This window comes from Jatropha curcas, chromosome 11 (genome assembly GCF_041381405.1).
Source record: "Jatropha curcas cultivar XTBG-Jc1 chromosome 11, XTBG_Jcur_1.0, whole genome shotgun sequence".
Classification (NCBI taxonomy): Eukaryota; Viridiplantae; Streptophyta; class Magnoliopsida; order Malpighiales; family Euphorbiaceae; genus Jatropha; species Jatropha curcas.
In genome coordinates this window covers 16,527,533-16,599,621 of record NC_143161.1, presented here as the reverse complement: position 1 = coordinate 16,599,621, position 72,089 = coordinate 16,527,533, and the positions used below count along the sequence as shown (strand labels likewise).

General features: G+C 37.7%; 1 non-coding gene across 1 annotated transcript; it reads left to right on the top strand.

Annotated features, from left to right (window-relative positions):
- The first annotated feature begins 33,974 nt into the window (after positions 1 to 33,974).
- LOC149492640 (small nucleolar RNA R71) lies at positions 33,975 to 34,081 on the top strand. The gene has a single exon (XR_016319051.1). It is a non-coding gene; the product is annotated as a small nucleolar RNA R71 (small nucleolar RNA).
- Positions 34,082 to 72,089: the final 38,008 nt, after the last annotated feature.

Below are 72,089 nucleotides of genomic sequence, written 5' to 3'. Positions count from 1 at the left end.
CTTCTTCTTCTCTTTGGCGTGGTTATCTCCTTCTTCTCTTTGTTTTTCTTCAACTTCATACTTAGCTAAATCCATCAAATCCAACCCATTTAACTTGATGTAAGGAATAAATCCTAGAGATTAAAGCTTGAGAAGTGGTTTGTGGTGATTATTTTCAAGAAAATTGGAGATTTTCTACTTGAGCCAAGGGTTGAGAAAAACCTCTACCAAGGAGTAAAGGCAAAGTTGGAGCTTAGAAAGCTTTAATCTAAGCTTGCTAAGGCTTGTTTTAAGGTTAGTGTTCATAAACACACTTACCTTACTCTAATTTTTGATTTTGTGCATTTATGCTATGATGTGTATATTTTGGGATTTTGTATGAAATGATTGATTTGTTGAATTTTGGTTGCAATAATATGCTCTTGGGTGAGGTTTGATGAGTACTTATTATGTGGTAGACATTTCTACCTTGTATCTTTGTTGTTCATGTTCTTTTCATAGTTGAAGAAAGCTGAATTTGGGAAAAATGGGTTATTGAGTGAGATTAAGGACCATTTTTTGATCCTTTCTAGTTTCCATTTGTGTCTGAGTCCTTCATAAAAGTTGTAGGTCAACTTCTCAGCTTTCCAACCCATCCTCTTGTGTCTAATTTGGAGATATATAGCTCAACTTATGATTGAAACACCCAAACTGACTCTGTTATGTCGGGCCATATGCATCACTGAATTGAGTGCCCATTTTGACCACTATAATGACAAGATTAGGATCTGAGTTCTTCATAAAAGTTGTTTCCCTGTGTCTTGAGCCTTCCCTGGTTCTAGATTGGTTTAATTTGAGTGTTTGGTTAAGTAGGAATTCAATAAACATTGGACTTGGTTCTGCTGAATCAGGTCTGGTCTGCTGGTCTGTGTTCCTAGCTTTTGTTTGCTATCTTACAGATTGATCTGGGCTATGATTCCTTCATAAGATTTGTATAATTTTGTGTTACCTTTCTAATGAATCTAATTTCATTCAATTTGGAGATCTATAACTCAAGTTATGTCTTAAAAACCCAGCAAAGGTCAAGGTTATTTTAATGCTGGAAATTTCCTATGTCTTAAATCATAGGTTTATTTGGATAAGGGTATGAATGAATCATGTGTGATGAAGTTCTCTTGATTCTTTAAGATTTATTTGATAAAAATAAGAAATAAGTTTGAAAAGCGTTGTTGTGGATATGTTTAAATGGATATAAATTGGAAAGGTGTGGAATTGATTTAGATAATGCATGATGAGGGTTGAAATGGATACTTTTGTATATAGTAGTTATGTTAGCATGCTTGATTAGAGAAGAAAATTTCCTCCCCTTGGTTTTCATTAAGAGGTCAAACCACCTAAGGGAAGTAAGGCTTACTTAATTATTATTTTTTTTCTATATATATGACATAAGTATGATTATTTTGATAACCTTCATATGTTTAGAGTTTTTTTAAAAAAAAAGGGTATTTAAGGTGTATGTGCTTTGAATTTTGAATAAGGAAAATATGATTTTATATGATAAGAAATTTCTTCTGATAAATTTCATTATGACTTTAAGAAAGTTTTAAAAGAAAAGGAATTTATGAAAAATTTCCTATATTAAGTAATTATGCATAAGTATGAAATTTTTATGAGTTACGTTTCTAAAGTAAGCTTACATTATGAATTTAAGAAGACTAAAGAATAAGACAAGTTTTATGAGAAGTGTTATGAATTAAGAATTAAAACAAGGATTTTGGGCTCTAATATACTTGGTGAATTTGATGCGTGATTTGATTTTATGTATGATGATCATGCTCGGCATTTGATGCCATTATGATAAGAAGCTATGATCATATGCTAGGCACGTGGGTGTCTTATGTTAGGGCGGACGCGCTCTATATGTTATGAATAAGATGGCGACCTAAGGCCATTATGAAAAGGTTGGCAACCTAAGGCCATTATGAAAACCTATCTGCTTCTCTTTCTTCTAAGTGTATGCGAGCCCTTGGAAAATATTTATAAAACAATTTAACGAATGAGATCATATTATTTTAGTAAACCTTACTTTGGAAATTAATGATTATGTTATCAAATGAATTTTCAAAGCCTGACATTTCAGTACATGGTTTTAAAAATAAATAGTATGTGTCTTGGTCTAATAAATGTTCAAGTAATGAATTTATGATTTGAAAGAATTAAATTATTTATGTTATTAATTATAAGTTTATTTGATATCTCTAAGTAAAGAACTAAAGTATTTCTGGTGATTAAATGTTTATGTAAAGTATTTATGGTATAAAGAAATTAATTATTTATGTTATTAATTATAAGTTTATTTGATATTTCTTTTGCTATAAATGTAAATGTATGTTCTTTTGATGAAAATTTATATTTTAAGTGTGTTGCCAGTGCAACATTGGTAAGTTTATCATTTATGAGCACCACTGAGTTTTATACTCAGCGCGTTGATTTTTATCACGCGTAGGTTGAAGACTGTGGTTGCTACTCGAAGATCAGAAGAGTAGTATCAGAGCAGAAGTGATTATTTTGGTAGTAGTATATTGAGATTTATGTATTTAAGAATTATGGCATGTATAATTATTACATTTTCGGAGATTATGTTATTTGAGTTATAAAGTTATAACTTAAGCATGTAATTATAAATTATTTTGGTGTATATATTCGGAGATAAGCATAAGATTTATTAAATGATTGAATATAAAATATTTTAAGATAGTTGATATGATTAGTTTATTAAGACTTGATATATATAAGGAATGCAATTAATTGATGGATATTAAATACTATTGAGGATTTATTCAATTATGAAAATATAAGTGTTGTTGTGTTATAATGATTATTTGGAGATGTTGGAAGTTTGGAGTTAAATTGGGAGTATTTTGTATTCACATGTTTGGCGAGCTCAGTTTTTAAAGAGATATTTTTACAGTATTTCTGTAGGATTTTTCTCAATATATATATATATATATATATATAAAGATCAAAACGAAATGAAATTGTTATCTATAAAAACAAATTTTCTTACTCGCTAAACTTGTGAATACTCAATTACTTCTAATTCATAATCTAATTTTATGATTTATATGTTAAGTTAAGACGGTGTCTCCGGCACCGAATGTAGCATCCGTTGTTGGGTCTCTCGGGACTGGGCGGTGGGTGTTACAGCACTGATACCCACTTAGCCATCTTACAGTCAAGAATCGGCCTCTCCGTAAGGAATTTCAAGGGGTTCGATTCAGAAATGACATAGGTTGTGTAAGACGAGAGGTAGTGTTGCAGCTTTGTGCAGGCCCAAACTAGGGCCAGACACAACTTCTCTATCTTGTTGTATTTTAGCTCGTATTCTAGCATCCTTTTGCTTAAGTAATACACGGCATTTTCTATCCTTGTATCTTCTGCTTGTTGAGCTAGCATTGCACCCATCGCTTCTTCTGTCACCGATAGGTATAATAACAAAGGCTTTCCTAGCCTTGGTGGCTGTAAAACTGGTGGGGATAGCAGATATTGCTTGACTTGGTCGAAAGCTTTCTGGCAGTCCTCGTTCCATTTAACCGCTACTCCTTTCCTGAGTAATTTGAAGATCGGGCCACAAGTATCGGCCAATTGATTAATGAACCGGCTGATGTACTGTAGCCTTCCCAGGAAACCCCGAACTTCTTTTTCCGTCCTCGGTGCTGGCATTTCCAAAATGGCCTTGGCTTTTGAAGGGTCAATCTCTATGCCCTTCCTACTGACCATGTGCCCCAGAAATACTCTGGATGTAGCTCCAAATGGACATTTCGCCGGGTTGAGCTTCAAGTTGTACTTTCGAAGTCTAAGGAAGAACTTCTCAAGTGCTGTTGTATGTTCTTCAGCTGTTTTTGATTTGACAACCATGTCGTCCACATACACTTCGACTTCTTTGTGAATCATGTCATGGAAGATGGTTGTCGCCATTCTTTGATAGGTTGCCCCGGCATTTTTGAGCCCAAAAGGCATGACCCTGTTGCAGTAGGTTCCCCACTCTGTGATGAATGCCGTTTTCTCTTTGTCTGGAAAATGCATCATTATTTGGTTGTACCCGACAGCGAGATCAGTCAAGGAGACCATCTCATGTCCGGCCATACGGTCCACCAACAAGTCAATGTGCGGCAGGGGGAAGTCGTCCTTCGGACATGCTTTATTCAAATCCCGATAATCCACACACATTCTGAATTTTCCATCCTTCTTAGGAACTGGCACAATGTTTGCTAACTATGTCGGGTAAGCAATGGGTTCTATGAACTTGTTCTCCAGTTGCTTGGCAACTTCCTCCTTGATTTTCAAGGACCATTCTGTCTTCAGCCTTCTAAGCTTCTGTTTCACTGGCTTAGCCTCAGGGTATACCGGAATCTTATGCACCACTATTGCTGGGTCGATTCTCGTGATGTCACTTAACTTCCACATGAAGCAATCAGCAAATTTCTTCAAGCATTCACTGACTTGTTCCCTGTTCATACAATCAGATGCAATGTATGTATGTTCATTTTCTTCTTTGCCAATCATTATTTTTTCCTTTTCATTTTTTATTTCATTTATTTGATTATTTTTGCTTGGAAATGCTTGGAAAGATAGACACGCAGGGTAATCAAGAATTTGCAAGCCTTTATTGATTATGACGGAATCGTCTTCAAAAATTACATCGAATTTGAAATCTGGATCTTCTAGATCCGACACAGACGACTCAGAACTAGAACTGGATTCTGACTCGGTTTCAGACTCGGGGTTAGACTCGAACTCAGTATAGGACTTTATTATAGATTTTGACTCTTGGTTTGACTCGGGAGGGGGTCTATCAGCAGTGCGATCCTCCTCGGCGTACCAGTTGGTGAGAGGTCCTCCGCTTGGCTTGATCAGGTTGAGCAAGTCTCGATTCTCGTCACTTCCGGTGATAACCGCAACCTCGTCAAAGAGACTAGGCTGCATGAAGTCTTCCGCCTCCAGTTCAGTTATGGTTTCGGGCTTGTTGCCCCAGACATCCGCTAATATCTCTAACCCAGGCAGCATTTTCTTAGCAGCCGAGCAGCGGAATGGTTCTTGGAAGCCACGATAAGGAATCGGTTCTCCCGGTTTGCAGAAGTAACCATTCAGAGTCAAGAGGTAAGGCCGCATCTGTATACTTTCCTTCCTTCTCCTTCTACCTCTTTCAGCCCGGTCTTCGTCAGTAGGCTCGTAGCCTAGTCCATAGGTCCCCTCATTCACCGAACACTCCCAGGCTTGCAGTGCGGGGTATGTTTTTCTGGATCTTGCCATAATCATTCCTGGCAGATAGGACATTTTCAGCATCAGAGGCACTATGCAGTTTATTTACACCGTCCCGAAATCAAAGAGAATTCGAGAGCTTGCAGTCTTTCCCTCTATAAACTGCACAGTGTCATATTGAAATCCAGAAAGGGGTAAATTGGTAGTTTTAGGGTTGACCTCAAAGAGAGGCTGGCCCTTTGGCTTTTTGAGCTGACTGTAGTCATCCCCCTGAATGGTGATAACCTTGTCCTCATAGGGAAACTTGACCTTTTGGTGCAGGGATGAGGGTACTGCCTTAGTGTGATGTATCCAGGGCAGGGTTTGAGGACGTCGGTGCAGCATCGGGTCCCTAATTGGAGGCAGCAGGATCCCTTCCAATAGGAGAAGCCCCATTACCCAGCTCAGCTATTAGGGCAGTCCTCTGTGCAGCTAAGGCCTCATTCATTCTGGCCTCCATCCTGGCCTCCAGTTGTTCCATAAGGTTTTGAATGTCAGACAGTGATGCCATTGGTGCAGTTGGGGTTGTTGGACTTGTGAGTGAGAGCTCAGTTGGTGTTTCGGGCACAGGTGGTCTTTGGAGGGGTACCTGTAAAAGGACATAGTCAAAACGATTAGACTATCCTATATAAGGTGTTTTCATAGGGTATGTGAGATAGTGTGAGGTAGGGTAGTGTAAGGGTAAGGTATTTGAACTTGACCCTTGTGATGTGGGGTGGTATGACCAAACAATGTAGGGTAGCGTTGGTAGGGTAGGACCCAATGGGATGTGATATGTAAGGTAGAGTGCTTATGGCTGGACACCTCGACTTTTCGAAAGGCCCTTAGTTCTCAAAAAAAAGTTTTTTTTTTGGGCCTTAAGGGCCAAAACGTGAATTTTTAGGCCTTTGAGGCCAAATTGGGCATTTTTGGGTCTTTGGGGCCAAATTGGGAATTTTTGGGCCCCAAATTGTAAATTTTCGGGCCTTTGGGGCCAAAATGTGGATTTTAGGGCCTCTGTGGCCAAATTGTGAATTTTTGGGCCTCTGTGGCCAAATTGGAAATTTTTAGGCCTTAGGGGCCAAAATGTAATTTTCCAGGTCTCAGGGACCAAAATGTAATTTTTCAGGTCTCAGGGACCAAAATGTAATTTTTCAGGTCTCAGGCACCAAAATGTGATTTTTCAGGTCTCAGGGACCAAAATGTGATTTTCCAGCTTTGAAATGGAATATTTGTTTTTTAAGATTCTCTTTTTTTTTTTGTGAGGTATGGGATGAATGCATACAACATCACAACATAATTCATTTTTAATGGAATGATTCAGCATCATTGGGTGCATACAGCCCTAAAGGATAGGTTCTATAGGCTATGACACAAATAGAGGATTGGCTTATTAAGGGACCCTTGAACCTTGAGCATGGATATACCTAACCACATGTGAAACAAGGAGTTTTGAGTGGGTCCAACAGTACGCATACTCATGGGCCACCCCCAAAAGGATTAGGAGTGGTTTGCGGTAACAGGGAGGACGCTTTGGCTGTCCGTCGACATAATCAAAGAGACCTGCCGATCAGCGCTACTTGCTATCCAGACTCAAAAATTTGAACAGAGAGAGAAGAAATTCATTTGAAATTCATTTTTTATGTAATGGAGAAAAGGATTCTCAATCGTGCAAATAAATCAACAAATTAAAAATGTTTTAATTTAGTTGTACAATCAAGTTCAAATTCTCCTTCTCCCATATTCTTAAAGAAAGAATACTGGATTTTTTTGTTGGGGTACCCTGCAAAACAAAGCATAGTAAAATACCCTAAAGAAGGGCCGGTTAGTCTACACAACAGTCGTAGTCCACTTTATGCAAAATGATCGCAATATTCCCCAGTGATGTCGCCAAACTGTGAACCCCTCCCCAAATATCAATGCATGCAAATGCATGTGACCAAGGGCAGAAATGCACGTGAATGTATGAGTTGCCACCTTGTTTAATTATTTTAGGGTAAACTAAGAAAAAACCCTAAGTGACTCCAATTTTTAATTAACCTAATTATTAGATTAATTAACCCAATGTTAAGGCATGGTCTACGAACCCGAGGTGTATCCCGAGACTATGTCATGCTGATGAACTAACCAAAATAATGAATGCTTTGCAGGGTAAATGATGCAATTGGACCAATGAAAGTGTTTATGTGATTTTGACTTGCCGCTCGGGGTTAAATCCCAAACGTGCCTACGTACTTCCGTTTGAATGGAAGATCAAAGTCAACGTAGTTCGATAGGCCTCTTTTAGAGGGCTTTGAATGGGGATGCTTTATGCATGAGTGTGTGTATGCTTTGTGCATTTTGTTTAGGCATTTTGCCAAAGATTGATTGATTTTTTTTTTAGGCATTTGATGCCAAAAATGTTGATTTTAATGGCTTTAAGCCAAAAGATTAATTCAGGCAATTGTTGCCAAAAATGTTGTGATTTAGGCGAGTGTCGCCAAAAATGCTTGATTTTAAGGCTTTTAGCCAAAAGATTGATTAATTTGAAGGCTTTTAGCCAAAAAAAGGGTTAATTTAGGCAATCTGCTTGCCAAAAGATGATTATTTAGGCGATTGTCGCCAAAATGGTTGATTTAAGGCTTTTAGCCAAAATAGGTTGATTAATTTTTAGGCCTTTTGCCAAAGAATTGATTTAAGCGATTTGTCGCTGAAAGTAGTCAATCTAGTTTATAGGCAATGTGTTTGCCAAAAATTGATTAACTGGATTGTAATGTAGGCAATTTTATTGCCAAGAAAAAACTTTTTTGAATTAAAGCTTTTTAGCCACAATTATTGATTAATTGGACTTAAGCCAGATTTGTTCGAAATAAGGGCGATTATACCATAGCTATTAATTAACTAGGTATTTTAAGCCAATATTGTCGAGTTTAGGTTTTAATACCACGATTATTTATTAACCGGGCATTTAGCCTAAATTTATTTAATTGAGGCAGTTTATTTGCCTAAAGATGTCATGAATGCATTTATGCAGTTATAGAATTATTAGGAGTAGAAGAGAAGAATGTATGACATGCTAAAATTAAATAGGCAGAGTTTTAGTTCATGTACCTGATTTAATCGACGGCCACTTCTTAACTCCAGGTTAAGCTCCTCGTTAAGGGAATATTAATTAATTTAATTTTAAATGACCAAATAGCAAAGCACGAAAATAATAAAGCTAAATAAAAATGCAGAAAAGCAGTAAAGAATCGCAAGGAGCATAAGGGAGAAGGAGCGTCCGTCAACACAGACTGAGTGTGGAAAACAGAAGGCCCAGGGCCACTATTTATAGGCGAAAAATGGACTGTTTCGGCGGCCGGTCTCGGCGGCTGGGCCGCCGGGGTTCGGCGGTCGGGGCTCTGCGGCTGGGCCGCCGGTGCTCGGCGGCTGGGCCGCCATGCCTGGTGGTTTTGCTAATTCTCGCTCCGGAGGCTTTTTCGGGAGTTCCGGACCTCCGAAAAAAATTCCGGGACTAGTTTCGCGATCCTCGCGACGTCCCGGACGTTTCAAGTACCATATTGGCATACTTTCGATAAACTTCCAAGATGGCCTTCGGTCTGGCCGGACTGCTTGCAGTCCGGGAAAACTGGCTCTTTGAGCCTCAAAATTTGGGTGTTCACAAACTTGAGACTCAATCCCAAGAAGTGCGTATTCGGAGTAACAAAAGGGAAGTTGTTAGGTTTTGTTGTAGGACCTAACGGGATTGAGGTTGACCTCGATAAAATAAAAGCCATTCAGGACATGGAACCGCCAAGAACAGAGCGTCAGGTGAGAAGCTTCTTGGGTAAAATTCAGTACATCAGCAGGTTCATTTCGAGGTTATCCATCACATGTGCTCCAATTTTCAAGCTACTGAAGAAGAATCAGCCAGTCAAGTGGAATGAGGATTGCTAGAAAGCCTTTGATCACATAAAGAAATACTTGATGAATCCACCGGTGCTTAGTTCACCAAGACCAGGAGAACCTTTGATCTTGTATCTGTCTGTAGAAGATGCAGGAGTTGGAGCAATGTTGGTACAGCCGGACGCCGCTGGAGTAGAAAAGGCCATCTACTACATTAGCAAGAAACTACTGCCTATAGAGGAGAAGTACAATTTGGTGGAGAAAACATGCATGGCAGTAGTGTGGTCGATAAAGAAGTTGCGGCCTTACTTTGATTCCTTCAAGGTCACTTTTGTCTCCCAAATTGATCCTCTGAAGCATTTGCAGAGAACACTTACTCTAGAGGGACGGTTGTCTAAATGGTTAATTCAAATGTCTAGCGTGGATGCAGAGTTTGTAACGAAGAAAATGGTCAAAGGTCGGGCTGTAGCAGAATTCCTGGCAGAGAATCCAATTACAAGTGATGAACCTTGGGAATTGGAGTTTCCAGATTAGCACTTACAATGTATCGAGACAGGGGCTTGGAAATTGTACTTTGATGGATCAGCCAACAGAAATGGAGCCGGAGCTGGTATTGTAATTGAAGCACCTAATGGCGAGGCTACCACGATGTGCAAGAGACTATTGTTCCCGATCACTAACAACATGGCTAAATATGAAGCATGCATCATGGGAATGGAAACTCTCCTTGCATCCGATGCTAAGGAGGTCGAGGTAATAGGAGATTCCTTATTGGTTATTGAACATGCTAACGAGAGATGGAAGGTAGAGGAAGAAAGACTAAAACCCTATGTCGAGTACTTGTTGAAGAAGGCAGCACTATTCGACAAGATCACTTTCACTCACATAGGAAGAACCTATAACAGAATTCCAGATGCCATGGCAAATTTAGCATCGGCTTGGCAGGATTTGAGTAAAGTTCCGAAAAAGCCATTTATCATTACCACAGCCAATATCCCATGCTATAAAGAACATTTTGTGAACCAGGTAGGGTCAGAGGAAGAACCATGGTTTACGGATATTCTGAGGTATATGAAAGACGGTACTTTTTCTGATGATGTGACGAAAGAAGACCGTGTGGTTCTCAGAAAAATGGCTTTGAATTATGTTCTAGCCGATGATGAACTCTACAGAAGAGCTTGGGATGGGATGTTGCTGAGATGTGTGAGTAAGAAAGAGGGAGAAGACATAATGAGGAAGGTGCATGAAGGAGTTTGCGGTACTCATCTAAGTGGCATGAGCCTAGCAAGAAAAATCGTGAGGCAGGGTTATTTCTGGATGCAGATGGAAGGTGACTGTGTTCAGTATGTACGTCACTGCAAAACTTGCCAATATCATGACAATAAAAGCCACTTACCTGCTGTTGAACTCCACCCGACAACTCCTTCCTGGACCTTTTCTGCATGGGGTATAGACGTCATCGGCAAAATCTCGCCAGCAGCATCAAACGGCCATCAATATATATTGGTTGCAGTTGACTACTTCTCTAGATGGATTGAGGCTCAATCTTACAAAACCTTAACCGCCAAACATGTGGCTAGATTCATTGAACAGAACATTTTCTGTCGCTATGGTGTTCCCCATCACATAGTTACAGATAATGGTTCTCATTTTCAAGCAGATGTTGGCCAATTGCTTTATAGATATAAGGTTGAGCATCACCATTCTTCTCCTTATCGCCCTCAGGCTAATGGTGCAGTAGAAGCTGTGAATAAGGAGATCAAGAGAATCCTGTCGAAGATGTGTGAAAGGTACAGAAGCTAGGCTGAGAAACTTCCTTTTGCGCTCTGGGGGCATCGCACTACATTCAAATCAGTAAATGGAGCCTCTCCTTTTGAACTTGTATATGGAATGAAGGCAGTGTTACCGATAGAGCTCAAAAAGAAGTCTCTCAGGGTTTTGGTAGAAGCTGGTCTGACCGAAGAAGAATGGGTCAAGAAGAGGTATGAAGATTTGGCGCTCTTAGACGGAAAAAAACTGAATGCTCGATTCCAGAATCAGATGAGAAAAAGAAGAATTGCTCGTTTCTACAATAAACGAGTACATCCAAGGGCATTAAAAAATGGAGATTTGGTTTTGATCAGATTATTGGATCACGAAGCCTAGAATCATCCTGGTGGGAAATTTAAGCCCAACTGGCATGGATCGTTCAGAATTCACAAGTTATTAGCAAAAGGCGCCGCTGAATTAGTCACCATGGAAGGGGAGCCTGTCAACCGAATCGTCAATCAGGACCAAATGAAAAGATTTTATGCCTGAAATGATGATTTCGATTTAAAAAAAAAAAATTTAGCTAAGTTGAAAACCCGAAAGGGCGGCTTAGGCAAAAATTAAGCTCGCTAGGTTGAAAACCCGAAAGGGCGGCCTAGGCAAAAGTTAGGGCATGAATAAAAATGATAATAAAACAAAATTTTTGGGATCAACGTGTGGTGCTTAGTTTAAATGCAAAATCCATGCCATGCGTTCGTGATAAATTTGTGATTGGTTACTCAACACCATCAACTCGACTCGAAGGAGAATAGGAAACCGAGTAGTTAGAGCAAGTGACCATTGTATTAAAATAAGTTCTGTTTACTTCTGTATAATGTTGAAAAGAAGTAAGATCAATAAAGGATTTGAATTTCAAAATTTTTCTTTTTGTTCCGGGGTTATGGCCGAAGAATGCAAGACCTTCCTCTCTGCTTATTTAAACAAAGATCGACTCATTTGGTCTAAAATGTTCCGGCTGTTGGTCCTGCCTAAACAATTAACTCTTTTAAGACATTGATCGAAGGGACGAGCACCACTTTCTCAGTGATTTCCCCGGAAAGATCAATATAAAACCTTGAATAAACCTTAGTACACATATAGGTTCATGCATACATAAAGGAGTTACATTTGTTATTTTTGTCTGATTTATGCAGGTAATAAAATAGTCACCCCATTCTTTGTTATTTCCCAGTGTAAGCTTTTATCTTTATAGAATAATCTCTTTCTTATGAGCTTTCATTTGTTAACCCAAGGGCAGGAGGCCCAAATAACTAACGCAACAAACGATTTCGAAAGAAAAAAATTTATTGTCTGTTTTTGATTCATGTCTGCAGAAAACAGGAATTTATAAAGACAGGATCATCAGGATCATTAAAAGGAGAGCAGATACATTCAAATAAAAGCTCATGGCCTGAGTGCAAAAGAAAAAGCAACAACCAACAATTCATTCTAGTGGGGCCTATCAGCAAAGGCCAATTTTCACAAGAGCATGATATCATTATGGGGTAAAGAACCAGTTGGCATATGTGGGTGCCACGGTGTCCTGCATCGTTCCTTCATCTAAATACATGGTGTTTCGATTTCGCCAACGATCAGCCAAATTGGTCAATAGATGTGGTGTTATCAGACCACTCTCGAAGTTATGGACTTTGGGAACACGCTGTATCATCCCATACTGACGGCTGATCCTATCAGGGAAATAGGCCATGGAACGGTCTAGACTGGCATACAGCATATAGTTGAGATTCATACTTCCGGTCGTCACCAGTCTAATCCTCCACCAAGGACAAGTCCACCGAATAGTAGGGTTATCCCCAAAATCGAAGCGTCTCCGAGACCGAGATTGAAAAATGGCGGCCCCATAGGTCGGAATTAAGCGAGCTGGAACCGGAGGAATCAGGCTTAATTTGTCCAGAGCCCAGACTTGCAATAGCAGTGGACAACCGCGATGATGAACATTGAAGTCGGTGATGTGAAGGGCAATATCCCTGACCCAACACATTATTTCTCCTATGATCATCATAAAGACAGTATGATGGTACAATTGCATGTCACGAACAACGGTCAGAAGTCGGAAATCTCCAATTCCAGGTTGGCGATTTTTCATGGCATACACATTCAACAGCAAGAAGCAGCAAGCTCGGATCGAAGGGAGATCTAGATCAGTAGACAAAACCCTGTTCAAGAAAGGTTCCAAGGGAAGGCCTTGATCCACATTTATGCCATCAGGAAGGTAAATCGGACACAAGGCCGCAATCTCAGCTAGATCATACCTAGGACCTGGGGGTAAAGCTGGAGTTTCGTCTTGATCAGGATGATGGTCCATCACAGCGCACATCTCCTCGTAGGTCGGAGTTACCTCAGAGTCTTCAAACCGGAAAACCATGGTGTTAGGATTAAAATGAGTAACGAACCAAGACAAGAAACCATAGTCAGGTTTTAAGTCTTTGAAATATTTTAGCCAAACGAGTTGGTTCATAGGAGGAATTTGCCATAGATCGTCAGGAATGGATTGGACAAAAGATGAGACTTGGTTTCTAAAGGCCATGGAAAAGGATTATCCGAGAAACTGATTTGCTTCGAATGCTGGATGTGAAGGAGAAACGAAGGGAAACTTCCCCATTTATAGAAGGGTAAAGGGACCGATGAGCGAAGCATCGTCATTGTCCGACATAATGTCCACTGTCAAGGGTAGTTGGAAAGGTATTCATGCATGGACTGCTCGGGTTAGTGAGCATTTAAACCCGCATTGATCAATAAGAAGGACGGTTTGTACAATGAGGAGGTTGAATCTTTAGGACCGCGTTAACCGCTCTATCAGGTAAGTGCTACGATTCACTTATGTTTATGAATTGATTCTTGTCGTATTTCATTTTAAGTTCATTATTTTATTCTTTATTTATTTCATTTTTATTTCATTCATTTACAATAAATTAGCCCATTGACTGCTAACAAGGTGGACCGCTTTTGTAAATAAATAGGACACCGTTTTTTCGTGTTTTTGTATTTGTGTTTTATTTTTGCAGGAACAAGACTTCACAGTTGTAAAACATAAACACATACGACAATATAATAAAAGCAAAATATTATGGAAATATAAATAATGTCATGAAAAATAATGATATAACTGTACAGTCCTCCTAAAAATAATAAAATAATATAAAACTACTAAATGTTCAAAAAAATGTCAAAAAAATGGCTGAGATGCGGAGCAGGACTACCGCTGCCTACGGCTCGAACCAACAGCAGCCTGAGGGGGTGGAGACAGTGGTGCATCATCGGAAGAAGAGCCGTCCTCATCCTCTCGAGCGGGATGCCCTCAACCTCCAGCCTCGTCTGAAGCCGCTCTACCTCCGCCTGGAGTTGGCTCACAGCACTAGACTGACGAGACTGATGCCTTCGCAGCCTACCGATTTCCAGGTCCTGTAGAACAAAGATGTGTAAGGAAAGATAAAAATAATAATAAGGAAGAAGGATAAGACACAAGAAGGCTGTACTTACCCGCTCATGTACATCAGAGTAGAGCCGACCGATGTAGGATCGGGCAAACCCGAATCGCTAGCAAATCTCCTGGTACCTCTGGGCCGGCACTTGCAAACAAGAAAAATCCATTAAAAGGCTATTCAGGTAAAGTACTCTTAACTTTGTAAATTTGGTTTATGACTTACATGTGTAGTATGCTCAGGGTCCAGCTGCACCGGAGGAGGAGCCTGCCGAAGATCAGCAGGAATGAAAATGCCCGATCCCAAGCCTAGACCAGGATCCAGCACCACGTCCATGTCCGGTGGGAATGAGACGTCACCCAATACTACACCGGCCAGTCCAGCCGGAGCAGCCGCAGCACCCGCCTCAGCCGCTGCCTCCGCCCTGTAGTGAGCCACAGTCTTATGCGTCTTCCGCTCCTACATTAAGTTACAGAGAAAGCAATGGTATCAGTGATCTGAAACAGTGAAAATAATAATGAAAGTAAATAAGACCGAAGATCAGAAAAGTCACCTGAGTATACTCGAGAATCTTGGGAAGCCGCGCCTGCATCCGAGAGGCGAAGTAAGAGGGGAAATCACCGACGGACAGAAAATCGTTCACCGAGAAGCCCCTGTACTCCACCTCCAGATCCTCCCGGGTCAAACCCTCTAGGAGACACATGTGCTGAGGACGGGCATGAGGCACCCTCCACTGTGCTGGAGCTACCGGAGTGTCGTAGACCCTCTCTCCGAGGAAGTACCGATCAACCCAGTACCCACGCATCAGCAGCCTCGACCGAGTGTGCAACTCAGCCACCTCCCGGCCCGAATAGGTACTCCAAGCCTCGCAATCCCATGGATCAGGAATAGCTACAAAAGAATAAGAAATCAGTGATTGGGGTGCATTCAAAAAGAAAGAGAGGAAAAAGCTAAGCTAAATGTTCAGAGGTTCTTTTTGTACTTACATCGGACAGCTCCCAGTCGTTAAGGAAGCTCCTCCAGTACTCAGGATCCTCACCACTGGCATAAGTGTGATGGCAATGGGCCAGATAACGAGGAATCCTCTTAGACTAGGCAGGAGAGTCATTGCTCGGACCCCCTGGGTAGATACGGTACTCGTATGACCATACCGGCAACAGAGAAAGAAATGGTATCAGCTGGTTGAGCAGTTGAGAATGACAAAGAAGAAGCTGAAGAGTGAAAGAATGTTACCTCCAGAGGCCGGATGAACAGCCAGTTTGACTCACCGCTACCACGGGTCCAGACATCCAGACCGTGATAGAGATGAGCCAAAGCTAGCGTGGCCCAGTCAAAGGACCCGACCTGGCTCAAATCCCTCAAACATGCCAGCACCGCCGGGTCTCCCTTATTCTGGAAGGTGCATAGCAGCTGGGATGATATAATGTAGAAGAGGAAGGATCGAGCAGCCTGGTCCCTCTCCTCCCAAGTGTATGCAGGAGCAGCAGGTCGGGCCTCCACCGGCAACTCCCTCCAAGCAACCAGTCTGGTCCTGATCCTCTCGGCCCAGAACCGGAAGACCATCTCATAAGACACGCATCCCTGCACGGTGTACCGGGTCTGTGTGGTGACACCAAGTAGAGAGCGGACTAGCCGTCTAGTACCGAGCATCCAGTGGGGGAGCCGGACCAGTGAAGCGAAGGCCGGTGATGGCAGCATAGTCTACGGGCGTGAGGGTCATCTCGCCGAACCCTAACACGAAGGTGTGCGTGCAATCGTTCCACCGCTCCATCAATGCATATCGCATAGCGGGCGGGAAACGGGGCTGTGTGCAGCGTATTCCTGCAGAGTAATCCCCGAAGCCTGCAGCGACGACCCGAGCTTGCATAGGCGGGTCCAGCAAGTCCCAGAAGGCGGAGGCATCAGTGGCTGATCCACCCGAGCGGGCCTTGCCTAGATTAACCTGTAAGAAAAATTTCCAATTTCAATAAATATAGTACTAACAATTATTCATTTTCTTCTATGACAGGAAAAATAAAAATCCAAATCTCGGTTTGAACCGTAGCTGCGTCACGCAACTACAAAGCCACGTCACGCGTCTACAAAGTTGCGTCACGCAACTTTGCCCAAGTTGCGCACCTTGAAGCACAGCTGTGTCGCGCACCTCAGCGCCCGCGCCACGCCACTCCACAACTGCGTCACGCAACTATTTGAAGTTTATTACCCTAAGAACAGATGCACCATGCAACTACACAGATGCGCCACGCATCTCGACAGTTGCGTCACGCAACTGCTCGAGGCTCTGTCTCGTCGACGAACAGTCGCGTCACGCAACTGTTCTTCCAAAGAACAGCTGCGTGACGCAACTGTCGAAGGTACGCAGAATTTAATTTATGCCTAATTTCACTATGTTTGTGTTGTTCTCATGCAATTCTCAGGGTAAAATCAAGTCGCCTAGATGTACCAACAAGCAAGCATCAATAAATCAAGTTCTAACACAATGAAAAGGGGTCAATTCTAAAGTTCAAGGCAAGCTAGGGTTTTCTGGCGCCTCAAACAATTACGTCACGCAACTGTTCACACAAGAACAGTTGCGTCACGCAACTGTTCACATAGGAGCAGCCACGCCACCCAACTCCTACTTGCATGACATGATTGTTGACGCACGCACAGACTACAAAATTCAACCATATACTACAGTTATGGATCAAAAGCGGTAAAAAATGAGAAATTTTTACTTACCTCAGATTGAAAGTCGCGCATCCGACTCGTCTCATATCTGACCGGGAACTCAGTACCCGGCGACGGAAGGAGCTGCAACGGTCGCGTCCCTGGAGTCAGTGGGTTCCGGCTCACCGGCACCGGCTCGCAGTCGAAGGTAGGAATATCCGGTAGCGCCCCGAGGGTCTCTATCTCCGGAGTATAGGCAGAAGCGGGGATTTCTAAGATTTGAGACATCACTTTCAGTTGAAAAGTTCAAAGAGTTTCCAATTGCTTAGGGTTTGTGAATAAGTGAAAATGAATCAATTAAGAAAGAAGTTACTTATAGTAAATAGTTGGGCCCAAGCCCACTTCTCCAAGTCCAAAGCAATGGGCCCGTTATCTCTTTTCGAGCCCAACAGGCCCATGCGGCCCATTTTAAAGCCCACGACGGTCCACTTCAACAATTTGACGTCGATGTGTGGCTCGTACACTTCATCAATTTTGTCTACTCACCACACAGGGGGCAGGAGCATCAAATTGCCCAGATTACCCTCAGGTAAGTTTTCTTTTAAACACTATATCATAAAGGTATACTTGAAAATGCAGATAACAAATTTTTGTTAAATCTTTTATGCCGAAATTTTTGCTAAAATTTTTTGCAGAATGATCAAAATATGCCTAAAAAAAAAAGGATATTTTTGGTCCTAGGCCGGAATTCCGGACTGGGGGCAAAAGTATAACCTTTTGCCTTAATGTGAATCTGCTTTCATAATTAATACATGGGAACATGTGATGTTTCAATATTTTTCTAACAGAAGGCAAGATCTGTTTGTACACGAATATTGCTCTTTTTCTTGTGAACAATTTTTCAGGCCAACCGGTGATGGTGCGTTGCGAAGGCGATTGAGTCAATCCTTTTACCGAACAGTGATGATGTATTACGAAGCTGTTTGAAATCTCTTCCCTAGCCAATGATGATGAATTACGAAGTTGACAGGGTAAAACCGACATCTTTCGGGCCGATCAAACCGAGCCTCAAGGATGCCTTTTCTAAAACCGACTGGAGCCGACAGAGCCGATCAAACCGAGCTGAGTAGGTGGCCAGATCAAAGTCCTTCAAGCCGATCAAATCGAGCTTTGAAGACTTTTTCATCTGTGAATACTCAAATTTTGAGGCTCAAAAAGCCAGTTTTCCCGGACTGCAAACAGTCCGGCCAGACCAGAGGTCATTTTGGAAGTTCACCGGAAGTATGCCAATCTGGTACTTGAAACGTCCGGAAAATTACGAGGATCACGGAACTGGTCCCGGAATATTTTTTGGAGGTTCGGAACTCCCGGAAAAGCCTCTGAAATGAGAAAGTAGCAAACCCACCGGCCCCGGTGGCTCGGGTCGCCGGACCCGGCGGCTCGGGCCGCCGCCCACGGCGGCTCCGGCAGCCGGATCCGGCGGGCCGGACACGGCGGACCAACCCGCCGAAATAGTCCGTTTTTGCCTATAAATATTGTCCCCGGCACTCAGTTTGAGGCACTCAGTCTATGTTGACGGACGCTCCTTCTCCCCTACGCTCCTTGCGATTCTTTACTGCTTTTCTGCATTTTAGTTTAGCTTTATTGCTTTCTTGCCTTGTTAATTGGTCACTTAATTTGAATTAATTAATATTCCCCTAACGAGGAGCTTAATCTGGAGCTAAGAAGTGGTCGACGACTGATTCAGGTAATAACGAAACCCTGTCTATTTAATTTTTAGCACTTCATGCATATTTCTCTTCTACTCCTAAATTCTACAACTGCATAAATGCATTCACGTCATCATTTTGGCAAATAAATTGCCTCAATTAATTAAGTTCAGGCTAAAATGCCCGGTTAATCAATAATCGTGGTATTAAAGCCTAAATTCGACAATATTGGCTACAGAGCCTAGTTAATTAATAACTACGGTTCAATTGCCTTTATTTCGAACAAGTTCGGCTAAAAGTCCAATTAATCAATAATTGTGGCTAAAAGCCTTAATCAATCACGTTTTTGGCAACAAATTGCCTACAGTTTAATCAACCGTTCTGGCAACAAATTGCCTACGGTTTAATCAATTTTTGGCAAATAAATTGCCTATAAATTAGATTAACCACTTTTAGCGACAAATCGCTTAAATCAAAAACTTTGGCAAAATGCCTTAAAATTAATCAATCTTTTGGCTTTAAAGCCTTAAATCAATCCTTTTGGCGACAAACGCCCAATCAATCAATTTCCAGGCAACAAATTGCCTAAATCAATCATTTTGGCAACAATCGCCCAATCAACATTTTTGGCAATAAATTGCCTGAATCAATCTTTTTGGCTAAAAGCCTTAAAATTAATCATTTTGGCGACAATCGCCCAATCAACATTTTTGGCAATAAATTGCCTGAATCAATCTTTTTGGCTAAAGCCTTAAAATCCACACTTTTGGCAACAAATGCCTAAAATATCAAATCAATTTTCTGGCAAAATGCCTAAACAAAATGCACAAAGCATACACACACTCATGCATTAAGCATACCCATTCAAAGCCCTTTTAAAAAGGCCTATCGAACTACGTTGACTTTGATCTTCCATTCAAACGGAAGTACGTAGGCACATTTGGGATTTAACCCCGAGCGGCAAGTCGAAATCACATAAACATTTTCATTGGTCCAATTACATCATCTTCCTTGCAAAGCATTCATTCATAGGTTAGTTCATCAGCATGACATGGTCTCAGGATCCACCTCGGGTTCGCAAACCATGCCTTAAACATTGGGATAATTAATCTAGTAATTAGGTTAATTAAAATTGGAGTTAACTGAGGGTTTTTTCCTAGTTTACCCTAAAATAATTAAACAAGGTGGCGACTCATACATTCACGTGCATTTCTGCCCTTTAGTCATATGCATTATATGCCTATGTTGTCAGGGGAGGGGTTCACATCATCAGATCAACGTCTTTCAGGCCGATCAAACCAAGCCTCGAGGATGTCTCTTCAGATTCAACGGGAGCCGACAAAGCCGATCAAACCGAGCTGAGAAGGTGACCAAATATTCAAACCCTTCAGGCTGATCGAACTGAGCCTCGGAGGTGTTTTCAAAGCCAATCAAACCGAGCTTTGAATTCTTTCACATATTTGACGGAAGCGGACAAAGCCGATCAAACTGAGCTGAGAAGGTGTCCAGATGATTAATTCAGCATCTTTCCAAGCCGATCAAACCAAGCTTCGGGAGTGATTGCCAGATAGAAGGCGCGTCAATGGACCACTTTAACATTAATCGTTTATACAATTAATGATAAAGTGGGGGGGCAAACTGTTGACGCGTAATTTTATGCCCCCACCTAACCCAATGATGATATGAGGATAAGAGATAAGGCATCACGATCAACCAGAAGTGTTTAAACCAAAAAATTGAATCAAACCAGCCCAAAGGAGTCTGACCCGCGTTAGGGTTGCGTCATGTAGCTATTACCTGCGTGACGGCACTCTTAGTCGCGTCACGCAGCTCTAACAGGGCTGACACCTCTGGCGTATGCCCGTACAACGGCCTGCACTGTTTGTATGGATATGCGGCAACTGTACGAAAAGTAAGCTGCGTCACGCAGCTTACGGGTGCGTCACGCAGCTTCTACCTGCGTGACGCGACTATGTTTTGTTGCCCTAGCCATATAAATACAACATTTTACACTAAAAATGGGGACTTTTGGACACTTTTCTCTCATTTTCTCTAAGAAATATAATGTTCTGAGTTTAAGTTTTTCGATTAACAGCTAGAGTTCTTCCTCAAGAACTCAAGTGAGTAAACTTGAGGAAGATCAAGTCATAGATATTTAGATTTAAAATCAAAAAGTACAAAAAAGATAAGAAGAGGAAAAGAGAGGAAAGAAAGAAAAAAAAAAAGAAAACGATTTATTTTGTGAAAGAACTTAGTGACCACACTTCTGGGGTCGTGAAGCATTGTCTCTGAGCCAATCCAAGTGCATGCAATCCTCAAATCTGAGGACTAGGTAACTATTTCAACTTTTCTCTTTCATTTCTAGTCTTTTACTTCTTAAAAATCTTATTTTCATAGTATTTAGTTGGTTTGTTATTGATCAGACGTGATTTTGCCCATTGTTGGACTTTTCTGAGTTAAGTTTAACTATTTTTGACCAAAAGAACACGTAAAAAGAGTAGTTTGAAAGGTAGTCGCGGACCAGAGCAGCCGCATCACGCAGCTATTACCTGCATGACACGACTGCTCATGTCCAAAAGCCCTTGATCTGGACAGGACCACCTGCGTGACGCAGCTGTTCGTGTACTCAGTTTCTGTTTTGTCTTCATATTTGTATTTAATATAATGCTTTGAATAAATAATCAAAACAACTGAGAATTTTAAATAAGTCACGAACAGTTCCGTCACATAGCTAGGAGTTCCGTCACGCGACTGTTCTTCATAGAACAGCTGCGTGACGCAACTATTCCAATTTCCAGGACAATAATAAAAGTTCCGTCACGCGACTGTTCTTCATAGAACACCCGCGTGACGCAACTGTTCCAAGTTCCAGGATAAATGACAAGAGTTCCGTCACGCGACTGTTCTTCATAGGACAGATGCGTGACGCGACTGCCTTTAAATTTCAGAATATTTTGTTTATCTCATTTTAATTTCATGTCATTAAGTGGATTTTTGATCTTGATCCGGAAAATAATCAATAATGGGCAAATTGTGTTTTAATCAAACCAAACCAATTAATTATTTGTGATTATGAGATTTTAGGATTTGTTATTTATTGTTTATTATTGATTATATTATTAAACTCGGTTTGTGGCCCGCCTTTAACCATAAGGCAAGAGCGGGTCTTTTAATTTTATTTAATATGTATTATGGATGAATGGTGGATGTGATGATTAATTTATGATGAATGCAATGAATGAATTTATTTGGGACGGTTAAATAATTTTCCACATAGGAACTCGGTTCGATCTATTCGGGTTGGGTTTACTTAAATAATTGGCTTTTCTAAAATAAAATCAATTAGAAATCGTAGGTTAAAAAGAGGCCGGTTTTCCGGGCGTCGGTTTCCAACGGACCGACTTACCCAATTCCCTTACCCAGAACCTCTTTGGTTTGCCTGACCAGTTTTTCTAAATAATTTGGCCTTGAATAAAAAATGGGTTTAATGGAGTCATTTAATAAAATAAAAACGATCCCATTGCCGAAAAAATGGGTGGCGACTCAAAAATAATTTATAAGACCGATTTATCGGCATCGCGTATCCAAAAAGATTTTTATCACCTTTTTCCAAAATAAACAACGAATAAAATTGAAAGACGTTTTCCGAGGTCCTTTTCCAGGGTTTTTTAAGGGATTCTCGATCGGGGGGCGAAAACAACCCCCTTATTTCTTTTCATCTTAATACTTTACGCTTTATCTTTAAATAAAGAAAAGAAATTTTATAACAGAAAAGAAATTTTATAACAACTTCTTTGAAAAATAGTTCTGATTTCTAAAACGATTTTCTAATCTTAAAAACTATTTTCCTGTGCTTATATTTGCATTTCTGTCTGTCTATTTAGATTGTATAATCTTTAGTAGATAGGTTTTTATTGATAAACTTTTGTGTAATAGCTTAGGTGAAAAGCTATTGTGAAATAGGTTATCAAGCGACCTTCTCCGTGAGAGAGATTCTAATGTCTTGAATTGAGTTTCTGTTCTCTACCAAAAATAGAAAGGGTTGAGGTTAACTAGAACCTTTGGGAAATCTAGTGGGACAAAGGGTAGATCTAAGAGTTGATCTATTGCCTTATACTGTTGGTTTGTCTCTGACACTTGAAAAGAGATAACATAGTTGAGGATCTTAAGATGAGTCTTAGGGAGTGGATGTAGGCGAGTTAGTGCCGAACCACTATAAATCACTGTGTTGATCTTTTTATTTTCTGATGTTCTGCTTGATACTATTTTACGCACACTTCTATTTATATTTTAGAAATGCTAAACTTGTTAAAGGTTTTGATGTTCTAAATGGGAATAAGCTTTATCTTTTCTGAGCATTAGGGACTCTGGACTTCTGCTTAGTGAATATACCAAGTTCTAAATTGCTCTTCTATTTTCAGTATATTTCACTACTTGGGTTTCTAATCAGTTTTCTAATCTTGATTGAAGCTTTGTGAAGCAGTTCAGATTTCAATGACTGTCTCTCACAGAGTCTTTTATATTTATCTAAACTTTATGAGGTAGTTCTAAACATAATAGCTTTCCTTCATAAAGTAGTTTTGATATTGCATAAGAAATTGTGAAGCAGTTCTAATCAATAACTGTACTTTGCAAAATCTTTCTATTTTCTGCATAAGGGCATTGTGAGGAAGTTCTAATCAATAACTTATTCTCACAAGTGCATTACTTTTCCGCTGCTACAGAATTCTAAGTTTGATTTTAAAAGTTAAATTTTTATTTTTTGAAAACCCAATTCTTCCCCCCTCTTGGATTGTGCCATACACATACGGGACCTACAATCTGGTATCAGAGCCTTGACTCTTGACTTACCAAAGCTTAACAACTTAAGATATAAGATCCTATGGCAACCCCACTTCCTCTTACTTCTTTAGAAGGTCAATCTGTTTCTAGACCTCCTTTGTTCAATGGTTCTAATTACTCTTATTGGAAAACCAGAATGGAAAATTTCATAAAATCAGTTGATATAAACTGCTGGAGGAATGTCATTACTGGTCCTCGCATTCCTATGAAAATTGTAGAAAATGAGAGAGTTAGAAAATCAGAAGAAGAATATACTGATGCTAACTAGAATAATATTTCTATAAACGCAAAAGCTATTAATATTCTTCACTGTGCATTAGATCCAGCAGAATACAACAAAATCTCTAGATGCAAGTGTAACACCCATCGCCCAATCCCGAGAGACCCGACGGTAGATGCCACATTTAGTGCCGGAGCCACCGTCCTAACCTACATATAAATCATACAATCATACTGACAGCGATTTTCGCAAGTGTACAAAATCGCAACAAGTAATATAGAGTAAGAAAATATCGTATCCACAGGGATTGTTTATCAATTACCAAAATTATGTTAACCTATTATTATTTAGACGATGATAAAAGGAATTCGCTGTAAAGTAAATAAAATTCAAAGTAAAAGAGATCAAACACAAAATTTAGGTGAAAAGAAATCAGGGGATTAAGCTACTAGGGAATTTGATTTCATTTAATTCTATCCAGCTTATTCTATTAGTTCATTAATCAAGTTTAATTGTTCAAGTAGGAGAAAACAACCCTAAGGTTACTAACAAGCTCTCCCGATTTATTGTTAGCTATTCTAATCCAATTTAATCACCTATCTTAATAGTGAAATTAAACATGAATCAGATCATTAGGTTTTATGGTTGTTTTATGAATTCACAACTTAATACTTTATTAACTTATGAAAGCCCCCCTTGAGTCAAACCATATAGTTTCCACATCAAGTTATTATTCTCAAGTAAATTATTACCTTGTTCATATCAATAACCCTTCTCCCGAATGTGATTATTGAAATAATTCAATCCAGGGGAATTTTTCTGCCTGGAAGCCTTAAGCACAATAATAAGTTATAACAAGAACAAAGAAAAATAAATCTAATATTATTGATATGGTATAATAGTTTAGCTAGACATAGTAATTAAATTAAGCTCAATCATACTTGAATCATTCATTATATTTAAAGACAATAATAAAGAAAGAAACAAGATGAAGAGTTTAGAATAAAAACTGTATCACAACTATGTTGATGGCTTCCTTGAATCTTAGCACAATTATTTGAAGCTTGAAATCTTTGAGAAGAAGAGAATTATGTAAAGTGTTGCACAAAAAACGAGATCCCCTACTATGAGAAGTTCCTCCCTTTATATAGAGATCCTAAAGGCAAGTCTGACTCCTTTTAGGAAAATAGAATCCTTATTTAGCACAAAATCCTTTATAGGAGATCATAACTGTTTAGGCTCTTGATTTCTTCTTGATTAGGACTCCTTTTTCTTCAAGAATAGGTCCAGGTCTTGTTTAGTGTGTTTAGGAAACTCCCTGAAGTCGGCCCATGTGAGAAAGGCTTGATTTGCATGTTAAATTCACGCTGGTTCTGCCTGGGCAGCCCGGGCATGCTTCATGGCACGGTCTGGGCGTGCTGTAGTCTGGAGGTCTGGCTAGTGAAACACGGGGCGTGCTAGGTAGCACGGGCTAGTGAAGTACTGAGGCACGGGCGTGCTACAGAGCACAGGCAGGGCGTGCTCTTCTCTGGAAGTCTGTCTAGAGTTGCCATGGGCGTGCTATGCTTGACACGCCTTGGTCCCATTGTAGCACGGCCGTGCCTTTTGACACACCCTGGTCGTGCTCTCTTCTGTCTCTCCTTTGGTTTACTTGGCTTCTAGCACGGGCGTGCCTTCCAGCACGGGCTGGGCGTGCTAGAAGCTGAGTGCCTTGCATTCTAAAGTTCTTTTCTGCGCCAAATTTCTGCAATTTTCTCTTAGATCAAGCGGATTAAAGATCAAGGAAGCTTTTAAACACAATTATACTAAAAGTGATTTAAAATTAAATTAAAGAAGTAAAAACTTACTAAAATTCTAATAAAAACTATATTAAAAACACTATAAAATTTACACTTATCAAAATTCCCCAAACTTAAACCATTGCTTGTCCTCAAGCAACAAAACTAAAGGAAAAATAATTTGACGACACTAGTTTAACATGGTTGGAGATGATTTCCATAATCTTTCATGATATCATGATTAGTAAACAAGTGAATAAACTCAATCGTTCTCCATGCTAATCATACTTAAGTTTGACTTTTATTTTTGAATAAAACACATTCATTGAGTAAAACACAAGTTTAAAGAGATTGTCAACACTAATATTTATTCAATTTATGATAAATAGGACATGAATTATCTAAAGAATTTTCAACCTTTCAAAAATAAGACAATTGATAGTGCAACAGTGGCATTCCCATATGCAGAATTAGTCATTCTTTCTCCACGATTTAAATGCATACAATTAAAAGATCAAAAGGTCTTTATTTTGGGTTGTAATGGGGCTTTCTTGGTGCAAATTTTGCTTAATCAAAAGAAAGGATAAAAGGGTAGTCAAAGAGTACAAAAGAATGTATAATATTCAAGATTCTATTTTAATTAAACTTTTAGTAGTTCTAGGGAGTGTTGGTTTTGAAGCTTTCTTACTAGCTAGAGGCATCTTGTGCAAGGTCTTTTCTTAATATTTTGGCACTATTCTTACTTGCTTTACCATTCTTCTTGCATTCTTTTGATTGCTTTGCATGTGCCTCTTTCTTGATTCTTTCCTCTTTTCTTTATTTGCTTGTATTGATTGATTAATTCTCCCTCTTTATTGCTATATTCTAATTAAAAGTCGAATCTTTTAATCATACAATCCTTTGTACTTAGGGTAAGAGATTTGAATTTGGCTTTAATGGCCTGGTTTATTTATGGTGAAAAAGAAAATTGTACGATTTAAAGCTTCAAAGTGGGTTTCAAAGGTCATATATTTTTGTTTAGGTAGTTTAGGCTATATAGGTGTCAACAAAAATTGCCTAAATCATCTCTTTCAAGATGTAAACATTTAAATTTCTCGCCTCGAAGGAAGTTCTAATTTTTGTTCTAGGAATGCCAAGGTTTAAAATACTTTAGAGTAAAACACACCTTTATATCATAACTTTCATAAAAATCAGTGTTTTAAAAGTCTAGAAACAAATAGTTTAGATCAATGACATGATTGAGTCAAAATTTCAAATTCAAAACTTAAATATGCTAGAATTTAGAATCGACTATATTTAACACTCATTACTAGACATGAGAACTTTCAAGCTTACTTGAATCATTCCAAAAATGTTAAACAAAAACAAAAATTTTTGCCAAAATTCCCTTCCCCCAATTCAATCAATCACATTGTCCCCAATGTGCATAAATTCCCCAAACTTATTGCATTACTAGAAGGAAAGCAGTAAGAGAGAAGAAGAAATCTTACCAACATTGTATTGAACAATACAATAGAACGGGTGTGGGAAGAGTCTTAGCTAAAAGAGCAACTAAACATTAAGAACAAAACAAACTACTAAAAAGTTATAAAAATTCAAATAACAAATAGACTAAAGTGAAAGCAACCAAGACAATGTATTAGAACAAATAAACAAAAATAAAACAAAGAAAAGTGAGAAATCCGTCAATTCTCTGGTGGTGGAGGTGGCTGCAGAAGCTGGAGGATGGTCTGGAGTTGGCCTTGCATGGTGTCCATCCGAGAATCAAGACTGCCGTTCATAATCTCGATGGACTGGAAACGGTCTGCGATCATCGTTTCCATACATTTAAGGCGCGTGTCAAAGAGGTCCATCCGAGACATCATTCTTGCAAGGACTTCATCGTTCGACATGTTGGCTGTGCCTTGGAACAATGGACCGACACCGGAAGTACCTGCACCAAAAGAAGAAGGAAAAGGAGGAGGATTATCCTCTTCCATGTTAGCTCCACCGGCTGCTTCTGCTCCTGTATCATCAGGATTAGCTTCTGGGGCGCCCACTACTTGATATGTATCCCCGACTTTTTCAATCAGTTTCATATGTATCATAACATCTAGGTCCAGTCTAGTACCACGCCCTCCTCCTACACAATCATAAATTGGCCTAGCCGGGTTCCAAACCTGTAAGTATCTAGCAATCCGGGTTACAAAACATCCCACCATTATGGCCCCTTTGTCGGCTCCAGCCACCTTTCCAAATTTTTGGCAGAGCCAATAACCAACATTCAATAAAACTCCATTCTCAATAGCCCACAGAAAATATAATTCGTTCAAACTTAGCACCCCATCGCTTTCACTCCTTCCAAAAATGGAATTAGATAAGAATTTGTGAATGTAGCGCAAAGAAGGTTTTTTTAATTTGGATGCTTTAGAATATCTAGGATTATAATTCACTTCACCTGTCAAATTTTGCCAAGTATTTCGTGCACTAAAATCCTTAGATATTTGTATCTGGCTATTGTCTGTAGGAAACCCAAAAATGTGGCTAATTTCATTCACAGTTAATTCAAAGTCTTGACTCAGAAGCCTAAAGTTAACCCTGCTTGGTGGTGAATTAGGCGGTAATGGAATAAAAGCGTGATAGGAACTCAGAAATTCTAGAATTAGAGGGGCATAAACTAAGTCCTTCATATCAAGAAATTTCCCCCATCCTATTTTCTTAAGAGGGTCTAACACAATATCCCTAAGACCCACTTACGCTAAGGCAGCCTCATCGATAAATCTATTCGGTAAAATAGGCCGAAGAGATAATTTTGTGTACCTTTCTTGTTGATCGGATGAGGCAAATTCGAATGGAATTTCAGGAGGTGAAGGAGGTTGAGGAGCCGTGGAGGATCGCGTAGTCGAACGCTTCCGAGCAGCAACGGATGATGCGGGTCTGCTACGTTTGTATCTAGGAGGCATTGTTGGAGTTGATTATGTGAAAATTTTGGGTGGAGAGTGTTTGATTTGAGAGAAAAGGGAGAAGAAAAGAGAAAGTTTGAGAGAAAGGAGTTGACGACTAGGGCGTGCTAGATGGAAAAGAGAAGGTTTGGAGGCGTGCTCTTTAAATAGGGGCGCCAATAAATGAGTTGGTCTGATCGTGGCACGGCCGTGCTGATGAGCACGGCCTGGGCGTGCTCCCCTCTGACCTGCAAAACAACAAAAGTGGCGTACCTGGCACGGGCGTGCTACATAGCACGGCTTGGGCGTGCTCTTCTCTGCCTCTCGTTTTGAAAAGTGCCTGGTGATAGCACGGGAGTGCTATCTGGCACGCCTTGGGCGTGCTTGTCCCTGCCTCTCAAGTTCTTTTCGCGCTCGCGCATATGAAAGTTGCGCTCGCGTATTTTGCTGGCAAACTTTCTGCCTCTCAAAGGTGCTTTCTCGCGCCCACGCATATGAATATCGCGCTCGCGTCTTCTCGCGTCTTCTGGTCCAATTGCTTCTGACACTCAGATCTGCTTGTCGCGCCCGCGCATATGAATGTCGCGCTCGCGACTTCAGCTCGCTCCCGCGTATATGAATGTCGCGCTCGTGACTTCAGCTCGCGCCCGTGCATATGGGAGGTGCGCTCGCGAGTTTTTCTTGCAAATCTTCTGACTCTCTTTTCTAATTGTCGCGCTCGCGCTTGTGAATGTCGCGCTCGCGACTTGGGCGTTTTTCTTTGTTGAGACATGCTTCATAGCGCGACTTGGGCGTGCCACTTAGCACGGCTAGGGCGTGCTTGGTTCTGGATTTCCACTTTTTCCTACAAAAACTCTTAACTAAACAAAAGAACACTTATGGAGAAAATTTGGGATTTTGACAAATAAAATAGGGAATAAAAATAAATAAATGGACGAAAATTTAATAAAAATAGATGGGTTGTCTCCCATGAGCACTTTTGTTTAACGTCGTTAAGTTCGACGCACTTATCTTAATTTAGGCTAAGCAAGACCAATTGTAGTCTTGATGGGTTCAAAGGTTTCATTATAATAGCTTCTCAAACGTTGAGCATTTACCTTGAAACTTCGATTCGACTTACCATCCACTATTTCAATCGCGCCATGAGGAAAGATTTCCTTGATTGTGAATGGTCCAGACCACCTAGAGCGCAACTTACCAGGAAATAACCGAAGTCTAGAGTTATAGAGCAACACCTGCTGGCCTACCTTTAGATCCCTCATGATAATGCGCTTATCATGCCATTGTTTAGTGCGATCTTTGTATATTTTGGCATTTTCATAAGCGTGAAGGCGCATTTCATCCATCATGTTTAGCTGTAGCAATCGCTTTTGACCAACCTCCTTTGCATTAAAGTTAAAAAATTGAATGACCCAAAACGCCTTATGTTCTAACTCTACAGGAAGATGACAAGCCTTACCATACACCATGCGATATGGAGACATACCTATAGGCGTTTTGAATGCCGTTCTGTAGGCCCATAGAGCATCGTCTAGCTTTTTGGACCAATCCTTTCTCGATTGTCCAACAGTGGTTTCGAGGATCTTTTTGATTTCTCTGTTAGTGACCTCTACTTGTCCACTGGTTTGAGGATGATATGGAGTACCTACACGATGAGTGACACCATATTTTGCAAGAAGGGAGTCTAAATATCTATTACAAAAATGCTTACCTCCGTCCGTGATTATCGCCCTGGGAGTTCCATGCCTTGTAAAAATGTTTTTCTTGATGAAGCTCATCACACTTTTGGCATCGTTATTTGGAAGAGCAACAGCTTCTGCCCACTTTGACACATAATCCACCGCCACTAGAATGTATTGATTTGAATATGATGGTGGAAAAGGTCCCATAAAGTCCAGACCCCATACATCGAAGATTTCGACTTCAAGGATGTTGTTCAGGGGCATTTCATGTCTCTTCGAAATGTTACCTAACCTTTGACAATGATCACAAAGACGAACATAGTTATAAGCATCTTTAAAAAGATTAGGCCAATACAAACCACTTTCTAGTATACGCGCAGCTGTCTTGTTTGCTCGAAAGTGGCCTCCACATTCCATTGAATGGCAGAATTTAAGGACACTTTCTATTTCAGTTTCCGGTATACATCTCCTGAAGAGCTGATCACTACAATACTTGAACAAAAATGGCTCCTCCCAATAGTAGAATTTGATATCATGAAAAAAATTTTTTCTTTGTTGGTAAGAAAAATTGGGAGGAGGAATTTTGCAAACAAGATAATTAACAATGTCAGCGTACCAGGGGGTTTGAGCATTTGCCACTAGAAGAAGTTGCTCATGAGGAAAGCTTTCATTGATTTGTAGCTCGCTTGTGTCTTCTTCCCCCAATTCAAGCCTGGAAAGATGGTCAGCAACGAGGTTCTCGGTCCCCTTTTTGTCGCGAATTTCTAGGTCAAACTCTTGCAATAGAAGTACCCAACGAATGAGTCTTGGCTTTGCATCTTTCTTTTCCAGCAAGTATTTGATGGCGGAGTGATCTGTGTAGACTATTGTTTTAGCTCCAATTAGATATGCCCTGAATTTGTCAAAAGCAAAAACAATAGCTAGCAGTTCTTTTTCCGTAGTTGCATAATTTAATTGTGCATCATTCAATGTGCGACTTGCATAATAGATAACATGCAACTTCTTGTCTTTTCTTTGTCCAAGAACAGCTCCTACAGCATGATCACTAGCATCACACATGAGTTCAAAGGGCAAAGTCCAGTCTGGTGTAGTGATGATCGGGGCTGAGATTAACTCCTTCTTCAACCTGTTGAAAGCATCTAAGCATTCTTTGTCAAAATCAAAAGGTACATCTTTAACTAATAAATTGCAAAGAGGTTTAGTAATTTTTGAGAAATCCTTTATGAATCTCCTGTAAAACCCTGCATGCCCAAGAAAACTTCTTATGCCCTTCACTGTGTTAGGGGGAGGTAGTTTTTCAATTACCTCAATTTTTGCCTTGTCTACTTCAATCCCCTTTTGAGAGATTTTATGCCCTAGGACAATACCTTCACTAACCATGAAGTGACATTTTTCCCAATTTAACACAAGGTTAGTATCTTCACATCGTTGCATCACTAAAGATAAATTATGAAGGCATGCATCGAAGGAAGAACCAAATACAGAAAAATCATCCATGAATATTTCAATAAATTTTTCCACCATATCAGAAAAGATGGACATCATGCACCTTTGAAAGGTTGCAGGGGCATTGCATAGCCCAAAAGGCATTCTCCTATAGGCAAAAGTGCCATAAGGACAAGTGAATGTAGTTTTCTCTTGGTCTTCAGGGGCTATAGGTATTTGGAAGTACCCTGAATAGCCATCTAAGAAACAATAAAAAGGATATCCTGCAAGCCTTTCAAGCATTTGATCAATAAAGGGAAGGGGAAAGTGATCTTTGCGTGTTGCTTTATTTAATTTTCTATAATCTATACACACACGCCAACCTGTGACTGTTCTTGTGGGGATTAATTCATTGTTTTCATTAGAAATAACAGTCATACCTCCCTTCTTTGGAACAACTTGGACAGGACTTACCCAATTACTGTCTGAAATTGGATAAATGATGCCGGCATCTAAGAGTTTAATAATTTCAGCCTTAACTACCTCCTTCATGTTAGGATTCAGTCGCCTTTGGTGCTCGATTGAAGGTTTGTAGTTTTCTTCCATCAAGATTTTATGCATGCACACACTTGGGCTTATTCCTTGTAGATCTGAGATAGACCATCCTAATGCTTTCTTGTGCCTTTGTAAAACCTGCAACAACCTTTCCTCTTGATCAAGCGTTAAGTGAGAAGAAATAATAACAGGAAAAGAATGGTTCTCACCTAGAAATGCATGTTTTAAATGAGGTGGAAGTTGTTTCAGTTCATGCTTAGGAAGTTCCTTTTCTTTTTCATTCAAGATGCTTGACTCATTAGCATTATTTTCAACATGCAAAGTGGTCTCCACACATTCATCGACTACGTCAATTCTAAAACAGTCTCCATGATCCATAGGGAGTTTACAAGATTTAAGTACATCAAATACAATCTCTTCCTGTCCAACTCTAAGAGTCAACTTACCCTCATAGACATCTATCAATGCTCTTGCAGTTGCAAGAAAAGGTCTTCCAAGGATTAGAGATCCTTCCCTGTCTTCATCAATATCAAGAATAACAAAATCAACAGGAAAGATGAATGTACCTACCTTTACAAGCACGTCTTCTACAATCCCTCTAGGATATTTAATTGAACGATCTGCTAATTGCAAAGACATCCTTGTTGGTTTGAGCTCTCCCATACCTAGCATCTTAAAAACTTCATAGGACATAAGATTAATGCTAGCACCTAAATCTGCCAAAGCCTTTTCAAAGTCAAGATTACCAATGTTACAAGGGATAGAAAAACTTCCTGGATCTTTTAACTTTGGAGGCAGTTTGTTTTGGATAATTGCACTGCACTCCTCAGTTAACATCACTGTTTCTTGATCATCAATTTTTCGTTTCTTGCTCAAGATATCTTTTAGGAATTTAGCATAGCTAGGCATTTGAGCAAGAGCTTCAGCAAAAGGAATATTAATTTAAAGCTTCTTAAACACATCCAGAAACTTGAGGAAGCTCTTGTCATCTTGTGCTTTCTTTAATCTTTGTGGAAAGGGAACAGGGGGAACATAGGGTTTTACCTTTTCTTTTTCCTCTAAATCAATGATAGGCACTTTTGATTGTTCTTTTTCCTCCTTTTCTTTCCTCAGTGGTTCATCTAATTGTTTGCCACTCCTCAAGGTGATAGCCTGCACTTGTTCTTTTGGATTCTTTTCAGTATTGCTAGGTAACGTACCTTGAGGTCGAGATGCCATCATGTTTGCGAACTGCCCTAACTGAATCTCCAAATTCCTAATTGGAACTTGCTGGATTTTATGGTTCTCCCTAGTTTCATTCATGAATTCCATGTGTGATTTGGAGAGGGCAGTGAGGAGGTCATCATGAGATTTCTTTTCTGGAGGGTGGAACCCTGGGGGTGCATTCAAGGCATTGTTAGGATTACCATAAGATAGGTTAGGATGATTCCTTAACCTGTTATCATATGAATTTGAATAAGGGTAATTCTTTCTTCCTTGATTCATCACATAGTTCACTTGCTCCAAAGTCTGCGGATTTAAGGAGTCCATGATGCATTCCCCAATTCCATGTTGTCCATTGCACCTATCACACACTTGCATAATCGAATTCACAGGATTAGTGGTTAACATGTCCAATTTCCTTACCATGTTATCTACCTTGGCATTGAGTGCTGTAATGGCGTCTATTTCATAGACTCCTGCGGTTCTTCTCCTTTCGGTATTGTTTTGGTAGTGGCTGTTGCTTGCCATCTCCTCTATCAACTCATATGCTTCATCAATACCTTTCTTTTCAAAGGATCCACCTGCAGCTGCATCTAAAGTGATTTTAATATTAGGAGATAATGCATTATAAAAAGTTGTACCTGTAGCCACTTGGGCAAACTGTGATGCGGGCACTTCCTTAGCAAGTCCTTGAATCTTTCCCAAGCTTCGTACAAGCTCTCTTGATCATGATGAGCAAATGTCATTATCTCATTACGCAGCTTGGTGGTTTTTGAGGATGGGAAGAATTTAGCTAGGAATTTTTGAGCTAATTCATCCCATGTGGTAAAACTTTCAGCGGGACACGATTGTAACCATGATCTAGCTTTATCCCTAAGAGTAAAAGGAAAAAGCCTCAACTTGATTGCATCTTCAGAAACACCATTTTGTTTGAATGTGTCACAAATTTCCAAAAAATTGGTGATGTGAGCATTAGGATCTTCACTAGGCAAACCTCCATATTGGATCGAGGTAGAGAGCATTTGGATAATTGCCGGTTTAATCTCAAAGTTATTAGCTTCTACCCTAGGTCTTGTAATATTTGAGGTTGTCCCATTCAGATTAGGTGTTGTATAATCCCTTAAGGTACGGACCGGATGTTGAAGTGGTGGTCCAACTACGTTTTCGTTTCTATTTTCGTTTTCGTTGGCCATGTCTGCTTGTTGTTCGAGTTTTATTTCTCTTGCTTTTCTTGCAGCGTTGTGCCTACGAAAGGTTCTTTCAATTTCTAGGTCAAAGACTAGAGGTTCAGTCGTCCTTGATCTTCTTTGCATAAAACACCTGGAACAACACTTAAAAGAAAATTAAATAAAAACAAAAGAGTGTCTAAATTAATAACAGGGTAATTTGTATTGATATTGATACGCCAATCCCCGGCAACGGTGCCAAAAACTTGACAGCGGTTTTCGCAAGTGTACGAAATCGCAACAAGTAATATAGAGTAAGAAAATATCGTATCCACAGGGATTGTTTATCAATTACCAAAATTATGTTAACCTATTATTATTTAGACAATGATAAAAGGAATTCGCTGTAAAGTAAATAAAATTCAAAGTAAAAGAGATCAAACACAAAATTTAGGTGAAAAGAAATCAGGGGATTAAGCTACTAGGGAATTTGATTTCATTTAATTCTATCCAGCTTATTCTATTAGTTCATTAATCAAGTTTAATTGTTCAAGTAGGAGAAAACAACCCTAAGGTTACTAACAAGCTCTCCCGATTTATTGTTAGCTATTCTAATCCAATTTAATCACCTATCTTAATAGTGAAATTAAACATGAATCAGATCATTAGGTTTTATGGTTGTTTTATGAATTCACAACTTAATACTTTATTAACTTATGAAAGCCCCCCTTGAGTCAAACCATATAGTTTCCACATCAAGTTATTATTCTCAAGTAAATTATTACCTTGTTCATATCAATAACCCTTCTCCCGAATGTGATTATTGAAATAATTCAATCCAGGGGAATTTTTCTACCTGGAAGCCTTAAGCACAATAATAAGTTATAACAAGAACAAAGAAAAATAAATCTAATATTATAAGCTGGAATCGAATTAAATTACATCAAATCCTTAGTATAAAAGTTTAGCTAGACATAGTAATTAAATTAAGCTCAATCATACTTGAATCATTCATTATATTTAAAGACAATAATAAAGAAAGAAACAAGATGAAGAGTTTAGAATAAAAACTGTATCACAACTATGTTGATGGCTTCCTTGAATCTTAGCACAATTATTTGAAGCTTGAAATCTTTGAGAAGAATAGAATTATGTAAAGTGTTGCACAAAAAACGAGATCCCCTACTATGAGAAGTTCCTCTCTTTATATAGAGATCCTGAAGGCAAGTCTGACTCCTTTTAGGAAAATAGAATCCTTATTTAGCACAAAATCCTTTATAGGAGATCATAACTGTTTAGGCTCTTGATTTCTTCTTGATTAGGACTCCTTTTTCTTCAAGAATAGGTCCAGGTCTTGTTTAGTGTGTTTAGGAAACTCCCTGAAGTCAGCCCATGTGAGAAAGGCTTGATTTGCGTGTTAAATTCACGCTGGTTCCGTCTAGGCAGCACGGGCGTGCTTCATGGCACGGGCTGGGCGTGCTGTAGTTTGGAGGTCTGGCTAGTGAAACACGGGGCATGCTAGGTAGCACGGGCTAGTGAAGTACTGAGGCACAGGCGTGCTACAGAGCACTGGCAGGGCGTGCTCTTCTCTGAAGTCTGTCTAGAGTTGCCATGGGCGTGCTATGCTTGACACGCCCTGGTCCCATTGTAGCACGGCCGTGCCTGTTGACACACCCTGGCCGTGCTCTCTTCTGTCTCTCCTTTGGTTTACTTGGCTTCTAGCACGGGCGTGCCTTCCAGCACAGGCTGGGCGTGCTAGAAGCTGAGTGCCTTGCATTCTAAAGTTCTTTTATGCGCCAAATTTCTGCAATTTTCTCTTAGATCAAGCGGATTAAAGACCAAGGAAGCTTTTAAACACAATTATACTAAAAGTGATTTAAAATTAAATTAAAGAAGTAAAAACTTACTAAAATTCTAATAAAAACTATATTAAAAACACTATAAAATTTACACTTATCACATACAATCATATTATAAATTAAAAGTGGCTTATTATTCACAAGTTTAGCAAGTAATAATATTTTGTTTTGAAAATGATTTGGGAGAGTCCTATAAAAAAACTGCAAGAGTTTCCCCTAAAAATAGAAGTCGCCAAACATATGAATACAAAGCACTCCCAAATTTAAACTCCAAACCCCCATCAAACTCTAATAACAATACAATAGCACTTCTATAATTTCATAACTACATAATTCCTCAATAACATTTTAATATTCATCAATTAAATACATTCATTTAAACATATCAACTTCTAATGTTCTAACCATTAAATAAGTTCCAAGTTTATCTCCCAATATATATACCAAACTAATTTACAATAACATGATTAAGTCATAAATTAAATAATATAGTCTCCAAAAATGTAATACTTATACATGTCATAATTCTTTATTACATAAAATAATAATCAACTACCAAAATATCTCTTCAGCTCTGATGCTACTCTTCAGGTCTTTAAGCAGCAAGCACAGTCTCCAACCTGCGAGTGGTAAAATCAATGAGTTGAGTATAAAACTCAGTGGTGCTCATAAAACACAACAAACCAATGTTGTGATGACAACATACTTAAAAATCATTTATATACATAAAATCATTAAATTTTAACATGCATTAACATATATACCCACCACATCATACTTCAGAAACTCATTTGATATCATACATATGTAAACTAAGTTTAGTAAAAGAATGTGATCTCATCTATTTCATTTCCTTAAAAATATTTGACAAGGGCTCACATACACTTAGGAGAAAAAGAAACAGATAAGTTTTCATAGCTTATTCATAATAGCCTTAAGTCGCCAACATTTTCATAACATATAGAGCGTGTCCGCCCTAACATAAGACACCCACGTGCCTAGCATATGATCATAGCTTATTATCATAATGGCATCACATGGCGAGCATGCTCATCGTACATAATAAATTATATCATGCAACAAATTCACACCAAGTATAATAGAGCCCAAAATGCTTGTTTTTAATTCTTACTTCATAACATTTCTCATAGTCTTCTTAAAATCATAATAAAAAACTTAATTTAAACTTAAGTAATTCATAAAAATTCTCATACTTAAACAAAATGACTTAACATTGAAAATTTCCAGCATAAAAGTAACCTTGACCTTTGCTGAGTTTTTAAGACATAAATTGAGTTATCAGTCTCCAAATTGAATGAAATCAATTTATTAGAAAGCTAAGATAAAATTATACAAATGTTATGAAGGGACCACAGTGTAGATCAATCTGCAAGATAGCAAACAAAAGCTAGGAACACAGACCAATAGACCAGACCTGATTCAGCAGAACCAAGTCCAATGTTTATTGAATTCCTACTGAACCAAACATTCAAATTAAACCCATCTAGAACCAGGGAAGTCTCAAGACACAAGGCAACAACTTTCATGAAGAACTTAAAACTGTTGACGCGTGTTTTTGTGCCCCCGCCTGATCCAATGATGATACGAGGATGTGGAATGAAAGGGTTAATGCTATCTAGAAGTCTTTTAATCCAAGGATTTAAATTGAAAAAAAAGTGTGAATACTCAAATTTTGAGGCTCGAAGAGCCAGTTTTCCTAGACTGCAAACAGTCCGGCCGGACCGAAGGCCATTCGGAAAGTTCACCGGAAGTATGCCAATATGGTACTTGAAACGTCCGAAAAATCACGAGGATCACAGAACTGGTCCCGGAATATTTTTTGGAGGTCCGGAGCTCTCGGAAAAGCCCCCGGAGCGTTAAATTAGCAAAGCCACCAGACGCGGCGGTTCCGGCCGCCGGCCCCGGCCACCGGCCTAGGAGGCCCAGGCCGCCGGCCTCCGGCGACCAGGCCGCCAAAACAGTCCGTTTTTGCCTATAAAAGCAGCCCCGGGCCTTCTGTTTTCCTCACTCAGTCTGTGTTGACGGACGCTCCTTCTCCCTTATGCTTCTTGCGATTCTTTACTGCTTTTCTGCATTTTTATTTAGCTTTATTATTTTCTTGCTTTGTTATTTGGTCATTTAAAATTAAATTAATTAATATTCCCTTAACGAGGAGCTTAACCTGGAGTTAAGAAGTGGCCGTCGATTAAATCAGGTACATGAACTAAACTCTGCCTATTTAATTTTAGCATTTCATACATTCTTCTCTTCTACTCCTAATAATTCTATAACTGCATAAATGCATTCATGACATCTTTAGGCAAATAAACTGCCTCAAATAAATAAGTTTAGGCTAAATGCCCGGTTAATAAATAATCGTGGTATTAAAGCCTAAATCCGACAATATTGGCTTAAAATACCTAGCTAATTAAGCTATGGTATAATCGCCTTTATTTTGAACAAATCCGGCTTAAGTCCAATTAATCAATAATTGTGGCTAAAAAGCTTTAATTAAACACGTTTTCTTGGCAATAAATTGCCTACATTATAAATCAATTAATCACTTTTGACAAACAAATTGTCTATAAGTGAGATTGATCCTTTTTTTAGGGACAAATCGCTTAAATCACAATTTTGTGGCTAAAAGCCTTCAATTAATCACTTCTGGCAAATAAATTGCCTTAAATGAACCAATTTTGGCGACAATCGCCCAATCATCAATTTTTTGGCAATAAATTGCCTAAATCAATGTTTTGGCTTTAAAGCCTTCAAATAAACCAAATTTTGGCGACAATCGCCTAAATCACATCAATTTTTTGGCAACAATCGCCTAAATCAATCTTTTTGCCTAAAAGCCATTAAAATCAACATTTTGGCATCAAATGCCTAAAAATCAATCAAGTCTTTGGCAAAATGCCTAAACAAAATGCACAAATCATACACACACTCATGCATTAAGCATACCTATTCAAAGCCCTTCAAAGAAGGCCTATCGAACTACGTGGACTTTGATCTTCCATTCAAACGGAAGTACGTAGGCACGTTTGGGATTTAACCCCGAGCGGCAAGTCGAAATCACATAAACATTTTCAATTGCTTCATATTCCTTGCAAAGCATTCATTGTTTGGTTAGTTCATCAGCATGACATAGTCTCGGGATCCACCTCGGGTTCGTAGACCATGCCTTAACATTGGGATAATTAATCTAATAATTAGGTTAATTAAAATTGAAGTCAACTTAGGGTTTTTCCTAGTTTACCCTAAAATAATTAAACAAGGTGGCGACTCACACACTCACATGCATTGCTGCCCTTAGTCACATGCATTCATATGCCTATGATATTTGGGGTAGGGGTTCACAAAAAGAGAGAGAGATGATGTTAAGTCTTTGACTGGGTCATAGCTGCGTCACGTAGCTATGATAGACTACATGACGTTTTTGTATTAAACGACATGTAGCTCTGGTACAGCAAGTAAGCTGCGTCACGCAACTGTGCTCTGTGCCCTACTTCTATAAATAGATCCTTTTCTCACGTTTGAGACAAGGGGGAACGATTTTAAAACCCTAAAAAACACACCCTGCGACCACATTCTCCTCCAGAAACTCTTGTGAGTTGATCTGAAGGAAAATTGCCATTAGATATCAATTTTAGGTGGATTAAATCATAAAAAGAGAGAAAAAATCAAAAGACAAAAGAAAGAGAACTTGAATCCTTGGAAACAAAGCTTCTGGGAGATCTTAACTATCACTTGTTAAGATATTCAATCCGTTTACAATCCTCAATCTGAGGATTAGGTAATCTCTTTACCATTCTTTGTATTTTTTACTTATTTTTGCGGTTTTAGTAATTTAAGCTTCATTAAATTGTATTATGTTCATATTTGGCCGTTTTACGAGTTTTTGAATCATATTTAGATAAAATAATGATCTGAATAAACCATTTGAAAATGAGCTTGGGCCAGAACAGCTGCGTCACGCAACTGTTCATACCAGAACAGCTGCGTCACGCAACTGTTCATCCAGGAACAGCTGGGTGACGCAACTGTTAGTTGCGTGACGCAACTGTTCTAAGCTTCCAGAGTTAATTTTTCCAATAAATCCGAAAACGGCCAATTGTGAACAGATTGCAATTTAATTAGGTTTAGAATATTAAAATGTAATTATGCATGATTTTGGGCTTTCGGTTTTTGGGTTCAAATTTTTATTTGGGTAGAATGTATTTTTAGGTTCGGTTTGTAGCCCGCCTTGAACCATAAGGCAAAAGCGGGTCTTTTATTTATTTGATTTAACTGCTTTGGTTTGGATGATTTGGATGATTATGGATGCAATAATTGGATTTGATTGGGACGATTAATTAATTTTCCATATAAGAACTCGGTCCGATTCATTTGGGTTAGGTTTAAATAAATAAATAATTTGGCTTTTCTAACTAAAATAAATTAGAAATCGTAGGTTAAAAGAGGCCGATTTTTCCCGGCGTCGGCTTCCAACGAGCCGGCGTACCCAATTCCCTTACCTAGATTCGCATTGGTGCGCCTGACCAGTTTTTTAGATAATTTGGCCTTTAATAAAATTGGGTTTAAAATGGAGTCATTTTTATAAAATAAAATTGGAAACGGTCCCATTGCCGAAATAATGGGTGGCGACTCAAAAATGTTTTATAAGACCGATTTATCGGGTCGCTTGGGGGCGGTCACCACTGTTCAAAATAAGATCACTTTCCAAATCAAAATTAAAAGTGACAGTTTTTCGGGTCGCTCGGGGGCGGTGCGAAAACAAGAACCTAATCTTGTCATTATAGTGGTCAAAATGGGCACTCAATTCAGTGATGCATGTGACCCGACATAATAGAGTCAGTTTGGGTTTTTCAATTATAAGTTAAGGTATATATCACCAAATTGGACACAAGAGGATGGGTTGGAAAGCTGAGAAGTAGACCTACAACTTCTATGAAGGACTCAAACACAAATGGAAAATAGAAAGGATCAAAAAATGGTCCTTAATCTCATTCCATAACACGTTTTTCCCAAATTCAGCTTTCTTTAACCATGAAAAGAACATGAACAACAAAGATACAAGGTAGAAATGTCTACCACATAATAAATACTTATCAAACATCACCCAAGAGCATGTTATTGCAACCAAAATTCAACAAATCAATCATTTCATACAAAATCCCAAAATATACACATGATAGCATAAAGGCACAAAATCAAAATTTTGAGTAAGGTAAGTGTGTTTGTGAACACTAACCTTCAAAACAAGCTTTAGAAAGCTTAATCAAAGCTCCTTAAGCTTTGGTCTTGCCCTTATCTTTATTAGAAGGCTCTCCACCCTCTACATGGAAGAAACTCAAAATCAAATAAATAAAACAAATAAAAGAAGAAATTGGAGCACGATTAAGCATGCATATGCTAAAAGAAAACTCTAAACCCAAAAATATTGAAATTATCATAAAATCACTTACTTGACCCAAGTAGGAAAATCTCCAAATTCCTTGAAATTAGTCATCAAAAATCACTTCTCTAGCTTCACTCTTTAAGATTAATTACTTAAATCAAGTTGGATGGGGTGAATTTGATGAATTTAGTAAATAAAAGTTGAAGAAAAAAGAGAAGTAGGAGAGAAAAGTGGCGTTGAAGAGAAGAAGAAGAAGAGGAGAAAGTGGTTGCTCAATAATTGAAGGTTGCCTTTAATAAAGCAACTAAAGGGTGTTTTGGTCTTTTTCCCATATTGGATGGCTAGGATTAAGTCACTAGTAATCTAATCTAATGGCTACAAATATTTTCCAATCAAATTCCTTCAAAATATTATTTATCTCCACAAAACTCTCTAATTTACTCCATAAAAATTAATTCCTCAAATTTCCTTAATTACTATAACACCATGATTCACTATTCACTAATTATCTAAATTCTCCAAAAATTTTCATTACTTACTTCCTACCCATAATAAACATGCATACATGCTCCAAAATGTTAAATAAAATATAAAACATATATAGTATTTTTTCCGGACCAAAAATAATACCGACTCCCGGACCGGTGATACTATTCACAGACCGGTGGTACTATTCACAGACCAGTAAACTACTATTGAAACACAGGGAAAAAATAGGGCATTACAGCAAGTCTGCAACGGAAGTCTGAGAAAAACTTAGAGTTACCTATGAGGGTACAGATAGAGTGAAAGAATCCAGAATTAATATCCTTTGGAGAGAATATGAAATGTTCAGTATGAAAGAGGGAGAAACTATTGCTGAATTAAATTCTAGATTTACTAATATAATTAATCCTTTGAGAACTCTCGAAAAAGAAATTTCAGAAAATGAGCTTGTTAAGAAAATCCTTAGAATTCTACTTAAAAAATGGGATTCTATAGGAACTGTTATGAATTACAAAGAGACTCCCGTTACTTGTGATTATCTGATAGGAGCTCTTATTTCAGAAGAGATGAAATCTTCTTTGACTATAGAAGATAAGAAAAAGAAAGGACTGGCTTTTAAAGTAGTTTCTAGTCAAGAAAGTTATTTTGATCTTGATAGTGATGATTTAACACTTGTTGCTAAAAGATTCAAAAGTCCTATAGAAAGAGTGGAAGGCCACAGAAAAAGTTTATCAAATTACTGTAAAAAGAATTCTAAGATATTTTTGTAGAACTTCTAATCTAGGTCTGTGGTATTCTAAAGGTGATACATTTGATCTTGTTGGGTATAGTGATTCTGATTTTGCAAGAAGTAGAATATATAGAAAAAGCACGTTTGGAACTTGCCAGTTTCTAGGTAGCGCCCTTGTATAATGGTTTAGCAAGAAACAGACATCAGTTGCTCTTTCTACTGCAGAAGCAGAATATATTGCTGCTGGAAGCTGTGTTGCACAAGTTTTATGGATTAAGCAACAATTGGCAGACTATGGTCTGAAATTAGAAACAGTGCCAATTAAATATGACAACATAAGCGCCATCAATCTCTCTAAGAATGTAGTTCAGCATTCTAGAACCAAGCACATAAAACTCAAACATCACTTCATATGTGATCATGTTCAAAATGGTGATATAGTGATTGAGTTCATTCCTACTGAAAAGCAATTGGCAAATATCTTTACTAAACCTTTGAATGAAAGTCAATTCTGCTTAATTAGAAGAGAACTCGGTATGTTAGTTCTAAACTCTTAACTTTAGAACTCTTTAAGTATGTTCTAAACTGCTTTCTATATTTGAAAGTGAAAGACTTGCTCTGTGATATTTTTTTATTATATTCTGTGTGATTCTGAAAAATGTTTTTGTCTAAAAGAAATGCAGATTGCTCTGATATGACCTTCTAATGTCATTATCAAATTCTATATTTAGACAAAGTTCAAAAACAGTCAATTTATTTTATTTTATTTTATGTATTTATGTCTTCGCTTTATTTAAGTTTTGGCGGTACTATTTTTTTTTAAATTCTTTGAGCCGGTTTTAATTTCCCTAAAAGTGCTTTTATTTTTTTATTTTTCTATTTTTTCTTTGGGTGTTTCTTTCTTTCCTAAAAATTATTTCTTAACTTAAATCGTTTTTGCTTCCTTACTAAAAACTGCTCTGTCTTCTCTCTTGCCCTCTTGCAACAAAACCCTAAATCGCTCTCTGCTTCAAAATCCTAACAATGGCCGGATCGAGTTCTACCTCTTCTTCCTCAAACTCCTTGACGGAACAAGAACTTCAACTTCTCAAAAGGTTATCAAAGAAGTATGAACAGAAGGAGTCGAAACAGAAGAAATCTATTGAGGAATCGATGAAAGAAAAAGCAGAAACAGAAAAATCAAAGAAACAAGTCACTAGTTCTCACGGCAAAGGTAAATCTGTTCTTTCTCCATACCCTCTTATGCATTCTTAAGTAATAGACTGGAAGTTCTTTGGGAAGGACGAGTTCAAATTTAGGGAACTCTTTGAGTTCCAGGGATGGATGGATTTTTTATCCTTGAACAGACCATGTTATGAGAATGTGGTTAAGGAGTTTTACGGTTCTCTTAAAACTAGCAGGTCAGAATCAAGTTTTGTAAAACTTGAAGGAGAAATTAAAGCATTGTCATATGCTGACTTGAGCAAGATTTTTAATTTGCCAAACACTGGGTCTAGGGTAACAAAAATCAAAGATATTTCTAGGGTTAGCGGATACAAGAAGGAAGAATTTGTTAGGAAAATTGTGAAGAAAGGTTCTGCGGAAAAACAGGGTGTTATTGAATGTTCAAACCTAATCGACAGTATGAAGTGGTTGTATGAATTGATTGTGCACTACATTTATCCAACACTCACTTATGTGAATCAGGTCAAGATGTGCATAATGTGGCACATGACTGAGAAGAAACCTTCAATCTTTGTCACACCATCTTTGATAAGATGCATAATAGCCCTAAGAAACTACCCTATGGCATGGTGCTCACACCTGTGTTTGAATTTTTGGAAGTTAGGTTAATTGAAAATGAGGGTCACAATGTTTCAAAGCTAGAGAGTGGGTCTTTGAAATTGAAAGACGAAGAAGGAGACGAAGAAAAAGAAAAAGGAATTGAAGAAGAAAAAGAAAAGAAAGAAAAAGAAGAAAAAGGAGAAGAAGCTGAGAAAAAGAAGAGAAGAGAAGAAAAAGGGAAAGTTAATTTGGAGATGCCGAAAAGAAAGAAAAGGAAGAGAGATTGGAAGAAAAAGAAAAGAAAGAAAAGGAAGAGAAATTGGAAGAAGAAGAGAAGGAAGAAACAGAGAAAGAAAAGGAGACAATGGCTGAGGTTGAGATAGAATCAGAAAGGGAAATAGAAAAAGAAAAGGAGAAAGTTGAAGTTAAAACTGAAGAGAAAAAGGATTCTGAAAAGTTTGAGAAAGAAAAGACAATAGAGATAGAGGAAGCCAGTGATGCAGAAACAGAAAAATTGGAATTGAGTGAAGAAGAAAAGGAAACTGAGGCTAAGGCAGAAAAAGAATCTGAACTTCTATCAGCACAAAGGAGTAGAGAAGCTATGCTGGGCAGAATGGAAAAAGAGCTTATAGAAGAATACAATAGGGAACTTGATGAGGCTATAAAACAAAGCAAAGTTGTGATTGAGCATAATCAGTCCCTCATTGAATCCTTCGAAAGAATGAAGAATATTAATGAGAGAAGGCTAGCTACTCTAAAAGTCAAGGGAACGCCCTACACTCCTGCCTCAGAAAAGCCAAAGAGAGTAAAGCACACTACTGGCAAACACAGAGTTCATGGAAGAAAGCCTCCACTGCACCCTTCTTCTAAGCGTCCTGAAAGTTCTACTGAAACTGCTCCTGCTCAAAATCTCAGAAGTTCTAAGAGACTTAGAACTGACCCAAAATCCCTCTGATTAATTTTTTTTTAATTTATCTATCTATATTTTGTGAACAATTTTTTTTTTTTGGTTGTGTTTTTTATTTGTTTTTGCTCTGATCTTTACTAACCCTTTTGTATGATGACAAAAAGGGGGAGAACACAGGATATTTTGATGGTTAAGTACTCTGCTAATATGTGGTAACTTTAGTGCTTACATCTTATTGCTTAGTATTTTCTAATCTGTGTTATTTTGTGAGCTATATGTTTTACATGATGAACTGATTGGTTAGTTTTTAGAACTTTGATTCTTGTTCTAACGTATGCTCTACAGGTTAGACTTAAGATTTCTGTTCTATTTCTAAAGTCAATTTTTATTCTATTCTTATTGCTCTGATTATTAGAACTTAAAATTTTCCTTTCTATTTGTATGTTCTAATATCAGTTTCTAAAATTACTTTCTCTTCTAAGTCCCCATAGATGTTTTACTGCACTAACTTAGGGGGAGTGTTATACATGTTCTAAACCTGCTTCATGATAGAACATATGTCATGCTTAGAACTTATATTTTATTGACATGCATAAATTTAGGGGGAGCACATGTTTTATGTTTGGTAAATTTATTGGATTGTCATCATCAAAAAGGGGGAGAATGTTGGCTCAATGGTCAAATATTTATCTCAAGATTTTGATGATTGAAACAAAACAAATAAATTTAAATTATATTATTTGTGTTAATAATATTTTTATGCAGATTATATAAGGAAGGTAATAAATAAACAGGGCAAGTCCTACAATTTCAAGGATCATGAAGACTATTGAAGACCTTAGTGGTTAAGTTTTTACGATTCATTGTAGTATAGAGAGAACATCCATTTATAAGCACAAAATTAATTTCTTCTCTCTTTATCAAAAGAGTTTTTCGAAAATAACTCTTTAAAAATCAAAAGCTTTTTCGTTCCTTGATTATCTTACCTAAAATGGAAAGAGATCTTCTCTCAATCGTTTTTGGTAACAAATATCTTAAAAAAAGCTTGTTTTAGTTTTTCGAAAATTATCCTCATAAAGGTTCAAAATTTATTCACTTACCAAAATTAAAGAGACTTTGTCTCAAACGATTTGGTAATAAGAATAAATCAAATAAGATTTTTATGCTCTTCATTTCCAGAAACAAAATTTTTAAAGAGATCCAATATCTCGATTTTGTCTTCTTACCTAAACAAAAGACATACTATCTCAAATCGTTTTTGGTAAATATTTATTTCGAAAAAGATTTTCTTTATTTTTGAAAATCTTTTTTTAAAAGGAAAGTTAGATTTTCTTTTATTCACTTACTAAAAAGAAAGAATATTGGCTCAAAAGATTTGGTAACAAAGATTTCCGTATCTTCTAAAAATGGAAAGTCAGTATTCTGATTTGAAAAAGGGATTTCACTTTCTAAATACGGGATTCTCATCCCTCTCTATAAAAAGGTATTTCGTCTTTAACAGATGTGGCGAAAAGAGTTTTCATTTTAAGAGTATTCTTTTATTGATCATATCTTTTATCTCTCAAAACTTATTCTCTACCCCCTTATTTCTTTTCATCTTAATACTTTACGCTTTATCTTTAAAAAAAGAAAAGAAATTTTATAACAACTTCTTTTGAAAAACAGTTCTGATTTCTAAAACGACTTTCTAATCTTAAAAACTGTTTTTCTTGTGCTTATATTTGCATTTCTGTCTGTCTATTTAGATTCTGTAATCTTTAGTAGATAGGTTTTTATTTGATAAACTTTTGTGTAATAGCTTAGGTGAAAAGCTATTGTGAAATAGGTTATCAAGCGACCTTCTCCGTGAGAGAGATTCTAATGTCTTGAAAAGAGATAACATAGTTGAGGATCTCAAGATGAGTCTTGGGGAGTGGATGTAGGCGAGTTAGTGCCGAACCACTATAAATCACTGTGTTGCTTTTTTTATTTTCTAATGTTCTGCTTGATACTCTTTTTACTCACACTTCTGTTTATATTTTAGAAATGTTAAAGTTGTTAATGGTTTTTATGTTCTAAACGGGAATAAGCTTATCTTTTCTGAGCCTTAAGGACTCTGGACTTCTGCTCAGTGAATATATCAAGTTCTAAATTGTTCTTCTATTTTGAGTATATTTCACTACTTGGGTTTCTAATCAGTTTTCTAATATTGATTGAAGCTTTCTGAAGCAGTTCAGATTTCAATGACTGTCTCTCACATAGTCTTTTATATTTATCTAAACTTTATGAGGAAGTTCTAAATATAATAGCTTTTCTTCATAAAGTAGTTTTGATATTGCATAAGAAATTGTGAAGTAGTTCTAATTTATAACTGTACTTTGCAAAGTCTTTATATTTTCTGCATAAGAGCATTGTGAAGAAGTTCTAATCAATAAATTATTCTCACAAGTACATTACTTTTCCGCTAATATAGAATTCTGAGTTTGATTTTAAAAGTTAAATTTTTATTTTTTGAAAACCGAATTCACCCCCCTCTTGGGTTGTGCCATACACATACGGGACCCACATGATTGTTATCTCTTCAAAACTGCATTAAAACTATTTTTGCATCTCATTGTTTAGTTAATTGCACTATTAAATTATTGTGAATCGATGGACAACGAGAAGGCCGGTTTAACCGGGTGATAGGGGTGCATAACACCTTCCCCTAGTGTACCTAACTCCCAGACCTCGTCTCTAATTTAAAACCGAGTTAGTCGATTTTAAAGAATCGACTAATTCAAGAATTTTTCCCTAATAAGGGTGGCGACTCCAAAAAGATAAAACTCTTATCAAAGAAAGAGAACCATATTCCGAGAATTGACAAATGGGTTAAATAAAGAAAATCAATTTACTAAATAAAATCAATTAAACCTGTTCGACTTGATTCTTTCTATATTTTTATGGGAAAATCACAAATTCTTAGAGCTCATGCTACAATTACGACTCTCTAGCTTAATTGGTTTCTTGGATCTCCTCTTGCTACTCTTATGAGTGTTATACAACTTCAGAGAAGTGATTTTCGGGCTACGGCAGATGGATCTTAGCTTTAGAGGTTCAGCTGCTGATGTACCTGTATTGTCAAAAATGCAGACTTTGAACATGTTATTTCCTTTCAGCTTTACCAACTGTTGGAAATCTATCCTCACGCTATAATCTTGCAAGAACTCTTTCAGGTCTGTCATTTCAAGGTACCCAATGTTGTCGATATCAACACGCTCCTTGTGTCACTACCTCACATATATCCAGCAGTCACACTTAATTCTGTGATCGTGGATTTGCGAGAATTTCACAGCAGTTTCTACAATATTTACAATACATTAGTTATTAATAGAAAGACATGAATTAGTAATTTGCTTGATTAGAAGGGATTGAACACAAACCACTGTTGACTTCTTGAGAACAGTAGGTGTGAGGCACCTATCGGCTTTCATATTTCTGGATACATTTTTAGATAAAAAACTAAGTTAACACTAGGATATAGATAACCAAGGATAAGAACTTAAATCTAAATCATGGTGGAAACCTTAATTAGATAAGCCAAACCCTATGGTGAACAAATTTCTAATACCAACGGAGGTTATCATATCAATGAAAGCTCAAATCTTTAGTAATCAAAGAGCACTAAGTACATTAATATATGCCTAAATAAGTAAGAAAAAAATTGGATAATGTATTGTAAACAAATGCCAAATTAAACAGATTACAAATGAAATGTATGAATTACTAAATCTGCCAACAGTCAAAAAAAGCAAAAAAGTTCAAATTCTTCATTTTTCAAAGTGTCTGTTGAGTAAAATTTACAAAAACAAATCAAAGAAAGTGTTGGAAAATTTAGAGAGGGCACCATCACAAAACATAGATATTACAAGAACAAGAAGGAAATATTGCAGTTTAAGGACTTCAGCAGAAAAAGAAAGCAACAAGTCTACATAAAAAATGCTCTCCACAAACTTCAGCAGTTTAAGGACATGCACCAGGTCCCATTAACAAAAGACTTCTACAGTTTCTGGACATGCAGGTCCCTTTAAACAAATTGAGCAGTTTATGGACAAAGCCAAGGTCCCTTTATCAAAGACTTTTGCTGTTTAGAGACATGTTGGTCTCTTATAAACAAAGTTCAGCAGTTTATGGACTTGCATAGGTCCATTCAACAAAGTTTTATTGTAAAACAAAAATAAAACAAAGATCATGCAATTTTAGGACATGCTAAGATTCCTAAAACAAGGTTTGGGCCACCTTAGTAAAATAGAAAGCTTAAAAAGTTAAGAAAAAACCAAATTTAATATTGGCCTTAATCATGCTTCATCTTCAATCAAAAACATGAAACTGACTCACACAAGGGAGCAAATTTTCATTCAATTGCTCAAAACCTCTACCAAACATCAAATTTTTCTCGTAAATTCAAGCTAAACCATATAATATGATTCGAAAAGCTTCATTTTCCATAGTGTCTGTTGAGTAAAATTTACATAAATAAATCAAAGAAAGGAGTGTAATGTAATTCGTCTATGCAAAATCCCTATACTCAATCGCTGCATTAGTATCCATATAAAAATAAACCTAGGATATAGATAACCAGGATAAGAATTCAAATCTAAATCATGGTGGAAACCTTAATTAGATAAGCCAAACCATATAGTGAATAAATTATTGATACCAACTGAAGTTATCATATCAATGAAAGCTCAAATTTTATTAGTAATCAAAGAGCACTAAGCACATTAATATAAGCAAAAAAATTGGATCATGTATTGGCAGAATAATACCACTCTTACCTTTCCAAAGAAGTTGCCTATGTAAACAATGGAATAAAGCATGTAAACTGAACAAAATCATATGCCAAATTAGTAATGGTAATTCAAAGATTAGTAATTTCAATATCACTTTATAATTTTTATATAAGTAAAATTTTACCATAAATTTTTATATAAGCTTAATAGTGGTAATTTCAAGATTAGAAATCAAACCAATATTAACAAAATCACCACTAGTCTTACATGATTAGGCTTAATGTGAATAATTAGACTTTATAATTTATATATAAGAAAAATTATACTCATTAATTTTATATATAAGCTTACTAGTGTTAATTTGAAGATTAGTAATCAGACCAATATTAACAAAATCACCACTAGACTTACATGATTAGGCTTAATGTGAATATAATTAGAATTTATAATTTATATATAAGAAAAATTGTACTCGTTAATTTTATATATAAGTTTACTAGTGTTGATTTGAAGATTAGTAATTAGACCAATATTAACAATAACAACACCTAGACATATATATAAGAAAAATTGTACTCATTAATTTTATATATAAGCTTAGTAGTGCTAATTTGAAGATTAATAATTAGGCCAATATTAACAATAACAACACTAGACTTTATATGATTAGAGTTAATCGGAGTAGTCTTTCTAATTTATAGCTAACTATGATTACACTTAGTGATTTATATCTAATTTATAATTAAATTTTGTAATTTATATCCCCGGAGAAAAAAAAGTCTCAATTGTCAGGTTTGAAGTAATAGGTCCGCCCAATGGTTACTACTGACTGATTCCCACAATTGTTTTGTGAATAATATATGTTCCATCAAGGCATGAGGGAAATTGGATCTTTAGGAACATTAATCTCCCGCCCATGGCTTGTTGTGCATAGATTAGAGTCCTACACAAGTAGGGGTGTCCATATTACGGTTTCGGGAACCGGAACCGTCGGTTCGAACCGGTCCCGAACCGTAACCGAAACCGGGCCGAACCGGAACCGGAACCGGAGATTTCCAGTTCGATTCCGGTTCCAGATTTCTAGAACCAAAACCGGCGGTTCTAGAAAATCGATCGGAACCGGATTGGAACTGCCGGTTCCCTGTCCGGTTAGAACCGGCGGTTCTAGCCATTATAAACTGTCAGTTGTGTTTTTTTTTTTAAAAAAATTTTGTTGTGAAATCTCTTAATTACCCCTCCCAACAGCCATAAACGGCTACATAACGACTAGTTTCAAGGGTATTTTTGGAAAAATAATTTTTTGGATTTATTATAAATACCTCATTTCATTTACAAATTCATCACAAAAAATCTCTACTCTCTCTACTTACTCTCTCTACAATATACTACACTCTACTACACTCTACTCTATATTATTTTTTCTCTACTCTACAATCTCTCTTATTAAGTTATTATTCTCTCTAATTTTTTTTATTCAATTTGCCAAATTATATCTTATTATCATATAATGGCAAGTGGAGGAAACTCAAATTCGGGTAAGGGCAAGGGAAAGATTGGAGAAACACAATATTCATCTATCCCTACAAATGACATCTATGATTTCACTCCCAACCAATTTAATTTTGAGGGATATCCAAATGAAAATTTGGAAATTCCAACTCAAGAATCTAAATTTAATGAGCAATTACAAGAAGAGCAAGAGCAAGAGCAAGAGCAACGAGCACAAATTGTTGGAAGAGCAAGACAAAGTTCCGACATATTCGCCATTCATTTCACAAAAAAATTCAAAGGTGAGAAAATGTATGATGTAATTTGCAATTATTGTGCAAAATCTTATAAATTTAAACAAGCGTGCAGCTATGGATCATTTTGGAAGCATTTAGAGACAAAACATCCAACAAAAATAGGAGTTGATCGGTCTCAAACACAAATTTCCGGGTACGCATCTTCTAACCTTTCTGTATTTCAATATTCTGAAAAAATGCAAAAAGAAAAATTAGCAAAAATGATTTCTATGGAACATTTATCTTTTAGTTTTGGTGAAAAAGTAGGTTTTAATAATTATTGTCAAAAAGCTTTAAATCTTTCTGCTAAAAGAGTACTAAGTAATACTGTAAAAAGAACTATTATTTCTTTATGTGATAAAGGAAAAAAAGAGTTAGAGTTTTTATTTTCTCAAATGAAAATTCGTGTTTTAATTTGTTGTGATATTTGGAGTGATCATTGGCAAATGCATTCTTATATGGGTATTACATATTATTGGATTGATGATGATTGGAAAATTCAAAAAAGAATTATTGCTTTTCGTGTTTTTGATGATAAACATACTGCAAATAATATTTATAGAATAATTGTTTCAATTTTAGATGAATATAAGTTAATAAAAAAAAATTTTTCAATCTCATTTGATAATGCTTCTGCAAATACTAAATCAATTATTGAACTTAAAAATATTTGTGAACCAAATATTGGTGGGAAATTTGTTCATATAAGATGTGCATGTCATGTTTTAAATTTATGTGTACAAGATAATTTAAAAATTCTTAAATCTTTTATTTCTCCATTTAAAAAAGCTATTTCATATTTATGGGGACATCCCCAAGTGATGAAAAGTTGGGCTAAATTTTGTAAGGAAAATAATAAAAGACCAAAACGTTTTCCAAGGGATGTCCCATCTAGTTGGAATTCAACATATGAATTACTAAACGAGTCTTTTTCTTATAAAGAATTATTATGTTTTTTTGTTACTAATAATATTGAGGATATTAATTTATATCCACAAAATTGGGATATTTGTGCAAAAATTTTAGATATTTTAAAAATTTTTAATGATGCTACCTATAAATTTAGTGGGGTTTATTATCCCACATCTCATTTATTTTTACCTATGTGTATTAATATTGTTAGTGCACTCCAAGAATATAAAAATGATTGCATATTAAAAGATTGTATTTTTTCAATAAAAAAAATAGTTATCTTATTTTAAAAATATACGACCACTTTATCTTGTTGCTATTGTATTTGATCATAGATGTAAATTTGATGTTTGATGTGATTATTTGACTATTTATTATGAAGTATTAAATCTTGATGTAGAAAATAATGTAAATATAAATGTAGTATTGCATGAAGTTAAACAAAATATTATGCAATTATATAATGAATTTGTTCAATTTTCTAGTTCATCTACTTCTAATTCTTCTCAATCTAATATTCAACAATTTCCAACACAAAGGGTAAGTGGTGTTGGTGTTGCTCAATAAGTTTTACTACAAAGACAAAAAAGAACAAGGGAATCCAGTTCTTTTTCTGAATTTGATAATTATCTAACCACTTCTTTTGAGTTTGGTGATGATTATGCAGATACTGATTTTTCAATTTTAAATTGGTGGAGTCGTCACACAAATACTTTTCCAATTCTTTCTTTAATTGCAAAATAAGTTTTAGCAGCTCTGGTCTCCACTGTTGCTGTTGAACAAACTTTTAGTGAAGGAGAAAACATACTTGATGAAACACGATCTCGTATGACACCCGATTCATTAGAAGCACAATCATGCGTGGATGATTGGAGCAAGGCCGAACTAAGACCACAAGAAAATCCAAAAGAAAATGAAGATTTATATGATTTATACGATGAGTCCTCAACGGGAACATCAACTGGTGGTACAAATAGCGATTAAGGTAAAAGGGTGAAATTGGTATAAGGTAAGTAAGAACTACGTGGGCTTTGATTCCTCTAAACCCCAAGAGGATACGTAGGTAACTTAATTTTTTTTAAAAAAAAAAAAAAATTAAGTTCAAGCCTTTTTTTTTTAAATTATGTTCAAACTTTTTTAAACAAAAAATAAATTCAGTTGAAAATTTTTTTTTTTTAAAATAATTATGTTCAAGTCTTTAAAAAAATAAATTTTAATTGAAGTATTTTTTTAATTTTTTAGGTGTATTTTTTAATTTTTTATGTTTAAGTATTTTTTTTAAAAAAAAATCGGTCTTCAAAACTTAAAATTTAAAATTATGCGATTCGCCGGAAAACTGATCGGAACCATCGGTTTGGTCTACCGGAACCAAAACCGTTCGGTTTCAAACCGAAATCAGAACCGAAATTTTTCGATTCGGTTCCGGTTTCAATTTTTTTAGAACCGAAATCGAAACCGTCGATTTCGCGGAATCGTGGCCACCCCCTAACACAAGATTAACCTTCTCCATTCTCCATTCTCTGCAGTGACTAGACAAGTTATGGCAGTCACTGACATTGACATCATGATTGGTACCTCCTTGAGGCCTTCTAGGAGATATTAGATGCTTCCATCTTGAAGACAAGAGTCTTGAGATGCAATTACAAAGGTCTTCAGACGCAACTACCCTTGCTCTTCAATTTGTTGTTCCTTTGGCAACATTAATCAGCTTCAAACTAATACCATTAAATATTCAAAATTTTAATGTTAATTAGATATATAAGTAAACAACAATGAATTAATTTTTATATTAATATTACTCATTAATAATCTTGAAATGGCGATCATTTATAACTAATAATAAAACTTATAATATTATGGTCATCATGGCCATTAGTAAATAATAATATTTTAATTAATTATAACTACACTAAAACGAAATAATTTTTATAACTAATTAGAGTTATAAGTAAGCTAAAATGAATTTTCCTAATTAACCTCCAAAAAGGTCATTTCAAATTCGTGGTTTTTGATCCTTTTTTTTAAAAAAAAAAAAAAAAATCTATCAAACCAAATCTCAAACTTAGTTCTCATTTGGTTAAAAAAAGTCTACTTCCCAGGCAGTACAATTCCAGGGAAGTAATTTTCCAAGAAGTATAACGTAATTATGTTTGGTTAATTCTTTAAATACCAAGAAAGTAAAAATGTCCTAATAAAATTCGACAGAAAAATCTAATAACCTGTAATTATGTTTTATGAATCATATTTGATAGAAACGATCTACCATATTATATAATAATCAACATACAATATGTTAATACTCTATAATTAACAAAATATTTATTACAATAATCAATATACTCATGCTTAAAAAGTTGAGTAGTTAACACAAAATGAAACATATACAATAATAATAATGATGATAATTAAAATTATATTATAAAATGCTCATTATGAAATTAATCATACAACAGATTAACAAAAAGAAAAAAAAAAAGGAATAAACTATATTTTCAAAAACTTCATCTTTCCAACTATCAATCCACATAAAACCAAATTAATCACTTAAGGGCAAAATAGAAATTTATCTATTTTTACAGCACGGGAAGTGCATTTCCTTGAGTTGGGAAGGGTAAGTTAGTTCCTGTTCGGTTAAGGAAGTTGGATTTTCAACTTCCCAGGAATTTCACTATTTTTAGATACCAAACGTGACAAGGTTCGTTACTTCCCCGGAACTCTCAACTTCCCCGGTGGATTTACCCCTAACCAAACACCACCTTAGATATGAAATTAATTATATATGAATTACTAAATCTTATTATAAAGTTAGATATGAATTTTTTTTTTCTTTGACTGAAGATATGAAATTAATTATATAAGTCCAATGTCATCATTTCAATAATGCCCTAATTAAGTAATTATTAATATTGAAAGCATCATTATATGTGAATTACTAAATCTTACTATAAACTTATTTAATTTCCATTTGCCTTTTCCAAATGGGCCACACCATTAAAACACATCGTTTAAATGAAGAGTGGAGTGGGTTAATAAAACGCTCCGTTTCATCTTTGCCTTTACCTTCTTCCTCATCTACACATCCTTTGCAACATCAGAAGATCCCCAAATCGTTCTCTCTCCCATGAATACAGACTTCTGTATATGTCATCTTCTTCTCTTCTAAAAAAAAATGTCGTCTTCTTCTCACTATCTCTCTTCTCTTCTAACCTTTGCTAATTGAATCGCTACTTGATTCTTGCATCTGTTGTGCAATATTGATTTTCAAAAAGGAATCTAGGGTTTGTTGCATTTGAGAAAAGCTGAGAATGGAGACTTCATCTGGTGTATTATGAGTGAGGCTTCAATGATATCAACATCGAGCAACTCAGAAGTCGTTTGCCACCATAATGAAGAGCACATTTGTACACCTCATGCAGTCGATCAAACCCTGGTCAAAGGTTTTATTGCGGCCTAATGTGGAGGGATAGAGAGAATGATCGTAAGTTCTTTAGATGGTATGATTATGAATATCCTTCAAGGGCTATTGAGGTCATGAATGTTCTTTATGGAAGGATAGATCATATAAAATCTGACTTTGATAGGCTTTTTCGCAGGTGCACAAAATCGAGACAAGTAATAAATAATGAATAGAGTATCGTCTACAAGAATTGTATACCAAATACCAAAATTGTGTTAATTTACTATTATTTAGATGACAATAAGGAAAATTATTTTAAAAAAGTAAATTTAAATAAATAAAAGAGAATAAAAAAAAAAGAAATCAAGCAAGACAAGTTGATGAAAAGAAATCAAGGATTAAAAGCTACTAGGAATTTTGATTTCACTTAATTCTATCCAATTTATTTTATTAGTTTGATAATCAATTTTAATTGTTCAAGTAGGAAAAACAACCTTCAAATCACTAACAAGCTCTCCCATTGTATTGTTAGCTATTTTAACCCGGTCTAATTACTTATCTTCCAATAGTACAATCAAACATGAATTAAATCATTAAGTTTTATGGTTTGTTTATGAATTCATAACCTAAGATCATTAACATATGAATACTTCCCATGAGTCAAAGTCAAACCATATAGCTTCCGCATCAAGTTATTATTCTCATATAATTTATTACCTTTTTCATATCAAAAACCCTTCTCCCGTTAGTGATTTATGAAATAAATCAATCCATGGGAAAAACTCTGCCTGGAAGCATTAAGTTCAATAATAAATTATACTTTGAACAAAGAGAAACAAATATAATATTATAAATTGGAATTGAAATTAAGCTACATCAAATTCCTAGTATGAGAGTTTAATTCAACATAATAATTAAATAAAACTCAATTAAACTTGTAAATTATCCCATAAAGAATAATAAACAAAAAGAGAGTTTAGAATAAAAACTAGTCAACGATAAGCTTGAATGGCTTCCATGAATTTCGACACCAATCTTGAGCACTTGAAATCTTGAAGAGAGAAAACAATGTAGAACATAATAGAACAAGAGATGGAATTTGAAAATCGCCTCCCAGTGGCACGGCTAGTCTCTCTCTTTATATAGACTTTTTGGAATATTTTCGTATTCGTTTAGGAAAGTGGATCTCTATTGAGTAAGAAATCTTTTTGAGATAGAAAACTGTTTAGACTTTGTATTTCTTCCCAATTAGCACTCTCCCAGCGTCTAAATAGGATTTAGACTTGATTGGCACGTTAGAAAAACATTTCATGCGGGTCCATGCAAGCAGCACAGGCTAGAACAGATGTTCTCGGCCCAAGGCAAAATCTGGTCTTCAACACTGGCGTGCTTTCTGGCACGGTCTGGGCGTGCTAGGCTTTGAGTCCTCAATGTGGTTGTAGCATGGGCCGTGCTTGGATGACCACGCTCAAAGATCAACAGCTACTTGCAACACGGGCCTACTATCTAGCACGGCTTGGGCGTGCTAGGCTCTAGGGACTTCAAAGTAGTTGCAACACGGGCCATGTTGGAGTTAGCACGCTTAGAGATTGACAGTCTCTTTCAGCACGAGCGTGCTCTCTACCACGGCTAGGGCGTGTTAGCCTTTTTACTTAGAAACACTCTTTTCTGTATTTTTGGCTTGTTTTCTATAGAAATGCTACAAAATTCCCTAAGATCAAATGAAATGTGATTCAAGGAAGCTTTAAACAAAAACATAAATAAAACTAAATAAAAACTAATTAAAGTAATGAAAAATACTAAATTTCTAATAAAAACTATATTAAAAATACTATAAAAATAACATCTATCAAAATCTCCCAAATTTAAACCATTGGTTGTCCTCAAGCAACAAAACTAAAGATAAAAGAAAAACACAAGCTAAACAAACTAACAAAGCTAGCTTAATATGGTTGGAGATAATTATTCACAATTTCAAAAATATCAAAAATTATTAACGTGAGAATAAATCAAGTGTTTCCTCTGCTACTTATATTCTAGCGAAAATTCAATTTTCAATAAAACACATTCCTTAATTTAAGCATAAGTTAATAAGATTTTCAACACCAATAATTATTCAACCCTTGACAAATAGAATATGAATTTTCACGAAAAATTATTTAACCTTTAAATAAGATGTTTAACAATATAAATCTAACATTTCCATAGGCAAAATTACTAATCCCTTCTCCAAAAATGAAATGCACACAATTAGAAAGATCAAAAGGTCTTTATTTAGGTTGTAATGAGTTTTAGGGATATACTTTAGCTAAATAAGGGAAATGATAAAAGGATAGACAAAAAGCACAAAGAATGCATAATCTTAAGATTTTCATTACATCAAAACATCTTTTTTTCCAAAAGAGAGATTACTATGGAATAATTTATTAGCACAATATTAGAGACCATTTGGCAAGGATTATTCTTCTTAATATTAATATTTTGATAACAACTTCCTTGCTATAATTCCCCAAACTTGAATTTTGATTACTTTTTATTTCATGGGGTGATCTTCTTCATTTTTTTTTCTTTGATTGCTAGCATTAATGAATTAACTCTCCTTTTTATTCTTTTTTTTATATATATTTTAATGTAGCTAAACCTCATAATTATACATTCTTGTACTTAGGGTAAGGATTTGAACTTGGTTTAATGGCTAGGTTAAACAAAGGTAAACAGTAAAATTTAGATATAGAGTTCAAATTGGTTGCTAATGTTATAATTTAACTTAGGTGGCCTAGGCTAAATATGAAGTTCAACAAAAAATGCCTAGATCATCTCTTTCTAAGAGTAAGCATTTAAAATTTTGCCTCAAAGGGAATTCTAATTTGTTCTAGGAATGCAAGGTTAAATAATTTTTGATTAAAACATATCTGTATACCATAAAATTCACATAAATTAGTGTTCATGATCTTAAAAATAAATGCCTAAATCAAAGAATCATGTTAAGTCAAAAATTTAAAATAAAGCTTGAACATACTAGACTAGAAAAAGAACTAAATTTATCACAAGTTACTAAATTATGATAATTTTCAAGCTTGCTTACAATTATTCCAACCATATTAAGCTAATGAAACAAATAAAACTAAAATTTTCCTTCCCCCAACTTTATCAAGCACGTTGTCCTCAATGTGCGTAAAATTAATTCCCCAAACTTATCATATTATCAAGAATGTTTTAAAAGAATATGAGAGCTGAGAAACCATTACCACTATTGTATTGAAAAATACAATAAAAATCAAAGAAAAGATATGATAAGAGCCATGGGCCGGGACTTCTTAAAGCTACAAAAATGAATCACTAAAAACAAAACACATTATATGCAAAATATTTAATACAAACAAGAACACGGTCTGAATATAAATTAAGGACTAAAAGAAGTGCAAACCAATTAAACAAAAACAAAACGAAAAACAATGAAAAAAAATCATTCCTCAGGTGGTGGAGGTGGATGTGGATGTGGATGCGGATGTGGCTGCAGTAACTGTATCACAGTTTGGAGTTGATTGGCGATTCCCTGATATTGACTTTGCATGGTATCTATTCGAGAGTCGAGGCTCCCATGCATAATTTCTATGGATTGGAACCAGTCAAAAATGATGGTCTCCATTCCTTGAAAACGACATCAAACATGTCCATTCTAGACATCATACATGTGAGAACCTCTTCGTTGGACAAATCGGACGCTCCCTGAAAGGAAGGACCAGCTCTAGATGTACCTGCACCAGAAAAAGTACCAAAACCGGGGAAGGTATATGGAATATCCTCCTCCATATTAGTATCACCAGCCTCTTCAGTTTCCTCAACATCAAGTCTTGCTTCTTGGGATCCCATAATACGGAATGCATCCCCTACCTTCTCTCCTAACCTCATATGCACCATGACATCTATGTCAAGTACAGTACCCTTTCCATCTCCCACAATGTCATAGACAAGTTGGACAAGGTTTCACGCTCTCAAATAAGAAGCAATATGGGTCACAAAGCATCCCATCATAATAGCTCCCTTTTCTGCCCTTGTAATTCTAGCCCATCGTTGGCATAACCAAAAACTAACATTAAGAAGTATTCCCTAGTCCATTGCCCAAATAAAGTATAGTTCATTCAGACTTAACACTCCATCACTCTCACTATGTCCAAAAATCGTGTTAGCCAAAAATTTGTGAATATACCTATATGCTGGGTTTCTCAAGTTTGAGGCTTTCGATAATCTAAGATTGTACCCAATTTCCCCAATCAGTTTTATCCATGTTCTACGATCATTAAAATCTTTGGGTATTTGCTTAAGAGCATTCTCAGTGGGGAAACCAAATATATTACTAACCTCATTCACTCATAGTTCATAACTTTTGCCAAAAAGTCTGAACTTATTCTTATTTGGATATTCATAGGCAATACAAAAATATCAGCAGAATAAGAACTCAGAAATTCTACAGTCATCGGTGCATACTCGAAATCCTTCATAGCGATAAATTGTTCCCACCCAACTCGCTTAAGAGGTTCTAATACAACATCTCTAAGTCCTATTTTTGCTAAAAGCATTTTCATCAATGAAGCGATTGGGCAAAATAGGCTAGAGAGAGAGTTTAGTGTACCTTTCTTGTTGCTCAAGCGTGCCAATTCGAATGGTGGAGGAGCAGGAGCCGTGGGAGGAGGTGGTGATGGAGGAACCGTGGGTTGAACTCTTGCTACCACTGAAGCAGCAGATCTGCCTCTCTTGTATCGTGGAGGCATGGTGAAAATCAAAGAAAAAGAGGAAAATGAAGAGATTGCTAAGGTTTTTGTACAGAGAAAATAGAAAAGAGAGTTGAGGGGGAAGAGAGGTGAGGGTGTGTTCTTTAAAAAGAAAGGGAGTTTAGGGTTTTCGCTGTAACTGAAAAGTCACAGCACGTTGTTTTAAAAACTGATTCTGCAGCATGGCATAAGCATGCTACTAAGCATGACCTGGGCATGCTAGCCTCTAACCTTGCGAGACAAAATTTGGTTTACCTGGCACGGGCATGCTAGCCTCTGACTTGGAAAGAATTCTCCCTTCAGTTAGCACGGTCATGTTGATAAGCACGGTTAGGGCGTACTAGAGCCTTAGTCTTAATTTCACCTAAAAACATTTGGACTAATAATACAAGACAAGAATGATTAAAAATTTGGGAGAATGATAAAAAGAAGTAACAAAAGAAATCAAAATGGAAGAATTTAAAGAAAAGAACATGGGTTATTTCCGATAAGCGCTTTTAGTTAACATCATTAAGCTCGACGCATTAGACCCAATTTAGGCAAGACTTATAATGGTTTTGACTGGATCAAAACCTCCATCTTGGTAAACTTTCAATCGTTGCACATTGACGTTGAAACTCCGGTCTCCATTCATTATTTCAACCGTGCCATGTGGAAAAATTTCTTTGATTGTGAATGGTCCAGACCACCTAGAGCGCAATTTTTCTGGAAAAAGACGAAGCATAGAGTTATAGAGCAATACCTGTTGGCCAACCTTCAGATTTCTCACAATGATGTGCTTATCATGCCATTATTTAGTACAATCTTTATAGATTTTGGCATTCTCATAAGCATGGAGCCTCATTTCATCCATTAAATTCAGTTGAAGCAAACTCTTTTTACCTACCTCGTTGGCAATAAAGTTGAGAAACTTGATTGCCCAATATGCTTTGTGTTCTAACTCAACAGGTAGATGACATGCCTTACCATAGACCATTCAATACGGAGACATACCAATTGGTGTTTTAAATGCAGTTCTATACTCCCAAAGTGCATCATTGAGCTTCTTGGACTAGTGCTTCCTTGATTGTCCAACTGTAGTTTCCAAAAGTTTCTTGATTTCCCTATTTGTTACCTCTACTTGTCCGCTTGTTTGTGGATGGTATGGGGTACCTACACGATGAGTAACACCATTTTTTGAAAGAAGAGAATCTAGGTACTTGTTGCAAAAATGCTTACCTCCGTCCGTGATTATTGCTCTAGGAGTACCATGACGTGTGAAGATGAATTTCTTAATGAAGTTCATCACACTCTTAGCATCATTACTGGGGAGAGCAGCGACCTCCGCCCATTTGGAGACATAATCCACTGCTACTAAAATGTATTGGTTAGAATAAGAAGATGGAAAAGGTCCCATGAAATCCAAACCCCAAACATAAAAAATCTCCACTCCAAGGATATTGTTCAATGGTATGTCATGTCTCTTAGAGATATTTTCTAACCTTTGACAACGATCACAAAGACGAACAAAGTTAAAAGCATCTTTAAATAAGTTAGGCCAATACAAACCGCTTTCTAAAATACGTGCTGCCGTCTTACTCACTCCAAAATGTCCTCCACATTCCATTGAATGACAAAAACGAAGAACACTTTCCATCTCTTCTTCCGGCACACATCATCTAAAGAGTTGGTCACTATAATACTTGAACAAGAAAGGCTCCTCTCAATAATAATATTTAAGATCATGAAAGAATTTTTTCTTTTGTTGATAAAAAAGATTGGGAGGAGTAATCTTGCAAGTAAGGTAGTTAACTATATCTGCATACCATGGAACTTGCATATTTGCTAGAAGAAGAAGATGTTCATGGGTAAAATCTTCATTAATTTGCAACTCTTCTTCTTGTCTTCCCCCAACTCAAGCCTTGACAAGTGATCAACTACAAGGTTCTCGGTTTCCTTTTTATCACGAATCTCCAAATCAAATTCCTATAAAAGAAGAACCCAACGAATTAGTCAGGCTTTCATCTTTCTTTTTTTAAAAAATACTTAATAGCGGAGTGATCAGTGTAGACTATTGTTTTAGCTCCAGTCAAATATGCTCTAAATTTTTCAAAGGCAAAAACAATAGCAAGATGCTTCTTTTCAGTATTGGCATAATTTAATTGCGCATCATTCAATGTACTGTGAATACTCAAATTTTGAGGCTCAAAGAGCCAATTTTCCCGGACTGCAAACAGTCCGACCGGACCAAAGGCCATTTTGGAAGTTCACCGAAAGTATACCAATATGGTACTTGAAACGTCTGGGACGTCGCGAGGATCCCGGAACTGGTCTCGAAATTTTTTTCGAAGGTCCGGAGCTCCCGAAAAAGCCTCCGGAGCGAGAATTAGCAAAACCACCAGGCACGGCGGCCCAGCCGCTGGTTTCCGGCAGCCCGGCCGCCGAATCCGGCAGCCCAGCCGCCGATCCCGGCCGCCGAGCCCCGGCGGCCCGGCCGCCCAGCCGCCGAGCCAGGAGGCCCGGCCGCCGAAACAGTCCGATTTCGCCTATAAATAGTGGCCCCGGCACTCCGTTTTCCTCACGCAGTCTGTGTTGACGGACGCTCCTTCTCCCTTACGCTCCTTGCGATTCTTTACTGCTTTTCTGCATTTTTATTTAGCTTTATTATTTTCTTGCTTTGTTATTTGGTCATTTAAAATTAAATTAATATTCCCTTAACGAGGAGCTTAACCTGGAGTTAAGAAGTGGCCGTCGATTAAATCAGGTACATGAACTAAACTCTGCCTATTTAATTTTAGCATTCTTCTCTTCTACTCCTAATAATTCTATAACTGCATAAATGCATTCATGACATCTTTAGGCAAATAAACTGCCTCAAATAAATAAGTTTAGGCTAAATGCCCGGTAATAAATAATCATGGTATTAAAGCCTAAATCCGACAATATTGGCTTAAAATACCTAGTTAATTAATAGCTATGGTATAATCGCCTTTATTTTGAACAAATCTGGCTTAAGTCCAATTAATCAATAATTGTGGCTAAAAAGCTTTAATTAAACACGTTTTCTTGGCAATAAATTGCCTACATTATAAATCAATTAATCACTTTTGGCAAACAAATTGCCTACAAGTGAGATTGATCCTTTTTTAGCGACAAATCGCTTAAATCACAATTTTTGACTAAAAGCCTTCAATTAATCACTTTTGTCAAATAAATGGCCTTAAATCAACCAATTTTGGCGACAATCACCCAATCATCAATTTTTTGGCAATAAATTGCCTAAATCAATGTTTTGGCTTTAAAGCCTTCAAATAAATCAAATTTTGGCGACAATCGCCTAATTCACATCAATTTTTGGCAACAATTGCTTAAATTAAATCTTCTTGGCTAAAAGCCATTAAAATCAACATTTTTGGCATCAAATGCCTAAAACAATCAATCTTTGGCAAAATGCCTAAACAAAATGCACAAAGCATACACACACTCATGCATAAAGCATCCCCATTCAAAGCCCTTCGAAGAAGGCCTACCGAACTACGTTGACTTTGATCTTCGATTCAAACGGAAGTACGTAGGCACGTTAGGGATTTAACCCCGAGCGGCAAGTCAAAATCACATAAACACTTTCATTGGTCCAATTGCATCATTTACCCTGCAAAGCATTCATTGTTTTGGTTAGTTCATCAGCATGACATAGTCTCGGGATTCACCTCAGGTTCGTAGACCATGCCTTAACATTGGGTTAATTAATCTAGAATTAGGTTAAATTAAAATTGGAGTCACTTAGGGTTTTTTCCTAGTTTACTCTAAAATAATTAAACAAGGTGGCGACTCACACATCACGTGCATTTCTTCCTGCATCACATGTACCATATGTTTTGGGGGAGGGGTTCACAGTTTGGCGACTCCGCTGGGGAAACATGTAATCATTTTGCATAAGTGGACTACAATTGCTGCATAGACTAACCTGCCCTTCGTTAGGGTATTATTTTACTATGTTTTGTTTTGCAGGGTACCTTGACATAAATCGAGTGTTCTTTCTTTAAGAATACTTGATGAGGGGAAGTTTGAATTTAATTGACAAATTTGATTAAAACATTTAAATTTGTTGATTTATTTGCACGATTGAGAATCCTTTTCTCCATTGCATACAAAATGAATTTCAAATGAATTTCTTCTCTCTCTATTCAAACTTCTGAGTCTGGATAGCAAGTAGCGCTGATCGGTAGGTCTCTTTGATTATGTCGACGGACAGCCAAAGCGTCCTCCCTGTTACCGCAAACCGCCCCTAATCCTTTTGGGGATGGCCCATGAGTATGCGTACCATTGGACCCACGCGAAACTCTTTGTTTCACATGTGGTTAGGTATATCCATACTCAAGGTTCAAGGGTCCCTTATAAGCCGATTCTCTATTTGACTCATAGCCTATAGAACCTATCCTTTAGGACTGTATGCACCCAGTGATGTGAACCATACCATTAAATAGATTATGACGTGTTGTTATGCGCATTCACGACATATCATAAACATGAGATAAAACACAAAGAGAGCATGAAACACTCTTCTCATTTATGCACAGTTGGACAAAAGAGTCGATCTACATCAGTTACCCTGATACACCAACCACTGTCCCTAATCCAGCTACCCTTATCCTTACAGGTACCCACAATCCGAGTGCCTACCCAAGTGCCAATCACACCTACGGTGCTATCACCAGCTTCACCAGCTTCACCAGCTACACCAGTTTCACCTGCAACTCCAACAACCCCACCTGCATCAATGGCATCACTTGCCGATATCCAAACCCTCATCGAACAACAGGAGGTCAAAATGGAGGCCAGAATGAATGAGGCATTGGCTACCCAAAGGACTGCCCTGATAGCTGAGCTGGGCAACGGTAATGGAAATGGGACTTCGGCCGGGGGAAGTGGACCTGCTGCCTCTAATCAGGGTCCTGCTGCTGAACGTACAAACCCTGCCCTGAACGTGGATGATATGCCCTCCAAAACTGCTTCTGAGCTGGAAGCTCAGAGAATGAGAGAGAAACTAGAACTCCTGGAAAGATCTATCACTGCTCTCAAAACCCACAAGGAAGTGGTCGACATGGACTCCTTGTCCTTGTTCCCTGAAGCAAGACTGCCCACAAAATTCAAGATGCCCAACATGGACAAATTTGATGGAACTACTTGTCCTAAAACTCACTTGAAAATGTATGTGGGTGCCCTTAACCTATTTGGATTGAGCAGCGAGCTCCTTGCTCAATTGTTCCAACAATCACTCACCGGTGCTGCTTTGAGGTGGTTTGTTAGCCTGGACCGCTCTAAGATGAAAACATGGGAAGACATCTGTAATGCCTTCAATTCACAGTATCACTATAACATGGAGGTGGATGTCACTCGAAGAGAACTAGAAACCACCAAGCAGAAAAGCAATGAACCCTTTTCCTCGTTCCTTTCGAGGTGGAGGGCCAAGGCCGCCCAGATGATTAACCGGCCTTCTGAACAAGAACAGGTGGACATAATAATAAAGAACCTGCAACCTGTCTACCAACACCAACTACAAACCCAGTACCTACCAACATTCCAGTCGCTCATTGCCACTGCTACGAAGGTAGAAGATCTGATTCAAATGGGCACAAGACTGAAGCATGCTGGACGCTCAAGAACCGCATCCAGGACCTGGTGGACAATGGTTCTATTATTCCGAGAAGTAAGCCAAACATTAGCACTAATCCCTTACCAAATCATGGGGTAAATGCTATTGTTTCCTCGTTCCTAACCGAAGAGCTTGATGCTATAACCAGGAGCGGGAGACAATATGAACCGTTAGTCTTGGACAAAATCCAAAATAAACCCTACCAGAGGGCAGAGGAGCTAAAGGAAGACCCGGTACTTGCACAGCTAAAAAAGACACAAGCTAAGGTATCAATCTGGGAACTTCTAGCATCATCCTTTCCTCATCGCCAAGCTCTTTGCAAGGCTTTGAGTCAACTTCAGACATCGGTGGAGGTTAGCCCTGAAGTGCTAATATCCACCCTCACCCAATCGTCTAAAATGCAAAGCATCGGGTTTTCTGATGACGACTTACCCAAGGAGGGAGGCAGTCATAATAACGCCCTGTATGTCACTATCCAGACCAGAGACAAAACTGTGCCCATGGTTCTCATTGATAATGGGTCAGCACTAAACGTCTGCCCACTAAGGGTAGCCAGCTGTCTGGGGTTGGAGGAAACAGATTTCACTCCATCGGACCAAATAGTGAAAGCTTATGACAGTACCCGGAGGGAAGTGTTGGGGGTTGCTACGCTGAAGTTAACAGTTGGGCCGGCTGTGATGGAAGTCCCATTCCAGGTAATTGATGTATCGACTAGCTTCAATCTGCTTCTGAGCCGACCCTGGATACATCACACTAGGGCAGTACCCTCATCCTTGCACCAAAAGGTCAAGTTTCCCTATGAGGACAAAGTTATCACCATTCAAGGGGATGACTACAGCCAGCTGAAAAAGCCAAAGGGCCAGCCTCTCTTTGAGGTTAACCCTGAAACTGCCAATTTACCCCTTTCTGGATTTCAATATGACACCGTGCAATTCATAGAGGGAAAGACTGCAAGCTCTTGAATTCTCTTTGATTTCGGGACAGTGCAAATAAACTGCATAGTGCCTCTGATGCTGAAAATGTCCTATCTGCCAGGAATGATTATGGCAAGATCCGGAAAAACATACCCCGCACTGCAAGCCTGGGAGTGTCCGGTGAATGAGGGGACCTATGGACTAGGCTACGAGCCTACTGACGAGGACCGGGCTGAAAGAGGTAGAAGGGGAAGGAAGGAGAGTATACAGATGCGGCCTTACCTCTTGACTCTGAATGGTTACTTCTGCAAACCGGGAGAACCGATTCCTTATCGTGGCTTCCAAGAACCATTCCGCTGCCCGGCTGCTAAGAAGATGCTGCCTGGGTTAGAGATATTCTCGGATGTCTGGGGCAACAAGCCTGAAACCATAACTGAACTGGAGGCGGAAGACTTCATGCAGCCTAGTCTCTTTGACGAAGTTGTGGTTATCACCGGAAGTGATGAAATTCGAGACTTGCTCAACCTGATCAAGCCGAGCGGAGGACCTCTCACCAACTAGTACGCCGAGGAGGATCGCACTGCTGATAGACCCCCTCCCGAGTCAAACCAAGAGTCAAAATCTGTAACAAAGTCCTGTACTGAGTTCGAGTCTGACCCCGAGTCTGAAACCGAGTCAGAGTCCAGTTCCAGTTCTGAGTCGTCTGTGTCGGATCTAGAAGATCCAGTTTTCAAATTTGATGTAACTTTTGAAGACGATTCCGTCATAATCAATAAAGGCTTGCAAATTTTGACTACCCCGCGTGTCTATCTTTCCAAGCATTTCCAAGCAAAAATGAAAAAGAAATAAATGAAATAAAAAATGAAAAAGAAAAAATAATAATTGGCAAAGAAGAAAATGAACATACATACATTGCATCTGATTGTATGAACAGGGATTAGGTCAGTGAATGTTTGAAGAAGTTTACCGATTGTTTCATGTGGAAGGCAAGTGACATCACGGGAATCGACCCAGCAATAGTGGTGCATAAGATTCTAGTATACCCTGAGGCTAAGCCAGTGAAACAGAAGCTAAGGAGGCTGAAAACAGAGTGGTCCTTGAAAATCAAGGAGGAAGTTGCCAAGCAACTAGAGAACAAGTTCATAGAACCCATTGCTTACCCGACATGGTTAGCAAACATTGTGCCGGTTCCTAAGAAGAATGGAAAAGTCAGAATGTGTGTGGATTACCGGGATTTGAATAAAGCATGTCCGAAGGACGACTTCCCCCTGCCGCATATTGACTTGTTAGTGGACCGAATGGCTGGACACGAGATGGTCTCCTTGACCGATCTCGCTGTCGGGTACAACCAAATAATGATGCATTTGCCAGACAAAGAGAAAACGGCATTCATCACAGAGTGGGGAACCTACTGTTATAGGGTCATGCCTTTCGGGCTTAAAAATGCCAGGGCAACCTATCAAAGAATGGCAACGACCATCTTCCATGACATGATTCACAAAGAAGTCGAAGTGTATGTGGACGACATGGTTGTCAAATCAAAAACAGCTGAAGAACATACAACAGCACTTGAGAAGTTCTTCCTTAGACTTCGAAAGTACAACTTAAAGCTCAACCCGGTGAAATGTCTATTTGGAGCTACATCCGGAGTATTTCTGAGGCACATGGTCAGTCGGAAGGGCATAGAGATTGACCCTTCAAAAGCCAAGGCCATTTTGGAAATGCCGGCACAGAGGACGGAAAAAGAAGTTCGGGGTTTCCTAGGAAGGCTACAGTACATCAGCCGGTTCATTAATCAATTGGCCGATACTTGTGGTCCGATTTTCAAATTACTCAGAAAAGGAGTAACTGTCAAATGGAATGAGGATTGTCAGAAGGCTTTCGACCAAGTCAAGCAATATCTATTATCCTCACCAGTTTTACAGCCACCAAGGCTAGGAAAGCCTTTACTATTGTACCTATCAGTAACAGAAGAGGCGATGGGTGCAATGCTAGCTCAACAAGTAGAAGATACAAGGATAGAAAATGCCGTGTATTACTTAAGCAAAAGGATGCTAGAATACGAGCTAAAATACAACAAGATAGAGAAGTTGTGTATGGCTCTAGTTTGGGCCTGTATAAAGCTACAGCACTACCTCTCGTCTTACACAACCTATGTCATTTCTCAATCGAACCCCTTGAAATTCCTTATGGAAAGGCCGGTTCTTGACTGTAAGATGGCTAAGTGGGTATCAGTGCTCGCAGCTTATGACTTAAAATTTGTACAACGGAAGGCAGTGAAAGGCGGAGCCTTGGCTGACCAATTAGCAGAATTACCGGTCGAAGACCAAATGCCAGAGGTAGAATTTCCTGACGAAGACTTATTGAGCTTGGAAAGTGAAGTCTGGGAAATGTACTTTGATGGAGCTTCAAACTACCATGGAAACAGGGTTGGAGTCGTATTCAAAACTCCTTGTGGAGAATACATCCCAATCGCAGTCAAATTGGATTTCGACTGCACCAACAATGAAGCTGAGTATGAAGCTTGCATCAAGGGGTTAGAAGCGGCCTTGGAAAAGGAAATAAAAGTCCTTAAGGTTTTCAGGGATTCTAATTTAATAGTCTCCCAAGCCTTGAGAAAATGGAAAATTAAGGAAGAGCGTTTGGTTCCTTACCTACAACGCTTGGACGAACTGGCTCAACAGTTTAAGGAACTGTCTTTCCACTATCTACCGTGCGCCAAAAATCAGTTTGCAAATGCCCTGGCTACTTTGGCCTCCATGGTTAATGTAGGGGGAGACCAAGTCATTCGACCTTTGACGGTTCGGCTACAGAAACAGCCAGCGCATGTCATGTACCTAGTCGACGACAAGCCTTGGTTTTGGGATATACAGAACTATCTTCAAAATGAAGCTTACCCGGAGGGGTCCACCAAGACTGATCAATGGACTTTGAGACAGTTAGCATCCGGATATTTCCTTACCGGGGGAAGTATGTATAAGAGAAGTTGGAATGGCTTGCACCTAAGGTGCGTTGATGAGGGGGAACCCAAACCATCATGGATTCCTTACATAATGGGGAATCCGGTCCGCACATGCACGGAATAGCCTTGGCTCGAAAAATTATGAACCTGGGTTATTATTGGTCAACCATGAATGCAGATTGCATGAGGCACGCGCAGAAGTGCCATGAGTGTCAAATTTTTGCCAAGCTGCAAAAGCAGCCTCCGGTCAATCTGAATCCCATTGCTTTGCCCTGGCCTTTCGCAAGTTGGGGCATAGACATGATCGGAAAGATCCATCCAAAGGCTTCCAATGGCCATCAATTCATCCTGGTTGCTGTTGATTACTTCACTAAGTGGATTGAGGCAGCCTCCTATTCGGTCTTGAATGCCAAGAAAGCAGCACAGTTCGTTCGTACCAACATCCTTTGTCGGTATGGAACACCATTTGAGATCATTATTGATAACGGGTCTCACTTTCAAAGTGAATTTTCAGACCTACTGAAGCAAAAGAAGATTCAGCATCACAAGTCTTCACCCTATCGTCCACAAACAAATGGGGCCGTAGAGGCTGCAAATAAGGCTATAAAGGTCATTTTGCAGAAGACGGTTCAAAAGCATAGAGCTTGGCACGAACAATTGCCAAATGCCTTGTGGGGATACAGGACTTCAATCAGAACGCCTACTGGGGCAACCCCGTATTCCTTAGTATATGGCATGGAAGCAGTGTTGCCTATTGAGCTGGAAGTTCAGTCGGCGAGAGTTATCCGGGAAAGCCAGATCAGCGAAGCAAATTGGGCTGAGAATTATCATTTGCAACTCTTGGGTATGGATGAAAAGCGATTGCGAGCAATCCACCAAACTCAAGTTTATCAAAGAAGAATGGCGCGACATTTTAATAAGAAAGTCAAAGACCGGAAACTGGAAGAAGGTTGTTTGGTTCTTAAGGAGATTAGACAGCCAATCATAGATCCAAGTGGGAAGTTTCGTCCTCATTGGGCTGGACCCTATGTGTTAAAGAAGATATTGTCAGGCGGAGCCGTTATTTTGACTGATTTGGATGGTTTGAAATTCACTAATCCATGTAATTTAGATCAGTTAAAAAGATATTTTGTGTAATTGTAATCATTGCATAATGTATGATGAACTACATTAGACCTGATTCTCTTTGGAAAAAAGAAATTATATATCGGAGATATATAGGCAGCCCTCTTTGGGCGCGGTCTAAACATTAATAAAAAAAAATCATTTCATAATTTCATTCTTCTTTGCCAAATAAAAAAAAGAAGAAAACAAGAAAAAAAAAAAGGAAAA